At 41.6% G+C, this 60,948-nt stretch overlaps 4 protein-coding genes across 5 annotated transcripts in view; 1 reads left to right on the top strand and 3 right to left on the bottom strand.

The window, feature by feature from the left end:
• The first annotated feature begins 1,560 nt into the window (after positions 1–1,560).
• On the top strand, positions 1,561–7,016 carry LOC141781732 (eosinophil peroxidase-like). Its single transcript, XM_074657528.1, has 13 exons — positions 1,561–1,676; positions 1,842–1,910; positions 2,245–2,332; positions 2,457–2,632; positions 2,727–2,859; positions 3,110–3,239; positions 3,583–3,789; positions 3,874–4,234; positions 4,419–4,579; positions 4,671–4,929; positions 5,772–5,942; positions 6,061–6,298; positions 6,385–7,016. The coding sequence occupies exons 2-13, from the start codon at positions 1,844–1,846 to the stop codon at positions 6,590–6,592; spliced, it is 2,199 nt and encodes a 732-aa protein (XP_074513629.1). The 5' UTR covers positions 1,561–1,676; positions 1,842–1,843; the 3' UTR covers positions 6,593–7,016.
• A 2,489-nt stretch (positions 7,017–9,505) lies between these two features.
• On the bottom strand, positions 9,506–24,853 carry LOC141781730 (eosinophil peroxidase-like). Of its 2 annotated transcripts, XR_012596937.1 has the most exons (14): positions 24,805–24,853; positions 24,571–24,639; positions 24,159–24,246; positions 23,864–24,039; positions 23,637–23,769; positions 23,256–23,385; positions 22,706–22,912; positions 22,261–22,621; positions 21,916–22,076; positions 21,565–21,823; positions 20,931–21,101; positions 20,575–20,812; positions 20,192–20,488; positions 9,506–9,869 (listed from the first exon to the last, which is right to left on the bottom strand). XR_012596937.1 is itself a non-coding variant. In XM_074657525.1 (13 exons), the coding sequence occupies exons 2-13, from the start codon at positions 24,635–24,637 to the stop codon at positions 20,281–20,283; spliced, it is 2,199 nt and encodes a 732-aa protein (XP_074513626.1). In that variant the 5' UTR covers positions 24,638–24,639; positions 24,805–24,853; the 3' UTR covers positions 19,837–20,280. The 2 variants fall into 2 exon arrangements, 1 of the variants encoding a protein (XP_074513626.1); XM_074657525.1 differs by lacking the exon at positions 9,506–9,869 and having other exon boundaries at positions 19,837–20,488.
• LOC141782186 (eosinophil peroxidase-like) lies at positions 9,919–14,467 on the bottom strand. The gene is made up of 13 exons (XM_074658249.1): positions 14,420–14,467; positions 14,186–14,254; positions 13,774–13,861; positions 13,478–13,653; positions 13,251–13,383; positions 12,871–13,000; positions 12,319–12,525; positions 11,872–12,232; positions 11,527–11,687; positions 11,176–11,434; positions 10,570–10,740; positions 10,214–10,451; positions 9,919–10,127 (listed from the first exon to the last, which is right to left on the bottom strand). The coding sequence occupies exons 2-13, from the start codon at positions 14,250–14,252 to the stop codon at positions 9,920–9,922; spliced, it is 2,199 nt and encodes a 732-aa protein (XP_074514350.1). The 5' UTR covers positions 14,253–14,254; positions 14,420–14,467; the 3' UTR covers position 9,919.
• Positions 24,854–59,096: 34,243 nt separating the features above from the next.
• Positions 59,097–60,948, bottom strand: part of LOC141781729 (eosinophil peroxidase-like) — a 5,070-nt gene continuing 3,218 nt past the window's right edge. The window contains exons 10-13 of the mRNA XM_074657524.1: positions 60,874–60,948; positions 60,240–60,410; positions 59,884–60,121; positions 59,097–59,797 (exon numbers count right to left, since the gene is read on the bottom strand). The exon at positions 60,874–60,948 is cut by the window's right edge and continues 184 nt beyond it. Of these exons, the coding sequence (XP_074513625.1) occupies positions 59,590–59,797; positions 59,884–60,121; positions 60,240–60,410; positions 60,874–60,948 (692 nt within the window). The 3' untranslated portion in view covers positions 59,097–59,589. The remainder of the gene's footprint in view (positions 59,798–59,883; positions 60,122–60,239; positions 60,411–60,873) is intronic.

Here is a 60,948-nt window from a genome sequence, read left to right as displayed (position 1 = left end):
TTCCAGTCTTTATGCTAAGCTAAGCTAAGGACAACTGTGGGAGTTGATACCACTTAGTTTTATCGATCTTCTCTGTCCGCAACAAAACAAATATTTCCCTGAATGTTAAACTATTCCTTTAATCAACATGATTTACATTTAATATGAGAAACAATAATCTTTCAGACACATAAAGCATTTGTTTTGCATTTTGCTCAACGGATCATCAGTTTGTAGATTATATAATTAATTATAAACAGATGGTGTGTAAGATGAAATCCAGTCTGGCTATTAATAGTGACTGTCTGGTTGCAAAAAAAATAAATAAATAAATAAAAACAGACTTCCTTTTCTTCAGGTAACAAAAGTTAATAAATGCATCACTGCACATACGTAAACACATGGAGTTTTTGAGTAGGAAAAAAAAACTTCCCAGCAGTGCTCAAACGTCATATGCCGTGCCAGAAAATATATTTTCCATTTCAGCAGTGAAGGATGATTGACAGCTCATAAACCACACGATGTATCATAGGCCTGTAATTTGTAATTGTTCAGCACATCGAACAGGCACTGCACTAGTAATATTAAAATTTACAAAAAATATAAAAATACAATTAGTTAAAACAAACATTTGTAGAAAAAAAACCCTCAATAAAAGACATTTAAAGCTGAAGTCTGTTTTAGGTTTACTCTCCAAGATGTCAACATTTTCACCTTTACATCCTTGAGCAGGCTGGTCAAACTGCTCGGAGCTAAAAGAGCTAAAACCTGCTATAAGTAAGCGTTTAGTCCTGGCCTGCAGAACTACTCAAGAGCTAACTGTAGAGAACTTGAGTGGCCTTCGGTCATACATTAAAACATGTGGTTTAATAACATTGTGCAAGACATTTATTGCTTTAAAAAATTCTTAAATTACTTATAAAAAATCAATGCAAAATCTAATATGCAGCTTCAATGATGTGTGTTCTCTGCACTCTGAGCTTTGGATGAACTGTAACTTTTATGGGTGGACCAGATATAGTGAGCACTATTTATATTGTGCCATGTGTCATATGTTGTTCGTAAAACATCTACAACAAGTAGATAAATATAGAGAGTGCTGTCTTTTAGCATACATTTTGATTTATTTATCTATTTATTCATTCATGTATTAATTCATGTATTTCTTCTTCTTCTTATCATTATTCATGGCAAGGTGAGGTTATTTGTATAGGACCTGCTTTCCAAATATCACATTTAAAATAGATTAAAGATTGAATAGTTGAAGAAATTTGTAAATGTTTCAGGCTGAACTGTTGTGCAAAAAACAGCAGACCATTATCTGATTTTACACGTAGTTTGCTTGATAGATTCCCAGTGTCCTTCACCAACTATGAAATAATTCAATACAAGAGCTGTGCGTGTGTGATTGCATGTCCAGGAGGATAAGTTTTAACATAAAGGGGGTAAGGATGGCTTCTCAAATGTGAATAATGAAACCATTTTGGCTGACAGCCCACCATGTGTATATTTAGTTTCCTGCTCAACCACAATTAATTCTTTGGAACCTGGCCAAACATTGATGCCTCAGGTGTGGCAAATGGGTGTTTCCTGCCACGCTAACTTGTATGTATATATACCGACGACATAATGTTGTTTAAGGCAACGACTCCTGACTGCAGCTGGAGGATCAGAGTGGGACTTCCAAAACATCCCAGGTACAGCGGTCAAGCTTCTTCTTGCCTAACTTTTTAACTTTTGTATAGTTTCTTTTCATGCTTACGAATAGCAGATGTACTTCAGTCAACCATGCCCTCCTGTATATTCAGTATTTCATCAGTTGATTGGCGTGTATTTAACAGGAATATGTCTGTCTTTTTCAGAGATGAAGAGCTTTTTGTGCCTGATAGCAGCGGGTCTTTACCTGTGTTTACAAAACCACGTGAATGCTGGTGAGTAATACCTCGATCACACTGAGTTAAATAAATACAGTCATTATAAATGTGTAAAAAAAGCCTCTTTCTACAGCTTATTTTGGCATTTTAGATCAAAGCTAAATACAGAAGGTCACAGGTGAACAGAAGTTTATACGATAGTATTTTGCTGTAATTACTAAATTGATATTGTGCACCTGAAAGAAACCTGCATTGTAGCTTCAGTAACCTACTTAAAAAAACATCAATATTAACAGAGAGTGAGAAAATAAAGAAACCATGGCGAAAGGTGACTGGATTGTGTTTACGACAGCAGAAAGCAGACTAACTGAAAGATGTTATGTGCCTTCAGAACCAAGATTGAGCAGAAGTATCATCGAAAGAGCCGTGATTGAAGCCAAGGCCACAGTGGACTCAGCTTATGAGTACTCCAGAAGAGAGTGAGTGACCAAACCTGCTGAACTGCTGCACAAGTTCTGCAGTGATAGAAAAATAAATGTGACGGTATAAAAGAGGCCTGCATTCAAATCATGCATGCAAATCTGATCTCTCCACACAACACAGGAGCGTTGATCGTGTGAGGAGGAATGCAGTGAGTCCTTCAGACATCCTGCGGTTGTTGAAGCAGCCTGTTGGGCTAACCCGTACTGCCGTGCGTGCTGCTGACTATATGGATAATGCCATTAAACTGATCAAGAGGTCTTCACAGGGTCGTCAAAAACGCTCCATCAATGCCACAGGTGTGTATCCGAAATAGGTTCTTTTAATTTTGCATACAGGTGGCTGCAAGTCACAGCTTTGTTAATTTTTCTATTTCCTGTCTCTGTTGATTAGATCTGATCTCTGAGGAGGATCTGCAGGTCATTGCTGTTCTGACAGGCTGCACTCCCCGACATCGTCTCCCTTCCTGCAAGACCACTCCTAACTTAAACAAGTTTCGCACTGCAAGCAGCGTCTGCAACAACAGGTGAGGCAGCTGCTAAGTAGCAACTTTGAGATTGACAGGTGAAGGAAAAGAACAAGTGACAAATATGTCCACAGCTAACTGGCTGCTTGATTTGTTTACCCCGGGGCAAAAGTTAATCTTGCCAAAGACTTTGCTCCCAGTTCTCTGTCTGTTTGTTACAAATGGGAGTAGACAGTAATTGCCAGTCTGCGAGACAAAGACAATGTAATAATTAATTGAATAAATAATTAATTTGTTATTTCTTTCCTAGAAACAACAATCTCTGGGGATCCTCCAACACACCTTTCACCCGCTGGCTCCCTGCTGAGTACCAGGATAGAATCTCTCTGCCCAAAGGCTGGGACCCTAAGCGAAGAGTCAACAGACGTCTTCTTCCTTTGGTACTATATAGATATACAGTATATATACAGTATTATTTTGGCGACGAAAAACTGTCATGGCCATTTTCAAAGGGGTCCCTTGACCTCTGACCTCAAGATATGTGAATGTAAATGGGTTCTATGGGTACCCATGAGTCTCCCCTTTACAGACATGCCCACTTTATGATAATCACATGCAGTTTGGGGCAAGTCATAGTCAAGTCAGCACACTGACACACTGACAGCTGTTGTTGCCTGTTGGGCTGCAGTTTGCCATGTTATAATTTGAGACAAATCTCAAATTTCCCTTTAAGGTACCTTTTGAACTGATAATATATGCTCATTGTCTACATCCTGTCTTCAGGTACGGGAAGTGTCCAACAGAATTATGCGAACAGAAAACTCTGATGTGGAGAGCGATCCACTCTACACTCACATGGTGACAATATTCGGCCAGTGGACTGACCACGACATGACCTTCACTCCTCACTCTCCTGTCATCCGTTCATTCAATACGGATATTGACTGTGAGAAGAGCTGTGAACGTACAGAGCCCTGCTTCCCCATTCAGGTCAGTGTCGTCGCATTACACAAGAAAAAGACATGAATACGTCTAAAACACACACATGCTAACTGCATCTTGTCATCTGAACAGATTCCCAGGAACGACCCCCGCTTTGGCAGGAACTCAAAAGAGTGCATGCCCTTCTTCCGCTCATCAGCAGCTTGTGGTTCCGGCAACACAGGCCACGTCTTTGGTGCAAGCACCGTCCGTCAGCAGATGAACTCTCTCACAGCTTTCATCGATGCAGGTCAGGTGTACGGTGCAGACGATGTCAAAGCTCGTTTCCTACGCAACCTCACCTCAGATAAGGGCCTTCTGAGGGTCAACACGCAGTACAAAGACAACGGCCGCGAGCTCCTGCCCTTCGCCCCCATGGCTTCCAGCATATGCGCCAACCGAGCCCGCATTACTAAAGACGTTAATGCAGTGGAGGTGCCCTGCTTTGTGGCTGGTGAGTGGCAGCAAAAACACTGATGTAGGATGTTTTTTACATAATATGTACAACAGTATGTAGAATACAATACCAATAACTCGATCTCAAGTATTACACATTGTGGTTGTCATGGTTAACACAGCTGAGGTAAATCAACCCATAATTGCGGTTATTAAAAGCAGCCGTCTGCTTTGTCCCCCAGGTGACGAGCGCAGCAACGAGCACATTGGTCTGACCGCTATTCACACACTGTTCATGCGTGAGCACAACCGTCTGGCACGTGCTCTGGCCAAACTCAACCCTCACTGGGACGGAGAGACACTCTACCAGGAATCACGCAAGATCATGGGAGGATATTCACAGGTTAGAGAGGGGAAAATTTGCAGCCATGATTTAAGGGATGGATGGTATGTCCTTGAATAGTTTAGGTAACTATTTTTTTTGTCTCTTATAGGTTATTACTATGAGAGACTACTTACGTCACATTGTTGGTCCGGACTTCATTACCAGTCATCTGTCCACCTACCCTGGCTATGATGAAAACGTGGACCCCAGGATCGCCAATGTGTTCGCCACGGCTGCCTACAGATTCGCCCACCTGATGGTTCAGCCTTTCATGTTTCGTCTCAATGAGCAGTACCAGGAGCACCGGGATTACCCCAGCCCACTGCTGCACAAAGCCTTCTTCACACCCTGGAGGATCACCTTTGAAGGTATGGCCAAGATCTTTAACTTGTTAGTATTCATCTTAATTGAAAAAAATAAATCACTAAAGGAAAGATGAACATCAGACAGGAGAGAATGCATGACTTAGTCCAACTGAGTGCAGGTGATTTCAGTAGGGTGAATCATTTCTTACTTGCTTCCTGACAGGAGCGCTGCTCAGCAGTCAGTGCTGCCACTGATGGCTGGAGGCTTTATTGCAATAATACTGATGTAGGAGCATTGGCTGCTATAGTGTGCTATGCAAGCAGACAATTGTCTACTTACAATGGACTGTTGGTACCAAACTGTACAAAAACAATGAACACACAGCAGCTAAAAACTACGATGAATTTTAGAGTGGGGTCATGATTCTCAGATGGATCAGCAGCAGTAGCCAACGTATTCTCATCATTTTTGTGCATTTTACCTACGAATGTCCAGCGTCAATTTCCGCTCCAGTCTTTTCAAAATAAACTTCTGTCTTCACAGGAAACAACTTTGTTATGTTTAGCCAAGAAAACTACTCAGTTTAAAAATCTTAGTTAAGTTACGCTACACTGAAAGTGGTTATACGACACTGGAAGTGGTGTAACTTAAGTGCGGACGTTATGTGACAAAAATGCTTAATTTAAGTACAAAATTTACATTACAAATACATCAACATTGACTTCTAGTTTCACACGGGACACGAAAGCTACTCTCCTGGGCAAAAGTGCGGTATATTTTTGGACCCACCGATCCACCCTGACCGCCCCATACACGACGTTCCCCGGTCTTATACACAAACGGTGTACGAGAACAGCCTTCAGTAGTTAACACTTAAAATGTTCATATCCCTTGTATTCTTCAGGTGGTGTGGACCCAATCATCAGGGGCCTGGTGGGTAGTAAGGCCAAGCTGAACACGCAGGATAAGATGTTGTCTGATGAGCTGAGGGAGAGACTGTTTCAATTCTCCAGCCAGTTGGCACTGGACCTGGCCTCCCTCAACCTGCAGAGAGGCAGAGACCATGGACTCCCTGGTACTACTCTCATTTAGTCTTTCTATTGATTTTGTCTGCATCTGAGCCTTTCCAGGCATTACCGATCATACGTTTTCTTAAACATGGCTATATTTTCTCCCTTTGTGTCCCTTTTCAGGCTACAACGAATGGCGGAAGTTCTGTGGGCTGTCACAGCCACGAAATCGCAAAGAGTTGTCAAAAGTGCTGAAGAACAGAAAGCTGGCCAAGGAACTGATTTCTCTCTACCGCAAACCTGACAACATCGATGTGTGGCTGGGAGGAGTGGCTGAGCCGTTTGTCCCTGGAGGAAGAGTGGGACCCCTGTTTGCCTGCTTGATCGCCACCCAGTTCCAGAAGGTCCGCCAGGGAGACCGGTAAGCACTGAACTAAACATGTACTGAAGATGTGGAGATAGCTGTGTTAGTCGCACTTTCAAACATGAACAAACTGTCAATTTCAGATTTTGGTGGGAGAACAAGGGAGTCTTCACTAAGGACCAGAGGTACTCCCTGAAAAAGACCTCACTCGCCCGCATCATCTGTGACAACACCGGTATCACTGAGGTACCAGCCCAGCCCTTCCAGTACCGGCCCAGACGATCCGGTTACACTAAATGTAGCAAAATCCCGGCCTTTGACCTCAGTCCCTGGAGGGAGATTGTTCATTAGTAATCCTCACTACAGCGGTCTGACAAAATACAGCTACATCTCAGGGCGTCTGATTTTACTGTGTAAGATGAGACTTTTGTATATAGTATGTATATGATCATCATAATGTACTTGATTTCGGACCCCAGGAAGACTAACTGGTGCCATTGGTATCAGCTAACGGGGATCCTTTTTAAATAAATAAATAAATCATACGAAATAGATCAACTACTAGAAATGAACGTGATTGATATGAGTGCCAGCTATCAGTTGAAATGTGATATTTTCTTATTTTCTTATTTTTGTTGTGAATGACTGTGACATATCTGATTAATTGTAAATACAGTAATGTACATTACATAGTGTGTATTTTTCAAAAACAAATATGTGGAATATGGTTTTGTTTGTCTTAAGAGTTTAAGATTTACATCACCTTACAGAAAGTGTAATAAATAAGTTCTATTCGAATAACTATGACTCAGTGTAAATAATATGTATAATAAAGATCATATATAATAATAATCATATTGATCGTACTGTGTGTCATTGCTTGAGCTCTTACAATTTTTATCTGCATGATCTTTAAACTATGAATTATTAGAAAATGTGTTTAGAAAGCATGATTTATGATATGCTTTATGTATACTTGAATTCTGCCATTTTGCTTATGTGAGCTCCAAATGTGTGAGCAGTGTTTGCTGTTTAGTTTGGTTAACATTCACCATGTAGGAATAAAAATGATGGTTAGTTGATAATAACGTTAACCAACCAATAAATACCTACAACTCCAAAGTACATTTAAACAACATTGCATATATAAAAAACAGCTTTTCCCCCTCATACTGTAGTTCCTATCTGAGCTCTCATCTTCTTCTGTGGCACTATAATACTGATTTGATCTTTTTTAATTATTAAAACCTCTTCTAAAAAAACCAATATCCAACAATATTATCAAAATCTAGCATGTTTTTATTTATTTAGTCATAGTGTCTTTCTTTAACAAATCTATCCACATAATGCAACACAGTCTCACTGCACTTAGTGAATATTATGAAAATTGAATTGCAGTAATAATCAATAATTGTTAAGGCTACTTCTTAACACCCTTCTACCTGGAATAGCTGCAGGGCATCAGACTGCGGCACAACTATCCTGCCTGGTGGGCAAATATAGAAATGTCAGAGCCACTCTGAATATCCTCAAAATGCATGGATTTTCTACCTCCTTAGAAGCTTTTATAATATAACATAAGCCTTGGCATTTCTTCTAATTTAGTTATTATGGCATAGAACACCGTGAACATGGAACATATTGTGAGTACAATATGTCCTGGCTCACAATTATCCTGGCGTTGGAGATGATTACTTGCTCTTATTTTCGAGAGAACACGGCCATCAAATACGAGTCAGTTCAGTCATTAGTGCTCCTATAGAGTCACATATTTTGCCGTATTTGAGGCCTGTTCGGCAAACAATTTCTTCAATTTAGTGTACTTTCTCAAGACTGACTTTTTCGCCTGTAAACTTTGAGACATACTCTCACGTGAATCCACGTGGTGGATGAAGTACCTGAATGCCACACTTGAGTAAAAGTACATATCTAACCAGAATATGACTTTAGTAGAAGTTCAAGTCACCTATTAGAATTTGACTGACTGATATTTACTGTACTTAAGTGCATTTAATATCAGAAAATTACAATACTTAAGTATTGAAAGTAAAAGTAAGTAAATACTGCTGAGAGTTATGAAGTTTATTCATCTAAACATATAGACCACATTAAAATGGAGGCTACATTACACTTGAAGAAAAAAAAACTTAAAAAACTTAAAGTAGTGCTGTCAAAGTTAACACGATAATAAAGTCTTAACGCAAATTTGTTTTAACGCCACTAATTTCTTTAACGCATTAACGCAATTGATCTTTCTATGGACACAACAATGGACAATCATGCAATTAATAGAAAGATCAATTGCGTTAATGCGTTAAAGAAGTTAGTGGCGTTGAAACGAATTTGTTTTATTATCGCGTTAACTCTGCCATATTTTAAGTCCCTCAAGTTTTGAAGATCCTCCTTTTTCTTCAAGTGTAATGTAGCCTCCATTTTAATGTGGTCTACATGTTTAGAGGAATAAACTTCACAACTCTCAGCAGCATTTGCTTGTACTTTTACTTTCAATATTTAAGTATTGTAATTTTTTTTATATTAAATTCACTTAAGTACAGTAAATATCAGTCAGTAATATTCTAATAGGTGACTTGAACTTCTACTAAAGTCATATTCTGGTTAGATATGTACTTTTACACAAGTGTGGCATTCAGGTACTTCATCCACCACGTGGATTCATGTGAGAGTATGTCTAAAAGTTTACAGGCGAAAAAGTCAACCTAGATAGATTCGTTAAAGAAAGTCACCATGACAAAAAAAATCATAAAAACATGCTCGATTTTGATAATATTGTTGGATATTGGTTGTTTTAGAAGAGGTTTTAATAATTAAAAAAAAAAAAATCAGTACTTTATATTGCCACAGAGGAAGATGAGAACTCAGATAGGAACTACAGTATGAGGGGGAAAAGCTGTCTTTTATATATGAAATGTTGTTTAAATGTACTTTGGAGTTGTAGGTATTTATTGGTTGGTTAACGTTATTATCAACTAACTATAATTTTTATTCCTACATGGTGAAAGTTAACCAAACTAAACAGCAAACACTGCTCACACATTTGGAGCTCACATAAGCAAAATGGCATACTTCAAGTATATATAAAGCATATCATAAATCATGCTTTCTAAACACATTTTCTAATAATTCATAGTTTAAAGATCATGCAGATAAAAATTGTAAGAGCTCAAGCAATGACACACAGTACGATCAATATGATTATTATTATATATGATCTTTATTATACATATTATTTACACTGAGTCATAGTTATTCGAATAGAACTTATTTATTACACTTTCTGTAAGGTGATGTAAATCTTAAACTCTTAAGACAAACAAAACCATATTCCACATATTTGTTTTTGAAAAATACACACCATGTAATGTACATTACTGTATTTACAATTAATCAGATATGTCACAGTCATTTACAACAAAAATAAGAAAATAAGAAAATATCACATTTCAACTGATAGCTGGCACTCATATCAATCACGTTCATTTCTAGTAGTTGATCTATTTCGTATGATTTATTTATTTATTTAAAAAGGATCCCTGTTAGCTGATACCAATGGCACCAGTTAGTCTTCCTGGGGTCCGAAATCAATTATATTATGATTATCATGTACATACTATATACAAAAGTCTCATCTTACACAGATGCACGCTGTAGTGAGGATTTCTAATGAACAATCTCCTTCCAGGGACTGAGGTCAAACTCCGGGATTTTGCTACATTTAGTGTAACCGGATCGTCTGGGCCGGTACTGGAAGGGCTGGGCTGGTACCTCAGTGATACCGGTGTTGTCACAGATGATGCGGGCGAGTGAGGTCTGTTTCAGGGAGTACCTCTGGTCCTTAGTGAAGACTCCCTTGTTCTCCCACCAAAATCTGAAATTGACAGTTTGTTCATGTTTGAAAGTGCGACTAACACAGCTATCTCCACATCTTCAGTACATGTTTAGTTCAGTGCTTACCGGTCTCCTTGGCGGACCTTCTGGAACTGGGTGGCGATCAAGCATGCAAACAGGGGTCCCACTCTTCCTCCAGGGACAAACGGTTCAGCCACTCCTCCCAGCCACACATCGATGTTGTCAGGTTTGCGGTAGAGAGAAATCAGTTCCTTGGCCAGCTTTCTGTTTTTCAGCACTTTTGACAGCTCCCGACGATTTCGTGGCTGTGACAGCCCACAGAACTTCCGCCATTCGTTGTAGCCTGAGAAGGGACACAAAGGGAGAAAATATAGCCATGTTTAAGATAACGTATGATCGGTAATGCCTGGAAAGGCTCAGATGCAGACAAAATCAATAGAAAGACTAAATGAGAGTAGTACCAGGGAGTCCATGGTCTCTGCCTCTCTGCAGGTTGAGGGAGGCCAGGTCCAGTGCCAACTGGCTGGAGAATTGAAACAGTCTCTCCCTCAGCTCATCAGACAACATGTTATCCTGCGTGTTCAGCTTGGCTTTACTACCCACCAGGCCCCTGATGATTGGGTCCACACCACCTGAAGAATACAAGGGAAGACATTTTAAGTGTTAACTACTGCAGGCTGTTCTCATACACCGTTCATGTATAAGACCGGGGAACGTCGCGTATGGAAGCGGTCAGGGTGGATTGGTGGTAACCAGTACAGTTTTTACAGTTTGGTACCAACAGTCCATTGTAAGTAGACAATTGTCTGCTTGCATAGCACACTATAGCAGCCAATGCTCCTACATCAGTATTATTGCAATAAACCCTCCAGCCATCAGTGGCAGCACTGACTGCTGAGCAGCGCTCCTGTCAGGAAGCAAGTAAGAAATGATTCACCCTACTGAAATCACCTGCACTCAGTTGGACTAAGTCATGCATTCTCTCCTGTCTGATGTTCATCTTTCCTCTAGTGATTTAATATTTCCAATTAAGATGAATACTAACAAGTTAAAGATCTTGGCCATACCTTCAAAGGTGATCCTCCACGGTGTGAAGAAGGCTTTGTGCAGCAGTGGGCTGGGGTAATCCCGGTGCTCCTGGTACTGCTCATTGAGACGAAACATGAAAGGCTGAACCATCAGGTGGGCGAATCTGTAGGCAGCCGTGGCGAACACATTGGCGATCCTGGGATCCACGTTTTCATCATAACCAGGGTAGGTGGACAGATGACTGGTAATGAAGTCCGGACCAACAATGTGAAGTAAGTAGTCTCTGTAAGTCAGAACCTATAAGAGACAAAAAAGTTTAGTTACCTAAACCATTCAAAGACATACCATCCATCCCTTAAATCATGAATGCAAAATTTCCCCTCTCTAACCTGTGAATATCCTCCCATGATCTTGCGCGATTCCTGGTACAGTGTCTCTCCGTCCCAGTGAGGGTTGAGTTTGGCCAGAGCACGTGCCAGACGGTTGTGCTCACGCATGAACAGTGTGTGAACAGCGGTCAGACCAATGTGCTCGTTGGTGCGCTCGTCACCTGGGGGACAAAGCAGACGGCTGCTTTTAATAACCACAATTATGGGTTGACTTACCTCAGCTGTGTTAACCATGACAACCACAATGTGTCATACTTGAGATCGAGTTATTGGTATTGTATTCTACATACTGTTGTACATATTATGTAAAAAACATCCTACATCAGTGTTTTTGCTGCCACTCACCAGCTACAAAGCAGGGCACCTCCACTGCATTAACGTCTTTAGTAATGCGGGCTCGGTTGGCACATATGCTGGAAGCCATGGGGGCGAAGGGCAGGAGCTCGCGGCCGTTGTCTTCGTACTGAGAGTTGACCCTCAGCAGGCCCTTATCTGAGGTGAGGTTGCGTAGGAAACGAGCTTTGACATCGTCTGCACCGTACACCTGACCTGCGTCGATGAAAGCTGTGAGAGAGTTCATCTGCTGACGGACGGTGCTTGCACCAAAGACGTGGCCTGTGTTGCCGGAACCACAAGCTGCTGATGAGCGGAAGAAGGGGATGCACTCCTTTGAGTTCCTGCCAAAGCGGGGGTCGTTCCTGGGAATCTGTTCAGATGACAAGATGCAGTTAGCATGTGTGTGTGTTTTAGACGTATTCATGTCTTTTTCTTGTGTAATGCGACGACACTGACCTGAATGGGGAAGCAGGGCTCTGTACGTTCACAGCTCTTCTCACAGTCAATACCCGTATTGAATGAACGGATGACAGGAGAGTGAGGAGTGAAGGTCATGTCGTGGTCAGTCCACTGGCCGAATATTGTCACCATGTGAGTGTAGAGTGGGTCGCTCTCCACATCAGAGTTTTCTGTTCGCAGAATTCTGTTGGACACTTCCCGTACCTGAAGATAGGATGTAGACAATGAGCATATATTATCTATACAAAAGGTACCTTAAAGGGAAATTTGAGATTTGTCTCAAATCATAACATGGCAAACTCGAACCCAACAGGCAACAATCAATGTGTCAGTGTGTCAGTGTGTTGACTTGACTATGACTTGCCCCAAACTGCATGTGGTTATCATAAAGTGGGCATGTCTTTAAAGGGGAGACTCATGGGTACCCATAGAACCCATTTACATTCACATATCTTGAGGTCAGAGGTCAAGGGACCCCTTTGAAAATGGACATGACAATTTTTCCTCGCCAAAATAATACTGTATATATACTGTATATCTATATAGTACCAAAGGAAGAAGACGTCTGTTGACTCTCCGCTTAGGGTCCCAGCCTTTGGGCAGAGAGATTCTATCCTGGTACTCAGCAGGGAGCCAGCGGGTGAAAGGTGTGTTGGAGGATCCCCAGAGAGTGTTGTTTCTAGGAAAGAAATAAGAATTTGATAATTTATTCAATTAATTATTACATTCTCTTTGTCTCGCAGACTGGCAATTACTGTATACTCCCATTTGTAACAAACAGACAGAGAAGTGGGAGGAAAGTCTTTGGCAAGATTAACTTTGGCCCCAGGGTAAACAAATCAAGCAGCCAGTTAGCTGTGGACATATTTGTCACTTGTTCTTTTCCTTCACCTGTCAATCTCAAAGTTGCTACTTAGCAGCTGCCTCACCTGTTGTTGCAGACGCTGCTTGCAGTGCGAAACTTGTTTAAGTTAGGAGTGGTCTTGCAGGAAGGGAGACGATGTCGGGGAGTGCAGCCTGTCAGATCAGCAATGACCTGCAGATCCTCCTCAGAGATCAGATCTAATCAACAGAGACAGGAAGTAAAAAAATTAACAAAGCTGTGACTTGCAGCCACCTGTATGAAAAATTAAAAGAACCTATTTCGGATACACACCTGTGGCATTGATGGAGCGTTTTTGACGTCCATGTGAAGACCTCTTGATCAGTTTAATGGCATTATCCATATAGTCAGCAGCACGCACGGCAGTACGGGTTAGCCCAACAGGCTGCTTCAACAACCGCAGGATGTCTGAAGGACTCACTGCATTCCTCCTCACACGATCAACGCTCCTGTGTTGCGTGGAAAGATTTGCATGCATGATTTGAATGCAGGCCTATATTATATCGTCACATTTATTTTTTCTATCACTGCAGAACTTGTGCAGCAGTTCAGCAGGTTTGGTCACTCACTCTCTTCTGGAGTACTCATAAGCTGAGTCCACTGTGGCCTTGGCTTCAATCACGGCTCTTTCGATGATACTTCTGCTCAATCTTGGTTCTGAAGGCACATAACATCTTTCAGTTAGTCTGCTTTCTGCTGTCGTAAACACAATCCAGTCACCTTTCTCCGTGGTTTCTTTATTTTCTCATTCTCTGTTAATATTGATGTTTTTTTAAGTAGGTTACTGAAGCTACAATGCAGGTTTCTTTCAGGTGCACAATATCAATTTAGTAATTACAGCAAAAAACTATCGTGTTCATCTGTGACCTTCTGTATTTAGCTTTGATCAAAAATGGCAAAATAAGCTGTAGAAAGAGGCTTTTTATACACATTTATAATGACTGTATTTATTTAACTCAGTGTGATCGAGGTATTACTCACCAGCATTCACGTGGTTTTGTAAACACAGGTAAAGACCCGCAGCTATCAGGCACAAAAAGCTCTTCATCTCTGAAAAAGACAGACATATTCCTGTTAAATACACGCCAATCAACTGATAAAATACTGAATATACAAGAGAGCATGGTTGACTGAAGTACATCTGCTATTCGTAAGCGTGAAGAAAAACTATACAAAAGTTAAAAAGTTAGGCAAGAAGAAGCTAGACCGCTGTACCTGGGATGTTTTGGAAGTCCCACTCTGATCCTCCAGCTGCAGTCAGGAGTCGGTGTCTCAAACTAAATTTTGTTGGTGTATATATACACAGGTTAGAGTGGCAGGAAACACCCATTTGCCACGCCTGAGGCATCATTGTTTGATCAGGTTCCAAAAAATGACATGTGGTTGAACAGGAAACTGTTACAGCATGAAACCATCTCTAAAATAATGAACCCAACAGCAATACAAAAACACTAACACTGGTCAGAACATTGGTCAAACCTCAGCCCAGTATTTCACCAAGCGCTATATTGACTCCCACTGACTTCTTGTGTGTTCTGAATGTTAATCATACACATTATTAAGTTAAAAGCACAACTGACATATAGCGAGTTATGAAAAAATGCACAAATGCAAACAGAGCCTAGTTCAGAAGAATTATCTGGGTGAAACACCCCTGAAATGATTGGATGCATTGGATGTTTCTGAACCAAAAATAAGTTTCATATCAGTCTCGTATCACGCTTGCAGAAACGCAATGCCAAGTGTTTAACGTTGTGAAACGATTGGTTAGGTTTACGCAACAAAACTACTTGGTTAATGTAAAAAAAAAGCCTGTGTTGTTTTTCTTTACTGCTGATGAAGACAGATAGGACCAAATATGAGGAAACAAACATTAAAAAAGAGACAAATTTCCAGTTTAACAAAAGAGGCCAAGATAATGATGAAGGTGTGACAAACATGTGGACTGGCAGAGTCCAAATATAGGTCGAAACAAACGCATGCAACAACAATAATGGGAATTACCACCAGCAGCACACAGTAGTCATGTTCAGAGATTATTAGATTACATAACAGCCTTCATGGCTGAAATAGTACAACACATAATGCCAAAACCATCTCCAAATCTTATTATATATTTATTTGCTAATTAGGCCTATTCATTGAGAAAGTAGGCATGAAACAGGTTTTGAATCATTTAGCCACAATAATAAAGGCTTTTTTTTTTTTACTTTTATACCTACAGTATTTACTAAATCAGTGTGCCTCGATTTCTTTTTCTCTCTTGTGAACATTGTTGCTTCGTGTTATCACTGTCACATTCAATGATATAAGTTGTTTTTTGGCATGTTAACCTTCTGGTCTCTTACCATAATGTCTTCGTGACAGTTGTTGATGTTATTTACCAATCCACTTCCTCAAACAAGAAGTATGGCAAATTCTTCACCACTTCATTAAATAATTATTATTTCATTGGTCTGTTGAATTTGCCAGCTCCAATTAGCCTAGATGCATACCAGGCAGTCTCGGTGAATCACTAAGTGGCTTTTAAAGTTTGGCATCTTTTATTTCCTCATGCTTCTACTATCTGCCAGTCCATTCCCGTCAGTGTAATACCGAAAAAGACCCTGACACGCAAACTATTCCCGACTGTTAGGCCTGCTATGCTTCCTTTAGATAGATAGTTAGAGGTTAGATACTTTTTAAGAAACGAAATCATCTTCCTTGTTATTTTAAATGGGAGTTTGTCTGTCACAGAACCAGGCTGGTTTCATACACTGTTCGCAGCTATATATACGAAAAGTAATGTACTGTAATTCGTATATATCCCACAAAATCAATTTGTGTGTAATTAACATAATCGTGGACCAGGAAACATAAAGAGCGGTAAACGCTGTGTAGGGAGGAGGTTGGGGTGGATGAGTGACTCAAAAAATACCAGACTTTTTCCCAGAACACCCGCGTTCGTGTTCCGTGTGAAACCAGAAGTACACGTTGATTTATTTGTCGCATAACTGACATACTTAAGTAGCGTCACTTCCGGAGTCAATTGAACCCAAACCACGATCTTTTCCTGATCCTAAACAAGTAGAAGTCAACGTTTAATTTCGAAAATACTGTATGCATGTAACGAGCAAAAATTGACACGTGTTGCAGCATTTTTGTTGGAAAACGAACGAAAAAGGAGGAATAACTTTTTCACATGATATCATACAAACCGTGGTATAAGAATACGTTGACAGGAGTTATGTTACCAGCTTATCAAGACTCTCTGCTGTCTGACAAAGCCACAACATGGTCCAACTTACAGTTAGTTTACTAAACAGTGCAACTAGTTCTCATCCCAACTTGTCACAAACTGCCGCCCCTTGGCGTCACTCTAAGTTTAGGCAACAAAACCACTTAGTCAGGTTTAGGAAGAAACTACATGGTTGGACTTAAAATGACTAGGGGTCTCCTGGATGAAAGTGTTTGGTGTTTGTTGGACCCATCCACCATCCACCACCCCTCACACCCAGCCTATGTGTGTCTTTTTGCTCTGAGTGATTGCTGTTCAAACGGGATGCAGAGGATGGATTGATCTTAATGGAAAGTCCGGTGTGTCTCATACAGATACTTTGTGCAGCAGTTTCACGCTGATGGCCGAGACAAAGCCTCGGTATTTCACCGAGAACAGAATGAACAGTAAAAGTTCCTAAGCTCAGCTAAGGACAACTGTGGGAGTTGATACCACTTAGTTTTATCGATCTTCTCTGTCCGCACAAAACAAATATTTCCCTGAATGTTGAACTATTCCTTTAATCAACATGATTCGCATTTAATATGAGAAACAATAATCTTTCAGAAACATAAAGCATTTGTGTTGCATTTTCCTCAACGGATCATCAGTTTGTAGATTATGTAATTAATTATAAACACATGGTGTGTAAGATGAAATCCAGTCTGGCTATTAATAGTGACTGCCAGGTTGAAACAAAAATAAATAAATAAAAACAAACTTCCTTTACTTCAGGTAACAAAAGTTAATAAATGCATCACTGCACATACCTAAACACATGGAGTTTACGAGAAGGAAAAAAAAACTTCCCAGCAGTGCTCAAGCGTCATATGCCGTGCCAAGTATTTTCCATTTCAGCAGTGAAGGATGATTGACAGCTCATAAACCACATCATGTATCATAGGCCAGTAATTTGTAATTGTTCAGCACACCGAACAGGCACTGCACTAGTAATATTTAAATTTACAAAAAATATAAAAATATAATTAGTTAAAACAAACATTTGGAGGAAAAAAACTCAATAAAAGACATTTAAAGCTGAAGTCTGTTTTAGGTTTACTCTCTAGGATGTCAACATTTTCACCTTTACATCCTTGAGCAGGCTTGTCAAACTGCTCGGAGCTAAAAGAGCTAAAACCTGTGTCTTGGTGAACAGCAGCCGGGTGCTGTGACTTGTTACCATGAGCTTGCCGGACATAGTTACAGCATGTAAACCAGAATTCATTGTTGTAACATATCTGTGTTATTGATCTTCTCATCTAACTCTTGGCAGGAAAAATGAATAAGCCTATTTCCCAAAATGTTAGAATATTATTTAAAAATACTGCCAGCCGTTTCCCAAACCTACTGCCAAATCTGCAGCTGGATTCCATTCATTTCAACACACAAAGAAAACCGATTTTCAGTGACTTGAAAAATGTGTGATACAAGCCACCGTGACAAAGTCAGAACGTCCTTGAAAGCAAATTCAAAAACAGTTTCCATATAGTAACTGTATTATCCTTTGTGAGTAATAATAACACAACAAATTATATAAAGGCAATTAACACTTCACTTTAAAGGTTGTCAAGTTACTTTCAAGCCTTTGGCTTATCGTGTAAAGGAAAAATAAATATATGCAGTTTGAAGATATCAGACTAACACCTGCAAATCCACCAGTGTGGTCTTTTTAATGAGTTCATCTGGGTTGACACAGCTGAATGTGAGCAGCTGATCTTCAACAGTGGTGTAATGTAACAAAGTCAGAATACTTTATTACAGTATTTAAGTATTTTTTGAGAGTATTTGTGCTTTTTAGTTTGTTTTTTTTCTGTCAACTTTCACTTCTACTCCACTACATTTCCAAAATAAAATGTGTACTTTTACTCCGATACATTTCCCCTAAGCATCTTCGTTACTGGTTGCTATTGCAAGCAAACAGTGGTCCAAGCAAGCAGTGCAAGTTATATCATTCACGTGATGCGCAAGTGCAAACAAAGTGCTCTCAAATCCGTAGTTAAGTTGCGATTTCCACTCAAATCCAGGTAGGTTGCATGTCAGATCATCATGCTACTTCCATTTTAATGTGGTCTACATGTTTAGAGGAATAAACTTCATAACTTTCAACAGCATTTACTTGTACGTTTACTTTCAATACTTAAGTATTGCAATTTTCTGATATCAAATGCACTTAAGTACAGTAAATATCAGTCAGTCAAATTCTAATAGGTGACTTGAACTTCTACTAAAGTCATATTCTGGATAGATATGTACTTTTATTCAAGTGTGGCATTCAGGTATTTCATCCACCACGTGGATTCATGTGAGAGTATATCTAAAAGTTGACGGGCGAAAAAGTCAGCCTTAAGAAAGTACACTAAAATGAAGAAATTGTTTGCCGAACAGGCCTCAAATACGGCAAAATATGTGACTCTATAGGAGCACTAATGACTGAACGGACTCGTATTTGATGGCCGTGTTCTCTCAAAAATAAGAGCAAGTAATCATCTGCAACGCCAGGATAATTGTGAGCCAGGACATATATTGTACTCACAATATGTTCCATATTCACGGTGTTCTAGGCCATAATAACTAAATTAGAAGAAATGCTAAGGCTTATGTTATATTATAAAAGCTTCTAAGGAGGTAGAAAATCCATGCATTTTGAGGATATTCAGAGTGGCTCTGACATTTCTGTATTTGCCCACCAGGCAGGATAGTTGTGCCGCAGTCTGATGCCCTGCAGCTATTCCAGGGAGAAGGGTGTTAAGAAGTAGCCTTAACAATTATTGATTATTACTGCAATTCAATTTTCATAATATTCACTAAGTGCAGTGAGACTGTGTTGCATTATGTGGATAGATTTGTTAAAGAAAAACACTATGACTAAATAAATAAAAACATGCTAGATTTTGATAATATTGTTGGATATTGGTTGTTTTAGAAGAGGTTTTAATACTTAAAAAAGATCAAATCAGTACTTTATAGTGCCACAGAGGAAGATGAGAGCTCAGAGAGGAACTACAGTATGAGGGGGAAAAGCTGTTTTTATATATAAAATGTTGTTTAAATATACTTTGGAGTTGTAGGTATTTATTGGTTGGTTAAAATTATTATCAACTAACCATCATTTTTATTCCTACATGGTGAATGTTAACCAAACTAAACAGCAAACACTGCTCACACATTTGGAGCTCACATAAGCAAAATGGCATACTTCAAGTATATATAAAGCATATCATAAATCATGCTTTCTAAACACATTTTCTAATAATTCATAGTTTAAAGATCATGCAGATAAAAATTGTAAGAGCTCAAGCAATGACACACAGTACGATCAATATGATTATTATTATATATGATCTTTATTATACATATTATTTACACTGAGTCATAGTTATTCGAATAGAACTTATTTATTACACTTTCTGTAAGGTGATGTAAATCTTAAACTCTTAAGACAAACAAAACCATATTCCACATATTTGTTTTTGAAAAATACACACCATGTAATGTACATTACTGTATTTACAATTAATCAGATATGTCATTTACAACAAAAATAAGAAAATAAGAAAATATCACATTTCAACTGATAGCTGGCACTCATATCAATCACGTTCATTTCCAGTAGTTGATCTATTTCGTATAATTTATTTATTTATTTAAAAAGGATCCCCGTTAGCTGATACCAATGGCACCAGTTAGTCTTCCTGGGGTCCGAAATCAAGTACATTATGATGATCATATACATACTATATACAAAAGTCTCATCTTACACAGTAAAATCAGACGCCCTGAGATGTAGCTGTCTTTTGTCAAACCGCTGTAGTGAGGATTACTAATGAACAATCTCCTTCCAGGGACTGAGGTCAAACTCCGGGATTTTGCTACATTTAGTGTAACCGGATCGTCTGGGCCGGTACTGGAAGGGCTGGGCTGGTACCTCAGTGATACCGGTGTTGTCACAGATGATGCGGGCGAGTGAGGTCTGTTTCAGGGAGTACCTCTGGTCCTTAGTGAAGACTCCCTTGTTCTCCCACCAAAATCTGAAATTGACAGTTTGTTCATGTTTGAAAGTGCGACTAACACAGCTATCTCCACATCTTCAGTACATGTTTAGTTCAGTGCTTACCGGTCTCCTTGGCGGACCTTCTGGAACTGGGTGGCGATCAAGCATGCAAACAGGGGTCCCACTCTTCCTCCAGGGACAAACGGTTCAGCCACTCCTCCCAGCCACACATCGATGTTGTCAGGTTTGCGGTAGAGAGAAATCAGTTCCTTGGCCAGCTTTCTGTTTTTCAGCACTTTTGACAGCTCTCGACGATTTCGTGGCTGTGACAGCCCACAGAACTTCCGCCATTCGTTGTAGCCTGAAAAGGGACACAAAGGGAGAAAATATAGCCATGTTTAAGAAAACGTATGATCGGTAATGCCTGGAAAGGCTCAGATGCAGACAAAATCAATAGAAAGACTAAATGAGAGTAGTACCAGGGAGTCCATGGTCTCTGCCTCTCTGCAGGTTGAGGGAGGCCAGGTCCAGTGCCAACTGGCTGGAGAATTGAAACAGTCTCTCCCTCAGCTCATCAGACAACATGTTATCCTGCGTGTTCAGCTTGGCCTTACTACCCACCAGGCCCCTGATGATTGGGTCCACACCACCTGAAGAATACAAGGGAAGACATTTTAAGTGTTAACTACTGCAGGCTGTTCTCATACACCGTTCATGTATAAGACCGGGGAACGTCGCGTATGGAAGCGGTCAGGGTGGTTTGGTGGGACCAAAAATATGGCACTTTTGCCCAGGAGACCAGTACAGTTTTTACAGTTTGGTACCAACAGTCCATTGTAAGTAGACAATTGTCTGCTTGCATAGCACATTGTAGCAGCCAATGCTTCTACATCAGTATTATTGCAATAAACCCTCCAGCCATCAGTGGCAGCACTGACTGCTGAGCAGCGCTCCTGTCAGGAAGCAAGTAAGAAATGATTCACCCTACTGAAATCACCTGCACTCAGTTGGACTAAGTCATGCATTCTCTCCTGTCTGATGTTCATCTTTCCTCTAGTGATTTAATATTTCCAATTAAGATGAATACTAACAAGTTAACGATCTTGGCCATACCTTCAAAGGTGATCCTCCACGGTGTGAAGAAGGCTTTGTGCAGCAGTGGGCTGGGGTAATCCTGGTGCTCCTGGTACTGCTCATTGAGACGAAACATGAAAGGCTGAACCATCAGGTGGGCGAATCTGTAGGCAGCCGTGGCGAACACATTGGCGATCCTGGGATCCACGTTTTCATCATAACCAGGGTAGGTGGACAGATGACTGGTAATGAAGTCCGGACCAACAATGTGAAGTAAGTAGTCTCTGTAAGTCAGAACCTATAAGAGACAAAAAAGTTTAGTTACCTAAACCATTCAAGGACATACCATCCATCCCTTAAATCATGAATGCAAAATTTCCCCTCTCTAACCTGGGAATATCCTCCCATGATCTTGCGCGATTCCTGGTACAGTGTCTCTCCGTCCCAGTGAGGGTTGAGTTTGGCCAGAGCACGTGCCAGACGGTTGTGCTCACGCATGAACAGTGTGTGAACAGCGGTCAGACCAATGTGCTCGTTGGTGCGCTCGTCACCTGGGGGACAAAGCAGACGGCTGCTTTTAATAACCGCAATTATGGGTTGACTTACCTCAGCTGCGTTAACCATGACAACCACAATGTGTCATACTTGAGATCGAGTTATTGGTATTGTATTCTACATACTGTTGTACATATTATGTAAAAAACATCCTACATCAGTGTTTTTGCTGCCACTCACCAGCCACAAAGCAGGGCACCTCCACTGCATTAACGTCTTTAGTAATGCGGGCTCGGTTGGCACATATGCTGGAAGCCATGGGGGCGAAGGGCAGGAGCTCGCGGCCGTTGTCTTCGTACTGAGAGTTGACCCTCAGCAGGCCCTTATCTGAGGTGAGGTTGCGTAGGAAACGAGCTTTGACATCGTCTGCACCGTACACCTGACCTGCGTCGATGAAAGCTGTGAGAGAGTTCATCTGCTGACGGACGGTGCTTGCACCAAAGACGTGGCCTGTGTTGCCAGAACCACAAGCTGCTGATGAGCGGAAGAAAGGGATGCACTCTTCTGAGTTCCTGCCAAAGCGGGGGTCGTTCCTGGGAATCTGTTCAGATGACAAGATGCAGTTAGCATGTGTGTGTTTTAGACGTATTCATGTCTTTTTCTTTTGTAATGCGACGACACTGACCTGAATGGGGAAGCAGGGCTCTGTACGTTCACAGCTCTTCTCACAGTCAATACCCGTATTGAATGAACGGATGACAGGAGAGTGAGGAGTGAAGGTCATGTCGTGGTCAGTCCACTGGCCAAATATTGTCACCATGTGAGTGTAGAGTGGGTCGCTCTCCACATCAGAGTTTTCTGTTCGCAGAATTCTGTTGGACACTTCCCGTACCTGAAGACAGGATGTAGACAATGAGCATATATTATCTATACAAAAGGTACCTTAAAGGGAAATTTGAGATTTGTCTCAAATCATAACATGGCAAACTGCAGCCCAACAGGCAACAACAGCTGTCAGTGTGTCAGTGTGTTGACTTGACTATGACTTGCCCCAAACTGCATGTGGTTATCATAAAGTGAGCATGTCTTTAAAGGGGAGACTCATGGGTACCCATAGAACCCATTTACATTCACATATCTTGAGGTCAGAGGTCAAGGGACCCCTTTGAAAATGGACATGACAATTTTTCCTCGCCAAAATAATACTGTATATATACTGTATATCTATATAGTACCAAAGGAAGAAGACGTCTGTTGACTCTTCGCTTAGGGTCCCAGCCTTTGGGCAGAGAGATTCTATCCTGGTACTCAGCAGGGAGCCAGCGGGTGAAAGGTGTGTTGGAGGATCCCCAGAGATTGTTGTTTCTAGACAAAGAAATAAGAATTTAATAATTTATTCAACTAATTATTACATTGTCTTTGTCTCGCATACTGGCAATTACTGTCTACTCCCATTTGTAACAAACAGACAGAGAAGTGGGAGGAAAGTCTTTGGCAAGATTAACTTTGGCCCCGGGGTAAACAAATCAAGCAGCCAGTTAGCTGTGGACATATTTGTCACTTGTTCTTTTCCTTCACCTGTCAATCTCAAAGTTGCTACTTAGCAGCTGCCTCACCTGTTGTTGCAGACGCTGCTTGCAGTGCGAAACTTGTTTAAGTTAGGAGTGGTCTTGCAGGAAGGGAGACGATGTCGGGGAGTGCAGCCTGTCAGATCAGCAATGACCTGCAGATCCTCCTCAGAGATCAGATCTAATCAACAGAGACAGGAAGTAGAAAAATTAACAAAGCTGTGACTTGCAGCCACCTCTATGCAAAATTAAAAGAACCTATTTCGGATACATACCTGTCGCATTGATGGAGCGTTTTTGACGTCCATGTGAAGACCTCTTGATCAGTTTAATGGCGTTATCCATATAGTCAGCAGCACGCACGGCAGTACGGGTTAGCCCAACAGGCTGCTTCAACAACCGCAGGATGTCTGAAGGACTCACTGCATTCCTCCTCACACGATCAACGCTCCTGTGTTGCGTGGAAAGATTTGCATGCATGATTTGAATGCAGGCCTATATTATATCGTCACATTTATTTTTCTATCACTGCAGAACTTGTGCAGCAGTTCAGCAGGTTTGGTCACTCACTCTCTTCTGGAGTACTCATAAGCTGAGTCCACTGTGGCCTTGGCTTCAATCACGGCTCTTTCGATGATACTTCTGCTCAATCTTGGTTCTGAAGGCACATAACATCTTTCAGTTAGTCTGCTTTCTGCTGTCGTAAACACAATCCAGTCACCTTTCTCCGTGGTTTCTTTATTTTCTCATTCTCTGTTAATATTGATGTTTTTTTAAGTAGGTTACTGAAGCTACAATGCAGGTTTCTTTCAGGTGCACAATATCAATTTAGTAATTACAGCAAAAAACTATCGTGTTCATCGGTGACCTTCTGTATTTAGCTTTGATCAAAAATGGCAAAATAAGCTGTAGAAAGAGGCTTTTTATACACATTTATAATGACTGTATTTATTTAACTCAGTGTGATCGAGGTATTACTCACCAGCATTCACGTGGTTTTGTAAACACAGGTAAAGACCCGCTGCTATCAGGCACAAAAAGCTCTTCATCTCTGAAAAAGACAGACATATTCCTGTTAAATACACGCCAATCAACTGATAAAATACTGAATATACAAGAGAGCATGGTTGACTGAAGTACATCTGCTATTCGTAAGCGTGAAGAAAAACTATACAAAAGTTAAAAAGTTAGGCAAGAAGAAGCTTGACCGCTGTACCTGGGATGTTTTGGAAGTCCCACCCTGATCCTCCAGCTGCAGTCAGGAGTCGGTGTCTCAAACTAAATTTTGTTGGTGTATATATACACAGGTTAGAGTGGCAGGAAACACCCATTTGCCACGCCTGAGGCATCATTGTTTGATCAGGTTCCAAAAAATGACGTGTGGTTGAACAGGAAACTGTTACAGCATGAAACCATCTCTAAAATAATGAACCCAACAGCAATACAAAAACACTAACACTGGTCAGAACATTGGTCAAACCTCAGCCCAGTATTTCACCAAGCGCTATATTGACTCCCACTGACTTCTTGTGTGTTCTGAATGCTAATCATACACATTATTAAGTTAAAAGCACAACTGACAAATAGCGAGTTATGAAAAAATGCACAAATGCAAACAGAGCCTAGTTCAGAAGAATTATCTGGGTGAAACACCCCTGAAATGATTGGATGCATTGGATGTTTCTGAACCAAAAATAAGTTTCATATCATTCTCGTATCACGCTTGCAGAAACGCAATGCCAAGTGTTTAACGTTGTGAAACGATTGGTTAGGTTTAGGCAACAAAACTACTTGGTTAATGTAAAAAAAAAGCCTGTGTTGTTTTTCTTTACTGCTGATGAAGACAGTTAGGACCGAATATGAGGAAACAAACATTAAAAAAGAAACCATCTCCAAATCTTATTAGATATGTGTTAGCTATAATTAGGCCTATTAATTGAGAGAAATTTCCAGTTTAACAAAAGAGGCCAAGATAATGATGAAGGTGTGACAAACATGTGGACTGGCAGAGTCCAAATATAGGTCGAAACAAACGCATGCGACAACAATAATGGGAATTACCACCAGCAGCACACAGTAGTCATGTTCAGAGATTATGAGATTACATAACAGCCTTCATGGCTGAAATAGTACAACACATAATGCCAAAACCATCTCCAAATCTTATTATATATTTATTTATTTACTAATTAGGCCTATTCATTGAGAAAGTAGGCATGAAACAGGTTTTGAATCATTTAGCCACAATAATAAAGGCTTTTTTTAAACTTTTATACCTACAGTATTTACTAAATCAGTGTGCCTTGATTTCTTTTTCTCTCTTGTGAACATTGTTGCTTTGTGTTGTATCACTGTCAGATTCAATGATATAAGTTGTTTTTTGGCATGTTAACCTTCTGGTCTCTTACCATAATGTCTTCGTGACAGTTGTGGATGTTAATTACCAATCCACTTCCTCAAACAAGAAGTAGGGCAAATTCTTCACCACTTTATTACATAATTATTATTTCATTGGTCTGTTGAATTTGCCAGCTCCAATTAGCCTAGATGCATACCAGGCAGTCTCGGTGAATCACTAAGTGGCTTTTAAAGTTTGGCATCTTTTATTTCCTCATGCTTCTACTATCTGCCAGTCCATTCCCGTCAGTGTAATACCGAAAAAGACCCTGACACGCAAACTATTCCCGGCTGTTAGGCCTGCTATGCTTCCTTTAGATAGATAGTTAGAGGTTAGATACTTTTTAAGAAACGAAATCATCTTCCTTGTTATTTTAAATGGGAGTTTGTCTGTCACAGAACCAGGCTGGTTTCATACACTGTTCGCAGCTATATATACGAAAAGTAATGTACTGTAATTCGTATATATCCCACAAAATCAATTTGTGTGTAATTAACATAATCGTGGACCAGGAAACATAAAGAGCGGTAAACGCTGTGTAGGGAGGAGGTTGGGGTGGATGAGTGACTCAAAAAATACCAGACTTTTTCCCAGAACACCCGCGTTCATGTTCCGTGTGAAACCAGAAGTACACGTTGATTTATTTGTCGCATAACTGACATACTTAAGTAGCGTCACTTCCGGAGTCAATTGAACCCAAACCACGATCTTTTCCTGATCCTAAACAAGTAGAAGTCAACGTTTATTTTCGAAAATACTGTATGCATGTAACGAGCAAAAATTGACACGTGTTGCAGCATTTTTGTAGGAAAATGAACGAAAAAGGAGGAATAACTTTTTCACATGATATCATACAAACCGTGGTATAAGAATACGTTGACAGGAGTTATGTTACCAGCTTATCAAGACTCTCTGCTGTCTGACAAAGCCACAACATGGTCCAACTTACAGTTAGTTTACTAAACAGTGCAACTAGTTCTCATCCCAACTCGTCACAAACTGCCGCCCCTTGGCGTCACTCTAAGTTTAGGCAACAAAACCACTTAGTCAGGTTTAGGAAGAAACTACATGGTTGGACTTAAAATGACTAGGGGTCTCCTGGATGAGACTCCTGGATGTGTTTGGTGTTTGTTGGACCCATCCACCATCCACTACCCCTCACACCCACCCTATGTGTGTCTTTTTGCTCTGAGTGATTGCTGTTCAAACGGGATGCAGAGGATGGATTGATCTTAATGGAAAGTCCGGTGTGTCTCATACAGATACTTTGTGCAGCAGTTTCACGCTGATGGCCGAGACAAAGCCTCGGTATTTGACCGAGAACAGAATGAACAGTAAAAGTTCCTAAGCTCAGCTAAGGACAACTGTGGGAGTTGATACCACTTAGTTTTATCGATCTTCTCTGTCCGCAACAAAACAAATATTTCCCTGAATGTTGAACTATTCCTTTAATCAACATGATTCGCATTTAATATGAGAAACAATAATCTTTCAGAAACATAAAGCATTTGTGTTGCATTTTCCTCAACGGATCATCAGTTTGTAGATTATGTAATTAATTATAAACACATGGTGTGTAAGATGAAATCCAGTCTGGCTATTAATAGTGACTGCCAGGTTGAAACAAAAATAAATAAATAAAAACAAACTTCCTTTACTTCAGGTAACAAAAGTTAATAAATGCATCACTGCACATACCTAAACACATGGAGTTTACGAGAAGGAAAAAAAAAATTCCAAGCAGTGCTCAAACGTCATATGCCGTGCCAGAAAAGGTATTTTCCATTTCAGCAGTGAAGGATGATTGACAGCTCATAAACCACATCATGTATCATAGGCCAGTAATTTGTAATTGTTCAGCACACCGAACAGGCACTGCACTAGTAATATTTAAATTTACAAAAAATATAAAAATATAATTAGTTAAAACAAACATTTGGAGGAAAAAAACTCAATAAAAGACATTTAAAGCTGAAGTCTGTTTTAGGTTTACTCTCTAGGATGTCAACATTTTCACCTTTACATCCTTGAGCAGGCTTGTCAAACTGCTCGGAGCTAAAAGAGCTAAAACCTGTGTCTTGGTGAACAGCAGCCGGGTGCTGTGACTTGTTACCATGAGCTTGCCGGACATAGTTACAGCATGTAAACCAGAATTCATTGTTGTAACATATCTGTGTTATTGATCTTCTCATCTAACTCTTGGCAGGAAAAATGAATAAGCCTATTTCCCAAAATGTTAGAATATTATTTAAAAATACTGCCAGCCGTTTCCCAAACCTACTGCCAAATCTGCAGCTGGATTCCATTCATTTCAACACACAAAGAAAACCGATTTTCAGTGACTTGAAAAATGTGTGATACAAGCCACCGTGACAAAGTCAGAATGTCCTTGAAAGCAAATTCAAAAACAGTTTCCATATAGTAACTGTATTATCCTTTGTGAGTAATAATAACACAACAAATTATATAAAGGCAATTAACACTTCACTTTAAAGGTTGTCAAGTTACTTTCAAGCCTTTGGCTTATCGTGTAAAGGAAAAATAAATATATGCAGTTTGAAGATATCAGACTAACACCTGCAAATCCACCAGTGTGGTCTTTTTAATGAGTTCATCTGGGTTGACACAGCTGAATGTGAGCAGCTGATCTTCAACAGTGGTGTAATGTAACAAAGTCAGAATACTTTAGAGAGAATAGGGGCCCACTTCATGTCAAACTCATTTTGACAGGTGAGACTAATCAGGAATTTCCGGAACGAATTGGAATTTCCGGAACGAATTGGCTTCCTGTATCCCCCCTCATACCGGAAACCACGCCCACCCCCCTTTTTTCCCACGCTACATCATGGTAGGCGTATTTCCCCCCTCCTCCGTGTGAATTTTTTAATCCGCCGGAGGCGGGGGGTAAAAAAAAAATGAGAGGGGAGGGTGGGGTTTTTTAAGATAGAATAAAGTGGATTTTTCATTCTTTCCTCCTACCTTGTACTCGGCATGGATCCTCAAGCGTTGATTACGATTGAAATGGAGAATTGTAAGCCTTTGGAAGAAGAAGAGGCTTCGTCTTCCTCTAACAGAAAACCTTCTGATGGCTGGTCCTCATCATTGCTCAGTCAGACGCCTGTAACAGTTTATCAAGATGTTACTGTGGTACCAGGAGCTCCAAAGAGATGTATGATGTATCTGTGCCGTACTCAGATGCCTCCTCCTTCAGGATCTCTGCATGAAGAATGGTCTCTATATCCCTGGATGTCTGGATCCTGGGGTTATGTGTTCAAGTATGAGTTGGGTGAGCTGTGGATGTACCAGCTGGGTGAGGGGGAAATTCTGGGTCCTTCAACCATCATGACGGTGTTGAGCATCGAGGATTGGGCTGTGATGAAGCTGATGATAAAGATGGCTGTTGCTATGAATAAGAGCCCTGTGAAAGAAGAGAACAAAGAGGCCTCATCTGAAGAAGAGAGCGAGGATGTTGATGTGACTACGTCAGATTCAGGTTGTTGTTTGGAGGAGGAGGAGGAGGATGAGAATAAGGAGAATAAGGAGAAAAAGGAGAAAAAGGAGAACGGAAAGAGAGTGCATAGTCCTATTCGTCCTCCTCTTGGGGAGAAACGTCAGAGATTGGTTATTCGGTTTGATGACCTGGAGTTGGCTAAGATGAAAATCATTTTGGGAACAATATGGCCATCCAAAAGCACAGGCTCAGGCAAATGGATGACTCAAGCCAGTCTGCGTTCACACAGTTCACAGGCATTCCCGGAACAGGAGAAATCCGTCAGCATCTTTGTGATGGAGAGATTTAATCCTGACTGCGGGTTATTCCGCAACGTTCTAGTGATACCCGCGAAGGAATGGCTCCACAGGATGTTGGAGATGAGGGAGAGGATTTCTATCCTTTACCAGAGTTGTCGCAACTGGAGAGAGGCGATGGTGGTAAGAAAAACTCTAAAATTTTGAGTTTCGCTGAAAAAAAAAAAAAAGAATACCACGCCTCCTTGTACCTCCCACTTCTAAACCACAATTCCACGCCTCCTTAACCACGCCTCTTTGAACCTCTTTGAACCTCCCCTCTTCTGGTATTATAAAGAACGCTGTCATTACCGTTGCACTTTTTGAATATGCCCTACACACGACCAAAGCGCACCCTCCGTCCTCGTAAGCTCTTCTCTTCTTCTTCTTCTTCCGACTTCATCTACCTCGGCTCCATGGATTTAACAGAATTTTGTCAGCAAAGTATGGACGTTGTCTCAGAGGACGAGCAGACGGTGTCCGAGGTACAGAGCCAGGCCTTGGAGGACGAGCAACCGTTGTCTCAGGTAGCGGAGGACGAGCAACCGTTGTCCCAGGTATCGGAGGACGAGCAACCGTTGTCCCAGGTATCGGAGGACGAGCAACCGTTGTCCCTGGTAGTGGATAAGGACCTGGAGGACGAGCAAACGTTACCCGAGACACCTCCTTGTTCGGAGGAGGAGGAGGAGGAGGATGATGAGAATAAGGAGAATAATGTGGACGGGGTTGACGGATGGATGGCTGGATGGATCGTGGACAGCATCAAATCTGCTGTTTATCATCTGCTCAGCCTGACTATCCGCAAGTACCGCGTCGATGAATGCTATGGATGTCAGATCAATCATCCTAGCCAGAGAAATCATGACTGCTTGGAGGTGTTGGAGGAAGACTTTCTCCAGGATCACTATGAACATTTGATGAAACGACTCAACACCCCTCGCTTCATTCCCTCCATTCAACGCCTGCTGAGGAGCCGCAACGTCAACATGAATGATCTCAGAGTCCGGATGGTGGCAGAGACTCTCCTGCATGAGTTGAAAACGGTCAAGTGCAGATGGGAAGCTCTCTCTGATGCGTGTGAGAATCTGACCGGAGAGGATACTGAGAAACTGAAACAGCTGCAGACCACCGGTGACAGCTGCAACGTCTATTGATAAGCTGAAATGATCTGACCTTGTTACCAAATGTTTTTTTTAGTAATCATATATCCTGTTTTCTTTTTAGTAATCATATATCCTGTTTTACCAAATGTTTTCTTTTTAGTAATCATATATCCTTGTTACCAAATGTTTTCTTTTTAGTAATCATATATCCTTGTTACCAAATGTTTTTTTTTTTTTTTTTAGTAATCATATATCCTGTTTTACCAAATGTTTTCTTTTTAGTAATCATATATCCAAAGTTTTTTTTACCTTGTTACCAAATGTTTTCTTTTTGGTAATCATATATCCAAAGTTTTTTTTACCTTGTTACTGTGGTATATTTTCAGGTCTGATGCCGGACTGAGAGGCCCCTAATTGTAAACATATGTGAAAGAAGTAGGGCAAAGGCCAGGGGCTGAAAGATAAACATGTAGGAGATACCTAAGACATGAGTTCATATCTTAGCTCGGTGATTGGAGGGCCTGAACCCGATATAAGGTGGTCGGGGGCCCCCAAGCTGCAGGACTTTCATATTCGACTGGAGGCCTCCGGACTGCTCGCGACGTCCGTATGACATGTGTGGCTTGTTTGTAATAAACTCTATTTTACCAGCAAGAACAGTGTCCTCGGAGCATCCTTCATCATCACTTCAACAGCACTGTCGCAGAAAAGATACGACATAATTTGGCGTCACGAGACAGGATCGGAGGTGACCATCAGCACAACTTCACAGAACGGTGAGATCACTCATTGAATGCTGGTCATTAATTGGGGCTGTTATGTGGAGTTGTTTGGACACACCGTAAATTAAGAACCTTCTGGTTATAGACATGTACTGTTGATTTGATGTTTAAAGTGAGGCTCCGTGCTAAATTTAATGAAAAAAGGGGGAATGAATAGAGAAAAGATATAAAGGGAAGAAAAGAAGTATGAGAAATACAAGGAATAGTTTAGAATAGCTTTATGGTAACGATAAGGTGGTTAAAAAGTATCGTGCAGGATTAATGAAGAGGGGCCCTAAACTTCTTAACGGTAAGACGCATGCATATTAGCCACTGCGTAACGATGGCTCTGACATAGTCCGGAATTAACTTAGAAAGACAAAATTGGGAAACCTGGATCCAGGTAATTTGAATAAATAAATGTAAAGAGTGTTAAGAGAGATAAGGAAATAAAGGAAATAAAGGAAATAAAGGAAATGATCATATGACAAGCCGCAAATCGGATAGGATAGAGCCCTCAGGTGAGGAGCATTGTAGTATGGGCCAAATTAAAACCTGAAACAACATCTGATGGTCAGTTAATAACTGGAGAGTGTAGAATCACAATTCGATTGACAGTTACCACTCTGACGCTGTTGACGAACGGTGATTCAAGAAGTAACTTCTCGTCGAAAATTTTACATCTCATGGGTAGCAGAAATTTTACGAGAAAAAGTAAGGAAATAGCGGCAGAAAGCATGCATAGGAATATATCTAAAAGTTCAAGTGAAGAAAATGTGGGTGCGTGTTTACTTTGGGATGGAAGGGTGCAGTTGAGAAAAATGGGTGTGCGTTGGAGTCTGGATGTATGTGCGTTGGAGTTTTGGAGTGAAAAAAAAAAAAAAAAAAAAGGTGGGGGTGTGTTTACTTTGAGGGGAGCAGAAGGGAAAAATGTGGGTGCGTAAATGTGTGTGTGACATTTGGCTGCTGATGGAGTCCAGATGTGGGCCATAAAATGGTTAGAAGACTAATGATATATTGTGTAAACCAATGAGCTTCTTGCCTTTTTCTAAGAAGACTGTTGAATTGAATAATGTAGTGTGTAAAACCATGAGCTTCTTATAAAAGACTAAAACATGAGCTCTTCTTAAAAGGGACGTTATATAATAATTAAAGCTGTTAAAGCACAAAATGAACTTCTCTAAGAAGGGTAGTGATTGAAACCTCTCTCTCTCTCTCTCTCTCTCTCTCTCTCTTCCCAAAATTCCTTTCGATGACCCTTTCTTGGGAGATACAGAAAATTCCTTTGCCATTTGAACTGTTTGGTCCAGTGGGATTCTTTAATGTTTAGATAAGGGGTTTAAGTTAGGAATATAATGTATGATGCTGTTAAAGGGACCTATGGGTTCACAAGAGACTAAATCATTGCCTGTTCCTTGTCTGTTATGTCATTTATGGTGAGTGAGAATTGAGACGGGAGACAAGGCAGAGGGCCGGCACATCACGGAGGGTGGATTGCTGACGTCGACTTGGAAGGCTTTCCAGGTCAATCTACTAAAAAGGCCGGTACAACTTATACACAAACTCTTTAACAAAAACAAAACCTGCATTTCCATATGTGTGTGTGTTCTCAGTCATAAGCAATATTGATGGTACACATATGGACCTGCTTTCATTTATTAAGCCTAAGAGGAAACTGACCTGCTCAGTTAGGAGAAATAAATAAATGAATTAATAGAAAACTTGGCAACGGATTGATCAGTTAATGCATTTGATTAATTAATGGCATATGATTGTTGAGTCTAACCTCTACTGACAATTACAGATGTTCATGTATGTTATGGTGCGTAGTTTGTCTGATCTGTGATGTGGTGGACATTCAAGGTGGTGACTGTTTGAAGATTTGAGCTGAATATTGATTGATTAGATGACTGGTTAATTTGTTGATTAATTGAGGAGTTGGATAATCGGATAAATTGTTGATTGACTGATTGGCTAGTTGATCAATTGGTTAATTGGATAATTGGTTAACTGATTGGTTGGATAATCGGATAAATTGTTGATTGACTGATTGGTTAGTTGATTGATTGGTTAATTGGTTGATTTGAGAATTGGTTAATTGATTGATTGGTTAATTGGTTAATTGGTTGATTGGTTGATTGGTTAATTGATTGATTGGTTGATTGGTTAATTGGTTAATTGGTTAATTGGTCAATTGGTTAATTGGTTAATTGGAGAATTGGTTAATTGGTTAATTGGTTAATTGGTTAATTGGATAATTGGTTAATTGATTAATTGGGTAATTGGATTTAAAAAAAAAAAAAAAAAGGGGGGAAGTAATCTAAATAAGCCTTGAGTAGTTTTTAATTTCAGCAATTACTTCTTAAAGTACAATAACGGAACATAAGGAAGCCGTTATAATGGGGAAGAAGAACACTAAAAATCCGAAAGTAATCACTCCTGTTGAGATAGTACAGAAGAATAATCCTTTAATTAGGGGCATCGCAAACATTGCAAAAATATCGGAAAAATGGCACAAACGCTGGCCTGAAATTGACCAACCATGGCCAATAGAGGGGACGCTTAACCCAGATGTAATTAGAATAATGCTAGTACTTGTATCGACATACAAAGCCGAGCAAAAGAAGGGAAAAAAGGGGATAAAACGCAAAGAGAAGAGGCAAGTGGAGCTTGGCATTCTCCAGTTATTTGAAGATGAGGGACAGAAACTGATCAAAGCTGCAAACGATAAGAGGGATAAAGTTGAAGAAGAAATAAAACAAAACACAGAACAAACAGAAAAACTAAGGAAAGACACCAATTCATCGTTCTCACACATGAACCCTGTGATGGGACCACCACCCTATGAGGTAAAGACGATGGCTAAGAAAATCTATCCTCAAATCCCGGTGATCAGTCAGGAAGGTGACTACCGTATCAGAAACGAGGAGGACAGAATAATAGAAACAGGACGAGCGGAGACAACTATAACGATGTATCCAAGATCCAAAAGTAAGAGTAAAACAAAGTTTGGGTCTAGGAGGCAAAAGCGGGACCATGGAAACGAGAGTGACCAAAGCGATCAGGAAGGGTGCAGAGGAGGATATGACCCTGAAGTCAGGCGGATGTTGGCAAGAGCGGAAATAAGAGGAAATGATAACTCTGATGACAGTGAGGATGAAGAGGGCCAGGAAGAGGGCCATGAAGAGGATGCACGGAAAACTATGAGAGAAATCGAAAGAAGCATAGAGGAATGCTTTTCATGCTTGGATAGAAGTCCCAGCCCTGATCGCCAAGGAACGTTGGAAGAACAATTGGAGGAACTGTATAGACAGAAAAAAGAGTTACAGAAGAAGAGCTCCCCAAAACCAGCTATGAGATATGCATTGCGCTCAAGAAACAAGAAGGAGACTGGAAAAATCTGTCCAGTCATTATCCGAGGACGGAAGTTGGAGTACAAGCCTTGGCAGAATACAGATATGTCAAACATACGCGAAAAGTTACCTACTCTTGAAGATGGAGCACATCCTTGGATTTCGAAGTTGGAAGAAATCACAGTGGGAGAGCAACTGGCCATGGGAGATATAAAGAGAATCTTGGCCTGCCTCATTGGAATTCACGCTATGGAAGATATTCTACAGAAAGCTGGACTTAATCGATATGTGGGAACTGCTGTGAATGATTCAGAGCTGTTTGCTGCAAGTAGAGGCCCAGTGTGCAGGGCGCTGAAAGACACATTTCCGACAAACGTACATCCTGACAATATTTTTATTGATCCACTGGGACATGAGGAAAACCCGAGGGCCTATGTGTCGAGAGTTCATCAAGTGTGGAGAAGTATCACAGGAAATGACCCGGATTTGAATCAAATGGAGCAGTCGATTTTGCGAACCAGAATACAGAAGGGGTTGCCCCTGCCAGTGAGAAGCAAATTGGCAGAGGTGGTTGGTCTTGGAAGCATGGAAAAGAGGGTTTATGCGGCTCATATAGCCCACCAAGTTGAGCTGTATAGGAAAAAGGAACATGATCAAAAAGACCAGGACCAAGAGACCCTCAGGAAACTTAATCAAATACAACTGACGGATAACAAGAGGATGGAAAAGAAGCAGGCTCTGGTGATGCAGAATCAGGCTCCACTAAATCAAATAGTACCACTACCACAGCCGAACCAGGTTCAGCTCCAAGCGTTCCAGCCACCGCCGGTGGTTCCAGTTGTCACCTACCCACAGCCAGCCTTTGATCAAGCGCAGCCCTGGAGAGGAAGAGATCAAAGAAATTTCGGAAGAGGAGGAAGGTTTAATCCAAACTTTCAACAGCAACCAACCGGATGTTATACTTGTGGACAACAAGGCCATTTCGCTCGCGAGTGCAACAGGCCCGGAGGAAACATCAGAGGAGGAAACATCAGAGGAGGATTCAGGGGAGGATTCAGGGGCCAATCAAGGTCACCCAGAGGACCGGTGAACCCTTACAGGGGCCCGGAACCTGGTTACTAGGGGTGCCCGGAAGACTCGAGAGGGGGGTGTCAGCTGGTAGTATCAGGGCCGGAGGAAGATCCAACAATAGAGGTAAAAGTAAATAATCGTCCAGTGGAAGTGATGGCGGACAGCGGAGCTGCTTTTACCTGTATTCGGCCTGAAGATGCTATACATCTCCCCATGTCTGATCAATTGATTCGGACAATCGGGTTCGAGGGAGTAAAACAGCTAGTTCCTCTCACTAAACCAATCGAGATCAGCTATAAAAAGAAGAAGATTACGTTACCCATATTGGTATCAGAACATACACCTATTGCGCTTTTGGGAAGAGATGCTATGTGTAAATTGGGGTGTACAATAAAATGCACGCCAGACGGCTGTCTGGTGGAAATGCCGAACGAGAGGGTTCACCAATTATTGATGACAACAGAGACTGGAGCGTCGTCGGTATTTTGGATTGGAAATCTCAGTGCAGATTTTTTTGAGCCGGTTAAGTTGTGGGAAAAGTTTATCACCGCAAATATGCCCGACGCAAAGCTTCCAGAGTATCCATTTCACTGCACGCTCCAGTATTTCAATGATGATGCTCAAATAAACGCAGAAGAATGGTTGAGCCGACAACCAAAACAAGTTCAAATAAATTCAGGCTGTATAATTTTGGGACCACAAGGAGCAGCTATGAAAATACACAAAGATGACTATTTGGACAAAGAGTTTGATATCGAGAAGAGTGTCCCACATGTGACCTTGTGGGTGCGTGAAGAACATACCCAGAAGCAAGTGGGAGAAATGATGGCGGAGGCTGAAAAAGCTGTTTTTACACCAGTAACAGAGAATCTTGCCATCTGGACGAGTGAGGATCAGAGATTCATTAAGATTATGATCTCTGCTCAAGGACTAGGACAGCCACAAACCGTGCGAATGACACATGAATCCATCTGCAGTGCTAAGATGGACTCAGACTCAATGAGAGAAGAGATGCTACAACAAGTTCCAGAATGTTTATGGGCTCGGCATAATACGGATATTGGACTTGTGAAGTCAGCTCAACCAGTGAGAGTTGAACTCCGACCAGGAGTCAAACCACCGTGGAAGAACCAGTATCCACTGAGTGAAGAGGCAATCCGAGGAATTGAACCACAGATTGAGGGACTTCTTAAGGCGGGGGTGTTGAAGATAACACAGGATCCCCAGAGCAACACGCCTTTGTTGCCGATAAAGAAGCCAGATGATTCATATCGCCTAACACATGATCTAAGAGCGGTCAATGAAGTGGTGGTTGATTTTCCAGCAGAGGTGCCGGATCCACATACTTTGCTAGCCCAACTTCCGCCAAAAGCGACACATTTCACAGTGTTAGATTTATGTGGTGCGTTTTTCAGTGTTCCACTCAGTAGGGAAAGCCAAGGGTTATTTGGGTTCACGTACAATGGACAATCTTATGAGTATGAGAGACTGCCACAAGGATTCAAACATAGTCCTCACATTTTCAATAAAATAGTGAAAGACGATTTGGAGGGGATAGAGCAGGTACTAAAAAGCAATGTAATTCAATACGTGGACGACATCATCATTTGTTCACCAGATGAGGAGACATGCAAAAAGGACTCAATTAAATTGCTACAAATACTGGCAGAGAAGGGCCACAAGGCCTCTCTGAAGAAACTGCAGTATTGTCAGGAGAAGGTAATCTATTTGGGTCAAACAATAACGCAGGGACACAGAAGCATCTCTGATATTCACGTGGAGGCTATTCGTAAGGCTCCAAAACCCAGAACAGTCCGAGAGATGATGACATTCCTTGGTATTGCAGGATATTCCTCAGCATGGGTTGAGGATTATGCTAGCTTGACGGGGCCTTTAAGAGCTATGATCAAAGATACTGGGAATGCTAAGCTACACTGTAATCTGTCCTGGACACATGATGGCCTTTTGGCATTTGAAACGACAAAAAAGAAGTTGCAAGAGGCTCCGGCGCTAGCAATTCCAGACTACTCTAAGAATTTTGTGTTATATGTATCTACTTCCATTGGGGGTAAATATGCATGTGCAGTTCTTTGTCAACCAACGGGTACGGGTACGAGTCCTCAACCTATTTCGTATTACTCCACGGCTTATTCAGAAGTAGAGCTAGGGTTACCACTGTGTTACAGAGCTATGGTGGGAGTTTCTCTAATGTACAATAAAGCATCATCTGTAACAATGGGTTATCCAGTGACAATTCTTACACATCATAGTCTAAGAAATCTTTTGAACTATGGTAAGAACAACTTGACCATGTCTAGGCTCAGAGACTATCATAGGCTCTTAGAGCAGGAAGATGTTACCCTAGCAAGGTGTGTTACGGTAAATCCAGCAGAGAATTTGCCAACTCCAGAAGACGGTGAGCCACACGATTGTGTTCAAGAAGCAGAGAAATACTCTAGGCTTAGATCAGATTTACAAGCTCTCCCATTGCATGTGGTAGACCTGGAGTATTGGACTGATGGGTCTTGTTATCGTGTGGGCGATAAATTAAGGGCCGGCTATGCGATAGTAAAAGCCCAAGGAACTGGATTTACAGTTGAGAAGGCTGAAGAGATACCACAGCCTGCATCTGCACAACTTGCTGAGCTGGTGGGGCTAACTGAAGCATGTTTGTTGGCAGAAGGGAAGCGAGTGACGATATACACTGACTCTGCATATGCACATAATGTGTGCCACTTGTTTGGAGCAGTGTGGAAGAACCGAGGGTTTAAGAAAACGGATGGTTCGCCGATACAGCATCACGCCCAGATCATGAAATTGTTGCATGCTATGATGAAGCCTAAAGAAATAGCAATAGCTAAATGTGCGGCACATAAGAAGGATGCGTCAAGGGTTTCACAAGGGAACAGAGCGGCTGATGAAGCTGCAAAAGCAGTCACTGGAGCAGATAAACTGGGCAAAGTTCTCCTCGTCACGCATGAAGTGAACTTGGAAGACAAAATTACACTCAAAGATGTGATTTTAATGCAGGAAGCTGCTCCTGAAATGGACAAACAGTTGTGGCTAGACCGAGGTGCCACCCGAGATTCTACTGGACTTTGGAGAACTCATGAGGGGCTGGTACTATCACCTCCAGACCTGTTGGGTCTGATGATTCAGGAGGCGCATGGCTTAGCTCACGTTGCAAGGGGGGAAGTGAAGAGAAAGATCACGAAAGAGTATGGTTTTTGGGCACCATGTTTGCTTGAACAGATTGATTATGTCATAGGCAGGTGTACTATCTGTCTGAAAAACAATGTTCGGAGGGGAGTGCCGGTTCCTCCTGGCCACATCCCAACTCCAAGAGGTCCTATGCAGGAACTAGTTATAGACTATGTTGACATGATAAAACCGATTGAAGGGAAAAGGTACATGCTAGTCGTGGTGGACAGATTTTCACGATGGCCTGAGGCCTGTCCAACAAAACGAAAGGATGCTCAATCGGTTGCCAAGTTCTTATGCAGAGAGGTCATAAGCAGGTGGGGACTTCCAGATCGAATATCCTCAGACAATGGGAAAGAGTTTGTGGATAAGACGGTGAAATTGATTTTGCAAAAACTAGGAATCAAACAGCGTCTTGGGGCAATCTATAGCCCACGTAGTCAAGGAATCTGCGAGAGAATGAATGGTGTTCTGAAAAATCGTATTGTCAAAATATGCCAGCACACGGGGTTAAACTGGATTGCAGCACTTCCATTGGCGTTAATGGTATGTCGCTCTAGTGAGCTCCGCGATTTACATATGACACCTCATGAGTTGGTTACAGGAAGACTGATGCCAACGCCTTGTCTGCGGACAAGTGGTAAAGGTCCAAGTTTGGCCCTTTTGGAAGATGAAATGCAAACGTATGTCACATACATGGTTAATCTACATAAAAGAATATCCACATATGTGTCTGACAGGCAAACTAAGGAGGAGGTGCAGGAGAAGCTCGATGCGCAAAAAAGGATCACAGTGCAACCTGGAGACACGGTGTTCGTGAAGGTGTTTAGACGGAAGTGGTATAACGAACGCCGTGAGGGACCGTTTGAAGTGGTTCGCAGTACTGGAACCGCGGTCCAGGTTAAGGGGTCTCCAACTTGGTATCATTTATCGCACTGCGTCAAAGCACCCAGAGAAGAGGTACAACCCACACAGAGTCGAGATGACTCTGTGGAACAAAATGAGGGAGAACAGGCAGCCGAAGGGCAGATGCATGAAAATCCCCAGAGTCAGAATTCAGAAGGAGAGATCACCCAGGTTGTGGACAATGTTGATGTTTCTGTACACATTCCTGATGATGCCAGAAATGACTCGGCAGTTGATGGACAGGACAGAAGATTTAGAGACATTGTCTTTCAACATGTCCCAGACCCAGCAGGGCCTATTTCAGTTGCCTGCAAAGCGCCAGAGATATCAAAGGGCGGTGACTCCGCTGCAGGACAACCCAGGGATCCAGCCAGACCAAGGAGCCCGAGACCAGTTAGGAGAAGAGTCAAACCAGACCGTTATTAGAACCAGGGTTGAAGTAACCTTGGGACAGTCAGTTAGGCTTCCATGTCAGTGTACAGAAGAAAACAGTGGTAAAGGGAAACTCAGAGTTCAGTGGGAAGATAACCATGGTAAGATCCTAGATCTGTCAGAGACAGTACCATTAGGGAAGTATACATTAGTTAATGACAAAAGGAGAGTGAAGGTTGAGGGAGACTGTAGTCTCTATGTATATAAGCCTCAACAGGAAGATCAAGGTGATTACAGGTGTTCTTTTTACGATCGACATATTGGAAGTGAGCTGTCCGAGCTAGGATTTGGAGTTCGCGTGGTGTCTCTAGTAATACTAGGGGGGAATAAGAGTATAGATTCACAAGAGGTTGGGGAAACAAGAGAATTGACAACGATGACATCAACTCTCCAGACGAAAGCTGGACAGATGGAAGAGAAATCTACTCCTTCAATGGCAAAAGCTATTGAAAGTATAAATGCATCACATGTAACTACAAAGGCGCCTCAGGTGATATCTATAACGTCACCTCCTTTGAGTACTGTGATCAGAGCTAGGTTAGGAGGAACAGCTTACCTTCCTTGTCAGTGTGGGAGATGGAATAATGGAGGGAACTTGTTTCCCAAATGGGAAAATAGTCGTGGTGAAGATTTGTTGTTGACAAGACCGGACGATGACGTTGTGCCTCGTGGTCAGAGGAAGTATATTTTGTTTAATGAGGTTAGGTGGATAAAAATTAAAGATGATTGTTCCCTTGTCCTGCGTAACGTTACTCGGGAAGACGAAGGAGAATACATGTGTTCTTATGAAGATCCGGAGTTTAAATTTGTTCCATATCAAAATTATTGGATCACAGGTCGTGTGACTCGTAGAGTGTCACTCCTGATAAAAGATTTGGGGCCTATTGGAGTTTCTAGGGGTACTAAAGAAGTTCAGAAACAATTTACTACAGTAACCACTCCAAAGGTGATTAGTACACAGATAAAGCTTGTTACATTAGTTCCAAAAACAACTAAGAATGTTCATACACCGACTCTGGCTACTACTCTAATTATGACTTCAAAGGGGATGAATGTTACAACAGTGACGACATCCGTGGCATCTACGACATTTGTAAATACAACGCAGACATCTAATATGACATCTTGGACCTTTAAGGATGTGGTTAATTTAGTCGAGAAGCAAGTGTCAAAAATAGAGCCTAGAGTGAACAGAAGCAATGACATTGTTGAAGTTAGAGAACAGAGGATAGAAGAAAAGGATGTAGAGTCATCTACGTCCAGCTTAGAGGCTGCTACTTTAAATTTGAAATCAATAAATAATGATAATGCTTCCAATCAGAGTACTGCCTTGGCGGTAATATTAACGCCTAGGAAATTGGAGAATGTGACACAGACACTTGATAAAGTATCCTTGAAAGTGAAAGAGATGGTAAATGAGAGACGGAAGTCTATGTTGGAGATGGGGATTAGTGTGGGTAGTAGGAAGGAGATTGAGGAAGTGAAGGTTGGAAATTCATCCGAGACTGTTCAGAGGAATATTTTAGATATGGGAAAGGAGTTTGTTGACTCAGATCAGATATCACAGGAGATGTTTGAACAGAACCATGTATTGCAGAAGAGAGACACTAAATGGAAGGCATTTGGGTTTGATCCTTCAGTGTTACAAATCGCAGACCCGTGGGCAGGTAGGAACTTATGGTTTCAGCAAGTAACCCACTCCGTAAGATCGGTTGTGAAAACGGATGGTCCGTATCTGGTGAAAATCCGATCGCCAAGCTCATGGCCTTCGATTTTAGAGACTATACCAGAACCACTAACCACTATGTGTCAAAATTATGCATTATCATGGCTCTTGTATCAACAGCAATCATCAGTGGATAAAGTGATGGCTTTAGCAATGAACCTTTTTAAGCCTAGATTGACTTGTTCTTGGGTGGCAGGTTTACCATATGTAAATATACGCGATCAGCATGAAGATATCAGAACAGCGGTCCCTGATATAATGGAGGTGACAGCAGTGGGAGCTACCAGCTGTTTTTGTTCAAATACAACTCATGAAGGGCCGGGAACGTTTATGGGGTTATCAAAGTGTGATAAATATATGATGGACTTGGGTAAAATGGAACGTGGGAATAGTAATGATTCGTATGAAGCGTCTTTTCAGGCATCACAACACAAAAAGAAGACAATTTTGAGGGTACATAACCAGATATTGCCAGGGAATGTGACTATAGGGAATTTCAAGGATATTTGGTGGGTCTGTGGTAATAAGGCATACATATTTCTACCATATGGGTGGACAGGATGCTGTTATATGTCACTATTGAAACTTCCATATGAGGTTCTTACTATCCAGAAGGGAGTAGGGACAGAGGGGGTCCAATCTGATGTCGCTTCAAGTAGTAGGAGAAAACGTGAGTTGGCACAGTTTCACAAGTTGGAATCCTTCCATTGGAGAATAAGTTTAGGAGAGAAGTGGGGTATAGGATTTTTTCCATGGTATGGTGTGACGTTCTTGGCAGATCACATCGACAACATTACATACACCTTACAGGGCTTTGCAAACGAAACTATAAGAGGTTTCGAATTGTTGTCAAACACCCAGAGAAGTCACAGACTGACGTTGCTGAAACATGACATGGCTCTTGATTATATTTTGGCCAAACAAGGGGGCTTATGTGTTGCTTTAAATTTAACAGGAGATGCTTGCTACACTTTGATTCCCGATAGTTATGATAATATGACTAGTGTCATAGGGGCATTGAAGCTCATAAGAGATGCGTTTGGCCCATCAGAAGACGCGGGATGGTCTGCAAATGCTTGGTTGCGGGATAAATTGGGGCCACTAGGAGCAGTGTTAGTTCAGGTTTTGGTAGCGCTCGTTCTGTCGTTGTGCGTGATGTTTTGTTTTTGCACGATGTTGTTGACCTTTGCAAAGGCCATGATAATTAAATGGGTTGGAGTTGTGCTGCCCGGCGATCAAACGTTGATGCCATTATTACACGAAGCTGACACGGACGTGGAAGAGGATGACGCAATGAAGATCGAAGTGATGGAGGAATATCCATTTTAAAACATAATCATATTATTTACCTCTGTTTTTGCTTGTGTAGTTTGTAGTGTTGATGTTGTGTTGCTCTTTCGAGACTTTGTTTAGTCTCGAAGGGGGGGTATGGCAACAAATGAACAATATGATTAATTTCACATTTATGATTTCTAATATGAACAATATGATTAATGGACATTTATGAACAATATGATTAATTTCACATTTATGATTTCTAATTTCACATTTTTACTTATAAAAGTGTTCTTATTCTGTGTTTGATGTTTAAATTTGTATCTGTTCTGTATGCAAAAGATACTGGTTTTCTTTTCTTTCATTCTAGAACATTCTGGGGGAAGAACACTGTGAGGGTGGTGGATTGTCAGGGACTCCGAGGGGCTGAATGGATTCAGACATTTCAAACATGAAAATACGAATGGCCTGAAGAACTCTGAACGTGGACTGACGATACAACATCCAGAGTCAAGACGTCATCGATACTACACCGGCGTCAAGGCTGCTGAGAAACTACAGCGTTATACAGTCTTATGTCTTCTCTGAGATGTTACCTTAGTGTTATTGAAAAGGAATTTTCTTTTTTGTGTATTACATGCTTGAGAAATGATGGTTTCTAAATACAATGGGACCTCAGATGTTTTCTTTTTCTTTTTCTCGATGTTTAGGGACAGTGGGGTAGGCAGGAAAAGGTTCATAGAAGGGTGCGATGGGTCGACCAGCCTGACTTTGGACATTGTTTTGTTTTAATTTGCTGAGAGTTCCATATGCATTTGCTTAAATCATTTCCATATACAAATTGCTAAAAATTCCTCATGTCAGTGTTATGGAGTACGACGTATGGTCGCCTTGGCAGAGGGACCGTGAGAGAATTTTCCTGTATACATTGTTTAATACATTGTTCAAGAAAGATTAGCTGCCTGACAGGTTTTTCACTCTCACTTTTATACTCCATAAAGTTGTTTCAATGGTAATAAGGACAGGTTGTTAAATTTGTCATGTTGATACACCTGTATGTTTCTTCTCTTATTTTTTCGAGACTTTGTTAAGTCTCGAAGGGGGGAATATGTGGTATATTTTCAGGTCTGATGCCGGACTGAGAGGCCCCTAATTGTAAACATATGTGAAAGAAGTAGGGCAAAGGCCAGGGGCTGAAAGATAAACATGTAGGAGATACCTAAGACATGAGTTCATATCTTAGCTCGGTGATTGGAGGGCCTGAACCCGATATAAGGTGGTCGGGGGCCCCCAAGCTGCAGGACTTTCATATTCGACTGGAGGCCTCCGGACTGCTCGCGACGTCCGTATGACATGTGTGGCTTGTTTGTAATAAACTCTATTTTACCAGCAAGAACAGTGTCCTCGGAGCATCCTTCATCATCACTTCAACAGCACTGTCGCAGAAAAGATACGACATTACCAAATGTTTTCTTTTTTTTTAGTAATCATATATCCTGTTACCAAATGTTTTCTTTTTAATAATCATATATCCTTGTTACCAAATGTTTTCTTTTTGGTAATCATATATCCTGTTTTACCTTGTTACCAAATGTTTTCTTTTTAGTAATCATATATCCAAAGTTTTTTTTCTTGAGTTTTGTATTCTCGAGTTTGTATTGAGTAACCTGTTGAATAAAAAAAAAAAAAAAATGCTATTGTTTTTTCTTCCTTTTTAAAAAAAAAAAAAAAAAAAGTTTATAAAAGCCATCTCACACAGAGATTTGTCACAGTTTTTCAGAAGACAGGATGGCAGAGAGACGGGTGATGAAAAAAGTGTATTACAACCCCCTTCATCCGGCAAGCTTTGGAGGAGTTGAACGACTCCGTCAGGGTGTAGAAGATGAAATGGGGGAAAAAGTCAGTGTTTATGATGTTAAAGATTTTTTATCAGAGCAAGACGCTTATACTCTGCACAAACCAGCCCGAGTACATTTCAAGAGAAACAGAGTGTTTGTGACCAAACCGTTGAAACAATTTCAAGCCGACCTGTGCGATATGCAAGCCTTGGTCAAACATAATGACGGATTCAATTATTTATTGACCGTTATAGACGTATTTTCGAAAAAAGCCTATGCGCGCGTCTTGAAGAAGAAGACGGCGTCTGAAGTGGCAAAGGCTTTCGAGTCGGTGTTACTGGAGAGTCAAATACCTGAAAAGCTACAAACAGATGCGGGTAAAGAATTTTTCAACAAGAGGTTTCAGGCTCTGATGCTGAAATATGGTATGGTGCATTTTAAGACGGCTAGTGACTTAAAGGCCTCGGTGGTGGAGAGATTTAATCGTACGTTAAAAACGAGAATGTGGAGATATTTTACGGCTCACAACACCAAACGTTACCTCGAGGTCTTACCCGACCTGTTGATTAGCTACAACAACAGTTACCATAAGAGTATAAAAATGACTCCTATGGAGGTAACCTCTACGAATGCTGTTCAAGTGTTTCATCACCTGTACGGTACAATCTCCTCACGTCCAAAAATAAAAATGATTTTTAAAAAAGGGGATCTGGTCAGAATATCAAAGTTGAGAGGAGTGTTTGATAAAAAATATGAACAGAGTTTTACGGACGAAGTGTTTACAGTGACGGGTAGCATTCCACGCACACCCCCCGTATACAAACTACAAGATTATGACGGTGAGCCTATTGAGGGTTCGTTTTATGAAGCCGAGCTGCAAAAAGTAAAAATGACCGGCGATAAAATGTTTCATGTGGAGAAAATCTTAAAACGACGCGTCGTCAAAGGTGAAAAACAGGTTTTAGTCAGATGGAAAAACTGGCCAGAGAAGTTCAACAGCTGGGTTAAAGCCTCGGAGGTGGTGGGTATATAAAAAACCTCGTACCAAGCTCCTCGGATCATTCAGAGAAAAAAAATACAGAATCATGGAACATACCAACGCCGATGGGTTTTACGTGACTCTACCTTCCAACGCTAGTAAGGAATTATTTAAAAGTAATACCAGTAGTTGTTTCACCGTGGATTTGGCTAAACCCATTGAACTGAGTGGCGAATGGGTGGTGGGTCTGTGCGAATTCATCTACCCTCGCACCTGGTATAATTTATCCTCGGACTCGTCCTATTTTGAACTGAACCGAACGATTGAAGAACCTCAACCCTTGGTGATTGTAAAATTCGGTCGAGGAGGGCATTACAGCCGTCATAAAGATCTCCTGGACCAGGTGACCCCGGCCGTCAAAAAGTACGACCCCTCCTTTGAAGCTTCTTTCAACAACGTGACCAAATGCCTCGATGTCAAAGGCGACGGTCAATATAAAATCCGCGCCTATCCTCCTCTGGCTTATATGTTAGGAATAAAAGTCAACGAGTGGTGGACTCTGTCAAAGCGCTCTACCCCTTACCCCTGCGATTTAAACGCTGGAATATATAACCTGTTTCTATACACTGACATTGTTCAGTATCAAACGGTCGGCGACAGCTACTCACCGCTGCTGTGTGTAGTGAACGTGAAAGGTGATTACGGAGACGTGGTGAGTCTCAGATATAATACGGTACATTACCTACCCGTATCGAAAAATTACATCAAATCCATCCATATTGAAATTAAAACAGACCGCAACAAGTACGTGGACTTTGTTTATGGGAAAACGATAATCAAGCTGCACTTCAGACCCGTGCAGCGTTCTCTACCGCTTCATTAAGAAGGATGGCCACGTTACGTCTCCGGGAGGATCCTCATCGCTTTGTCAGCTATTATGAAAATCAAGTGGGAGGGACTCTACCCGGTTTTTACGGAGCACCGGTGATGTACGGTAGAGGTATAGGATCAATCTTCTCAAAATTGTTTCGTTTCGTAGCTCCTCTACTGAAGAGGGGTTTTGCCGTAGCCAAACCTCATCTTAAAACGGCCGCCACCAACATAGCCTCTGAGGCGGTCCAAAGAGTGGTGGGAAAACTGACGCAACCGAAGAATCAAGAGGGTTCCGGAGGTATTATGGTCTTATCACGTAAAAAGAGGAAACGCCCACCAGGCAACCGAGTTTCCTCTAAAAAACGCTCCAAAAGTAAAAAGAGCAAATCATTCGGGAGTGACGGCGTGAAGAGAAGCAAGTCTGCGCAGAGCTCCGATATATTTTAACGTCTAGTCAAACATTAAAAAAAAAAATGGCTCTTTTACATCAGAAATCACCCGAGTGCACTCTGGCAGAACTGGATCTATTTTCAGCTCCTATGACACAATTATCCATAGAGGATAAAAAATATCAAGAATGTCAACCCCTCTCAGCGCTGAACGACAACTCTCCCATTGAATTCTTCATCCCCGGAGACGGTGAAAAGTATCTTGATCTGAATGACACCATGCTACATCTCAGGGTGAAAATTACGGAGAAGGACGGAACCAACATCCCCGCCGATACGGCCGTAGGGCTCATCAATTATCCTCTCAATACGATTTTCAGCCAATGTGACGTTATTCTGGGGGATAGACTGATTTCACAATCCAGCTCCACACATCCTTACAGAGCCATGATCGAGACTCTGCTCAACTATTCTGAAGATACGTTAAAGAGTCAATTCAGCGCCGGTCTGTTTTACAAAGACACAGCGGGTTCTATGAACTCTGTCGTCATCAATAACGGTCCTAACAAAGGGCTCGTCCAAAGAAGCGTCTTCACGGCCGAGTCCAAAGAAGTCGACCTGCTGGGCCCGCTTCACACCGACATATTTTTCTGCGAGAGACTTTTGCTGAACTCTGTAGATTTGAGAATTAAACTGATACGCAACAACGATGCCTTCTGTCTGATGGGAACACGCGCCTCAGAGTTTGCTCTGAAGATAACAGGCGCCTCCCTGTTTATCAAAAAAGTTACCGTTTCCCCGGCCGTCAGATTGGGTCATGAGGCGGCCCTGATGAGAGGAAATGCCCTCTACCCCCTCTCACGCGTGACTGTGAAAACCTACTCCATCCCTGAGAATTCCAGGATCTGTAACCAGGAGAATCTCTTTCTGGGCGCTATACCTAAATATGTGGTTCTGGCCATGGTACACCACGACGCCTTCACAGGCAGGAGGGACCTGTCCCCCTTTCATTTCAGACACAACGACGTGGAGTACCTGGCGCTCTGTCAGGACGGACGACAGATTCCCTCTAAAGCCTTTCAACCCCAGTTTGATCGAGGGAATTCGGTCAGAGAGTTTTACCACATGTTTACCGCCACGGGGAGACACCTCAAAGATTTACCTCTGAGTATCGATCGTAGGGAATTTAACGAGGGGTATTCTCTGTTTGCTTTCAATCTGGAACCGACCGACGACACCGCTGCCCTGTCCCCCGTTTCCAACGGAAATTTGAGGCTGGAGATGAGATTCAGGGTCCCTCTGCCTCAGACAACCACACTTATCGTATACGCCTGTTACGATTCCATTCTGGAGATCAATGCTAAAAGACAGGTGATGGTGGATTATTATTAAAAAAAATAAAAAAAATGGATAATCGTCGGCTGGACCATCTTTTACATCGTCTGTTGGGAGATGTATTCTGCGGGGTGTGGGCTTCTGATCAGCTAGCCTTACTGACGCATGAGTTTCAAGCACCAGCCTACTTCATCGTCAACACTCACCCGTCACATCTACCTGGAGAACATTGGTTATCTCTGACTCTGGAACAGGATGGCTCTGCCACCTTTTTTGACTCTTACGGATTCCCGCCTGATTTTCCACACTACCCCTCCAGCATCTTGGAGTTTCTGGAAAACCGTTCAGAGAAAATACTGTACCATGACCGTCAGCTTCAACACCCTCTGTCGATCGTTTGCGGGCAGCATTGTGTTTTTTATCTCTGCCATAAGGCCTGCGGATTATCTTATAAAGAAATATTGTCTCTGTATCACCACGATGTCTTAGAAAATGATCGTATAGTATCTAATTTTGTGACTAAATATCAGCGCTGTCTCACTCCACATCAACGTGGTCAGAATTTTCATCACAGGGCCTGCTCTTTACACATGTTTAGAGATGCTTGTAAAACGTTTGTAAAACGCATGTAAAAAAAAATACAAAAATCAACAATAAACATTTATTGAAATGTATTTATTTCATTTTTTTCTTGTGTGTGAGAAAACATACCAAAATCAATCAAAAAGTCATCCAGCTCGGAGATAGGATGATTCTCCTCTTTATCCTCTTTGATCGTGGTAGGGGTGTTTTTTCTTCATCCGTTTTGAGATGCCTGTACTGCTCGCGCGCAAAACGGTTACTCAACATAGATAAGGGGATGTTTACCTCCGCCAAGGTATTTAAGAAACTTAACCAACCTTTAGGAGAAGATGAGTTTTTTTTTTTTTTATGAGTCAGTGAAAGGTTTTTGAATAAATCCATGATATGAGAACCTTTGACCACGTTCCCCTGATAAACAAATTCACCCTTGGAAGTCCAGTCCACGTTGCCTTCTGATAATTTCTGCATAATGTATTGAGCGTTTTTACGAGAGCGCGGGGGTAGGTTTTTTATGACCTCGCTCGCTGCCTCTAGTCTGTCTTTCCCTGTCTGAGCAGATGCAGACGCAGTCCTCTCAGATGCCTGGACAGATGTAGGTTCAGGCTGCAGGGGGTCAGGCTGCAGGGGGTCAGGTTGCAGGGGGTCAGGTTGCAGGTGGAGAGTAACCCCGCGTTCATCATTCTGACCTTGTCTCATGAGAGTGAGATATCTGTGCAGCAAAGCTTCATACCTCTTCACCTTTTCATAGGAACTCAACCCTCTCTCGTCGAGTATAGCTCTCATTTTTTCATCCAAATCATTTTCAGCCGTCTGCCTGATGGAGGAGGAGGAGGAGGAGGAGGAGGAGGAGGAGGTTTGGGTTAGCCTGTTCATCTCATGGGGTGTCAGGAGAAACATTTTGTTTACCTTGGCCATCTTTTACATCTATTTTTTCTGAATCAAGTTTCCAAAAAGACCCCCTAGGAGAGGTATGGCTGCGGCCAGCAGAGGAAAAATAAATCCTCCCGTCTGTTTCTTCAAAACTCGATGTTTACGTTTTAAACTGGTTTTCTTATCAGCCAGCAGTCTGATGATCTTTTTTTGACTTTTCAGTTTTTTGTATTGAGAAGTAGATAGAGGAATGTTCCCCTTTAAAAGATTTAAAGCTATCTCACACAGCGTCTGGAGAAAGTCGGGGGAGCTGTGGGCGATGATATCTTTACGCTTCTGAGGCGTGGCGTGGTACAGAGCCTTTAGTAAGACGGCGTTCCTTTTTATACGCTTTGACATGATGACCTACTTGGTTTTAGGCAGGTAGATGACGGGCCACTGGTCGGGAAGTAAACCACTCCTCACTCTGTAGCGTTCTGGACAGGAAGGTGTGAGATCCAGGATTAAATACCCGTAGGGATCTCTGGTGGCATCTTCAAAACTTTCCAAGAAAAATGTCTTTTGCGAGGGGAAAATTTGACGACCTAGAATATTCATCTGTAATTTGTCTCTGGGGTTTTTAAACAACACCATATAATTGCAGTTTAAACTGATAGTGCGGCTGTATTTACCCTGATGAAATACATTCTGAGTCAACATCATGACAGACATATTTTTGTGATGTCGGTACTGTGTGAAAATTTTAACCACCTCAGCATGATCAGAGGCTTGAAAAATAACATCGTCCAGGATGATCAGAGTATCTTCAAAATCCTCAAAAGAATCAGGCAGCCCTTCAATAAATTTTATCTTTTTATTCATTTTCTGCAGTTCACCGTACATGGGTTGAAAAGAAGTATAAATCCACACAATTTTCTCAGGTACAGTATTCATCACATGTGCACAGTTTTCCAGTACAGATTTTACAAAATAGGTTTTCCCACATCCGCTGGGTCCCACCATCAGACATGAAAAAGGCACTTTCAGTCTAGGGTCAAATTCAACCTCCTCCATCATGGCAAGGTGTGAAATTTTTTTTTTTTTTCCCCTTTTCATAAAAAAAAATACAAATCTAATAACCAAAAGGCAGAGTCGTACCGTCAGGGAAGAGACGTCTTTTGTCGTAGACCACTCGAAACTTTTTCTGGAATGCCGAGTTTTTCAGCAGAAACCCCTTTTTATCCCTTCTAATGCCCTGCTGAGGGGTCTCAAGCACCATCTCCTTCATACCATCAAGGTAGCCTTCCACCAACCCTCTCACGCTGTCAAAGTTGATCTTTTCACAACACTCACGAGTTTGGGTTATACCTTTAATTTTCACGACTACTTTTTTCAGTGTTCTGGTTTGATAAGCATAACTCTTGGGACCCGCTGCAACAAATTCCTGAATAGTGTCACCCCCCAACTCGTCCGTCAAATCCCCCAAATAATTACCCAATTCCAGAGGGGTCTCTCCTTCTTTCACTGTATAGACCAGACTGTCTGTGTCGGTATAAAGAACGTTGTGCTGCAACTTTTCTAAATAACTGTACAACTTTAGACGCGCGTAGGCGGTGGTAAATGCGGCTATAAAAATGTTATTTGACCTACCGGGGGGTACGACGCAACGCTCGTTATAGCTCCGTTGAATCAGAGCTATATAACCCTCTCTTTTTACCGGTAAGAAGGAAACGTGTCTGAGATCGTATTGACCTGAAAATGCAATGTTGAAAAACTGATTTGGGGTCCTGACGAGGCTGGTTTGGATTAGATTGGTTCTCTGCGCAAACTTTCCCCAGAAGCTGTTAAGACACAGCTTAGACACCTGCCTCTTGGCAGGGTTTACCTCAATTTTTGCCGGGTCTAACCGGATGCCCTGATGCTTCTCGTACTCGTCAACGTATGTTTTCCTACATTTTCCTTCGGGGTAACCTGAAGCTTCCTGCTTACCTTTTAGAAAGGTGTGTATGTAGTCGTGAAACACGCTGCTGCTACGCTGTTCAAAGTGCCACACCTCTGTGATTTTTCCCACCCTGTAGCCCAGCTCTAAGGCTTTGTTTAACTCGACAGTCACCCAGACCCCCGTCAGAGCTCTAGCCTCCTCATCATGAGTGCAAGAACCGCTCTGATGATTGATTTCAGCGCAGGTGCGGCAAAGGGTAAACACTAATTTACCTCGAGACGTTTTATACGGTAAAACGGGAAAAAACAACCCTCGCGGGGGGTGGACAACGGCTCTGATCAGCCCAAAGTACTGACAGGGATCACCAAAATCCTCGTGGATGATGAGGGGGTGATGTAGAGGATAAGAGCAGTTGACATTGACGTACGGATACAAGGAGGTGACGTCTACATAATGCACACTTTCTTCGGGAGGAGTACTATAACGTAACCTCAAGGCCGAAGTCCGACCTCCGTAAAGGGCCGAGCGAGGGTAGAGAGGTTCGGGAGAAACGTAGCTCTTTAGGAACTTTTTTACCTCCTCATTTGATTTTTTCATCTCCGTCCATTCGTGCTCCGTCATCACTATGGTACGAACGCCATAAACGTTTCTCAGCTCCTGCAATCTCGCCTCACTAGAAGCGTGCAGATCCCCGTAAGGAGCGTTTGTCAGAGGACAGATTTCATCAGACCGGAAGCATGAGGGGCAGCCGTGAAAAAAACACCCCTGGAACTCCCAGACCCATTTCTCATTATCTCTCACGGCGTAGCCGTCTACATAGTACCGACCGATTTGCATTTCCCCCCTGTTTAGAGCATGCTGGATACATATTTTTTCAGAATAAGCTACCCACTCCAGCCATTGGATGGACACGTTGGAGTATGCTTTGGATTGACGTCTGTAGTCGTCGGGGGAAGGTATGGCCAGAGTTTTTTCGGGCAAGAAATTGGTGAGAAACACTTTCATGCACGCAGAGGCTATGGTCATGCAGCTTAAAGGGTCCACACGCGTTTCTTCGATAAACTGGTCTCTGAATTTCATACAGCCCACCCGGAGAATATCAACGTCGTTTTGACAGTAGTACAGAGCCTCCTTCTCAAAGTTAAAGACACCTTGAGAGACCTCTCTGTACCAACCGTAAAACCCTTCCTGCTCAGCGGACAACATGCGTTCTACGCCGTAATCGGAGGGAGGCGGGTAAGGACCTACATAGTTTAACCGTTCCTGTGAGCTGAATTTGTGAGGGAAATGACCCTTGGATTTATCCTCAAAACCTAAAGCCTTAGGGAAAGCGCTGAGACGCATGGTGAGGAAAGATAGAGAGTCGATGAACCTCAACTGGAAATCGGATTCTGTGAAGCTGATAATTTTACTACCTTGCATGATGATAGAGGGCGTCATACCCTCTCCCACCAGGTAACTAAGGACCAAGTAGCTGTCAAATCCTTTAGCGTTGTGCGCTATAAAGGTAGCCTCCCTATGTTTGCTCTTCCTGAAATTTTGGACAAACTTTTCAACGCAATTTAGACCGTAAGCGTTCCACTCTTCACCATGGAGCGATTTTGTACACACCAGATAGGGTACGTGTACACCCTGCGGGTTGACGAATGTTTCAAAATCGTAAAAGAATATAGCGTCGGTGTATTCATCTTCCTTCGGAAGAGGTCGCATGTAACACAGATGCTGATCGGAGGGAATTTCAGAGTCGCTGAGATTCCCCCCACAGATTCTACATCTTTCAGCTGTGCACCTGTGTTTCCCCTGGCGTGAGACGAGATGTTTACAGCCGAGGCATTTGTACATTTGCTGGCAGATACTGAGCTTCGAATGAGAGAGGGGTCTAGGCTGTCTGTGTTTCGAGTAACACGCTTGTGTACGGCAAGTCCTGTTACAGGCTGAGCAGAATACACTTTCAGCATAATGAGTAGCGCAGTCAGGATTGAGGCAGAGATTACAATGATTAGGACAGAAGTGTTTCTCGTGGGACTTGTAACCCCTGTGACAGTAATTGCAGACATATTTGACTCCTAAAAGAGCCTTAAGATTTTTTATGCCGTAGTAGTGGTTTTCAAACAAGAAAAGATACAACGGATGAGGTGACTTGGGAAACTCTGTTTCAAAAGGTAAAAGATTTCGGTCCTCAGACCGTCGGCAATACACCACAATTTTACGATTCAGTATCTGTTCAAATCTGCCTATGTCACTCAGGGTGACTTCCGTCTGGTCATTCAGACCTGCCAAACGTTGCAACTCTCTGCCTCGTTCCCGGGCTTGACTATCATTGAAATTGGGATTGGTGAGATGAGCCAGACCTATGGCGAAGCAGAGACGGTCATTTTCATTGTTTACTATGTACAGATGGGCTTGTTTCAGGTTTATGATTTCGTTATCTAACAGTTGATGCTGCTTTCGTCTACCACCGCCTCGAGGGTTTCGCAACACTTGAACGACTAATTCTAGCTGGGAGCCTCCAATGATTTGACCGTTAGATTGTATTAACCTGGCTAACAAACCTTCGAAAGCCGACACTATGTTGTCGTCCTGCTCATCGTATTTAATGATGATGTGATCTCGCACATTTTCACCTATTATCTCGAGCTGTATGAGGTCGTTACGTCTAACCTCAGGTCTGACTCTCTCGGCTAGATCTGTAAGGTTCTGCACAACGTCTAAATAAAATTGAGCAAGATTGGGTACAGCTCCGAGGGTAGGAATGTTAAAGACGCGTCTTATTTCCAGATTGTTAAAAGGCTCGCGCTGTGTTACGGTTTCGTTCTGATTTTGAGGAACTGACTGGACAGGATCATGAGGAAATTCGTTCTGATTTTGACAAACGTGTTGGTGAGCTTCTTCTATCGGTTGGAGTAGGTCAGGGTTAGGGTTATGCTCCACCGGAGCATAACATTCATTTAATTCTTCTATAGCTTCATGCAATGCCCACGGAATTATACCCCTTTGATCAGAGTCTCGATTTAATTCTTCTATAGCTTCATACAATGCATCAGGAATACTGGGGAGGTCAGACATGATTTTTTTTTTTTTTTTAGCCCACCTTCAAAAAAAATGTCACACCTTACATGTTTTGAGCTACGGACATAATTCCCTGGATACCAGCATTATACATATCAACGATTCCTCGAAGGTATAGCTGCTTGTCACGGAAGGTGTGGGGGGCTCGGGTCATCCTCTTTTGCTGTTGATTGGTCGTCGAAAGCCTCCGATAACGTCTTCGTACTGCTTCTGTTGTAAAACAGATTAATATAAATTAAATATAACCTATAAATAATAATAACAAAAAAAATACATCTCATAAAAAATCACCTCCAGCTCTCCTAGCACGTATTGCAGGTTCAGCTTCAGACTCTGGTGCAGGCTCTGGTGCAGGTTCTGGTGCAGGTGCAGCTTCAGGCTCTGGTGCAGGTGCAGGCTCTGGTGCAGGCTCAGACTCAGGTGCAGGCTCAGGCTCAGGTTCAGTCACTGCAACTTCCTCTACTATAAAAAAAAATTAAACAAATATTAATATAACCTATAAATAAGGTCTATAGATAGGGTTTCCTATCGGGGCTTTTTCAAAGACTTTTTTTTTTTTTTTTTTTTTTTTTTATAAAAGCATAAAATCATAAAATACAAAAGTATATACCACTCCAGCCCCTAAGGGACAGAAATATTATCATAATGAACCGATAGGATTATGTCATATCCGGAGGAGGGGACATAACTACAACATATCCATTCATTCAGACATCCGGTGGGAGGACGTAGCAGTCGCATATAGCTAAACAGTGTATATGTGTGAAATAAACATGCAATTTCCTTTTATTATTTACCTTCACGTTCCTCCGTTGACGGTTCGGGATTTCTTATACTGTTTTCACCGGATGGAACTTCAGGATGGAACGTGGGATTGCCTCCCTCTTCACTGGTGTGGAATGTGATATTTCCTTCTTCTCTCTGTCTTTCACTGATAGGGACCCTCTGTGCTGTAGATACATCTTCATCCGTATCAGATATATAGGTGATATCTTCAGATATATCGCTGAGACTTCCCCAGTACACATTTGGCTCTGAGGTATTTTTCTCGCATCGATCGAGTGAATCTGTAAGTAAATAACGCATTTACAGTTGATTTAAAAACGTTATGCTTTGCAAATGTACCGATTGACATAAAACATGCTTTAAAATAAACAATCATTTTAAAACATACCGAAGTCCCTTTGTGTAAAATTTATGTCTGTAAATTCCTGCGGAGTAACTTTTTTAGAGAGAGAGAGAGAGAGAGAGAGATTTAATATTAAAAGTTAAATAACTAATTATAAAAGTTAAATAATTCTTAAATCTTAATTACTTACCAGCAAACAGAGGGGTTGGATTCTGTTCATAGCCCATGCCTGAGGTTTGCTGTCTGCGCTGCATTTTTTTTCGTGCCGGTTTATATTGTATGAAGAGACTTGCTGGTGTGGCAGAGTATTTCTAGACCAACAACTAACAATTTTTTTAACCGGACACCCCAGTCATCTGTTAAAGACATTAGCCGCAGTTTTGGTCATTTAAACACTGGAGACTTATACATCTGTCCCATTAGCTAGTGCTAAGAGTTCAAAAGGTTAAAAAGAGTTCATACCCCAGTCATCTATTAAAGACATTAGCCGCAGTTTTGGTCAATTTAAACAGTGGAGACTTATACATCTGTCCCATTAGCTAGTGCTAAGAGTTCAAAAGGTTAAAAAGAGTTCATACCCCAGTCATCTATTAAAGACATTAGCCGCAGTTTTGGTCAATTTAAACAGTGGAGACTTATACATCTGTCCCATTAGCTAATGCTAAGAGTTCAAAAGGTAGAATGTTTTTCTCCCATCACATGGTCCCATCACATGGTCCCAGCTCATGTGATTAAAAAATTCACACGGAGGAGGGGGGAAATACGCCTACCATGATGTAGCGTGGGAAAAAAGGGGGGTGGGCGTGGTTTCCGGTATGAGGGGGGATACAGGAAGCCAATTCGTTCCGGAAATTCCAATTCGTTCCGGAAATTCCTGATTAGTCTCACCTGTCAAAATGAGTTTGACATGAAGTGGGCCCCTATTCTCTCTTACTTTATTACAGTATTTAAGTGTTTTTTGAGAGTATTTGTGCTTTTTAGTTTTGTTTTTTTTCTGTCAACTTTCACTTCTACTCCACTACATTTCCAAAATAAAATGTGTACTTTTACTCCGATACATTTCCCCTAAGCATCTTCGTTACTGGTTGCTATTGCAAGCAAACAGTGGTCCAAGCAAGCAGTGCAAGTTACATCATTCACGTGATGCGCAAGTGCAAACAAAGTGCTCTCAAATCCGTAGTTAAGTTGCGATTTCCACTCAAATCCAGGTAGGTTGCATGTCAGATCATCATGCTACTTCCATTTTAATGTGGTCTACATGTTTAGAGGAATAAACTTCATAACTTTCAGCAGCATTTACTTGTACGTTTACTTTCAATACTTAAGTATTGCAATTTTCTGATATCAAATGCACTTAAGTACAGTAAATATCAGTCAGTCAAATTCTAATAGGTGACTTGAACTTCTACTAAAGTCATATTCTGGATAGATATGTACTTTTATTCAAGTGTGGCATTCAGGTATTTCATCCACCACGTGGATTCATGTGAGAGTATATCTAAAAGTTGACGGGCGAAAAAGTCAGCCTTAAGAAAGTACACTAAAATGAAGAAATTGTTTGCCGAACAGGCCTCAAATACGGCAAAATATGTGACTCTATAGGAGCACTAATGACTGAACGGACTCGTATTTGATGGCCGTGTTCTCTCAAAAATAAGAGCAAGTAATCATCTGCAACGCCAGGATAATTGTGAGCCAGGACATATATTGTACTCACAATATGTTCCATATTCACGGTGTTCTAGGCCATAATAACTAAATTAGAAGAAATGCCAAGGCTTATGTTATATTATAAAAGCTTCTAAGGAGGTAGAAAATCCATGCATTTTGAGGATATTCAGAGTGGCTCTGACATTTCTGTATTTGCCCACCGGGCAGGATAGTTGTGCCACAGTCTGATGCCCTGCAGCTATTCCAGGGAGAAGGGTGTTAAGAAGTAGCCTTAACAATTATTGATTATTACTGCAATTCAATTTTCATAATATTCACTAAGTGCAGTGAGACTATGTTGCATTATGTGGATAGATTTGTTAAAGAAAAACACTATGACTAAATAAATAAAAACATGCTAGATTTTGATAATATTGTTGGATATTGGTTGTTTTAGAAGAGGTTTTAATACTTAAAAAAGATCAAATCAGTACTTTATAGTGCCACAGAGGAAGATGAGAGCTCAGATAGGAACTACAGTATGAGGGGGAAAAGCTGTTTTTATATATAAAATGTTGTTTAAATATACTTTGGAGTTGTAGGTATTTATTGGTTGGTTAAAATTATTATCAACTAACCATCATTTTTATTCCTACATGGTGAATGTTAACCAAACTAAACAGCAAACACTGCTCACACATTTGGAGCTCACATAAGCAAAATGGCATACTTCAAGTATATATAAAGCATATCATAAATCATGCTTTCTAAACACATTTTCTAATAATTCATAGTTTAAAGATCATGCAGATAAAAATTGTAAGAGCTCAAGCAATGACACACAGTACGATCAATATGATTATTATTATATATGATCTTTATTATACATATTATTTACACTGAGTCATAGTTATTCGAATAGAACTTATTTATTACACTTTCTGTAAGGTGATGTAAATCTTAAACTCTTAAGACAAACAAAACCATATTCCACATATTTGTTTTTGAAAAATACACACCATGTAATGTACATTACTGTATTTACAATTAATCAGATATGTCATTTACAACAAAAATAAGAAAATAAGAAAATATCACATTTCAACTGATAGCTGGCACTCATATCAATCACGTTCATTTCCAGTAGTTGATCTATTTCGTATAATTTATTTATTTATTTAAAAAGGATCCCCGTTAGCTGATACCAATGGCACCAGTTAGTCTTCCTGGGGTCCGAAATCAAGTACATTATGATGATCATATACATACTATATACAAAAGTCTCATCTTACACAGTAAAATCAGACGCCCTGAGATGTAGCTGTCTTTTGTCAGACCGCTGTAGTGAGGATTACTAATGAACAATCTCCTTCCAGGGACTGAGGTCAAACTCCGGGATTTTGCTACATTTAGTGTAACCGGATCGTCTGGGCCGGTACTGGAAGGGCTGGGCTGGTACCTCAGTGATACCGGTGTTGTCACAGATGATGCGGGCGAGTGAGGTCTGTTTCAGGGAGTACCTCTGGTCCTTAGTGAAGACTCCCTTGTTCTCCCACCAAAATCTGAAATTGACAGTTTGTTCATGTTTGAAAGTGCGACTAACACAGCTATCTCCACATCTTCAGTACATGTTTAGTTCAGTGCTTACCGGTCTCCTTGGCGGACCTTCTGGAACTGGGTGGCGATCAAGCATGCAAACAGGGGTCCCACTCTTCCTCCAGGGACAAACGGTTCAGCCACTCCTCCCAGCCACACATCGATGTTGTCAGGTTTGCGGTAGAGAGAAATCAGTTCCTTGGCCAGCTTTCTGTTTTTCAGCACTTTTGACAGCTCCCGACGATTTCGTGGCTGTGACAGCCCACAGAACTTCCGCCATTCGTTGTAGCCTGAGAAGGGACACAAAGGGAGAAAATATAGCCATGTTTAAGATAACGTATGATCGGTAATGCCTGGAAAGGCTCAGATGCAGACAAAATCAATAGAAAGACTAAATGAGAGTAGTACCAGGGAGTCCATGGTCTCTGCCTCTCTGCAGGTTGAGGGAGGCCAGGTCCAGTGCCAACTGGCTGGAGAATTGAAACAGTCTCTCCCTCAGCTCATCAGACAACATGTTATCCTGCGTGTTCAGCTTGGCCTTACTACCCACCAGGCCCCTGATGATTGGGTCCACACCACCTGAAGAATACAAGGGAAGACATTTTAAGTGTTAACTACTGCAGGCTGTTCTCATACACCGTTCATGTATAAGACCGGGGAACGTCGCGTATGGAAGCGGTCAGGGTGGATTGGTGGGACCAAAAATATGGCACTTTTGCCCAGGAGACCAGTACAGTTTTTACAGTTTGGTACCAACAGTCCATTGTAAGTAGACAATTGTCTGCTTGCATAGCACACTATAGCAGCCAATGCTCCTACATCAGTATTATTGCAATAAACCCTCCAGCCATCAGTGGCAGCACTGACTGCTGAGCAGCGCTCCTGTCAGGAAGCAAGTAAGAAATGATTCACCCTACTGAAATCACCTGCACTCAGTTGGACTAAGTCATGCATTCTCTCCTGTCTGATGTTCATCTTTCCTCTAGTGATTTAATATTTCCAATTAAGATGAATACTAACAAGTTAACGATCTTGGCCATACCTTCAAAGGTGATCCTCCAGGGTGTGAAGAAGGCTTTGTGCAGCAGTGGGCTGGGGTAATCCCGGTGCTCCTGGT

The sequence above is a fragment of the Sebastes fasciatus genome, chromosome 14 (genome assembly GCF_043250625.1).
Source record: "Sebastes fasciatus isolate fSebFas1 chromosome 14, fSebFas1.pri, whole genome shotgun sequence".
Lineage (NCBI taxonomy): Eukaryota > Metazoa > Chordata > Actinopteri > Perciformes > Sebastidae > Sebastes > Sebastes fasciatus.
The sequence above is the reverse complement of the archived record's forward strand: the minus strand, read 5'-3'. Positions and strand labels throughout refer to the sequence as shown.

What these genes read in the sequence shown, in the direction of transcription:
- LOC141781732 (XM_074657528.1), top strand. Translation starts at nt 1,844, where the DNA reads ATGAAGAGCTTTTTGTGCCTGATAGCAGCGGGTCTTTACCTGTGTTTA. An exon ending in AGCAGCGTCTGCAACAACAG is followed by an intron (nt 2,860 to 3,109) that starts GTGAGGCAGCTG and finishes TTTCTTTCCTAG; the next exon opens with AAACAACAATCTCTGGGGAT. An exon ending in AGCCCTGCTTCCCCATTCAG is followed by an intron (nt 3,790 to 3,873) that starts GTCAGTGTCGTC and finishes TCATCTGAACAG; the next exon opens with ATTCCCAGGAACGACCCCCG.
- LOC141782186 (XM_074658249.1), bottom strand. Translation starts at nt 14,252, where the DNA reads ATGAAGAGCTTTTTGTGCCTGATAGCTGCGGGTCTTTACCTGTGTTTA. An exon ending in ACAAAACCACGTGAATGCTG is followed by an intron (nt 13,862 to 14,185) that starts GTGAGTAATACC and finishes ATGTGCCTTCAG; the next exon opens with AACCAAGATTGAGCAGAAGT. An exon ending in AGCAGCGTCTGCAACAACAG is followed by an intron (nt 13,001 to 13,250) that starts GTGAGGCAGCTG and finishes TTTCTTTCCTAG; the next exon opens with AAACAACACTCTCTGGGGAT.
- LOC141781730 (XM_074657525.1), bottom strand. Translation starts at nt 24,637, where the DNA reads ATGAAGAGCTTTTTGTGCCTGATAGCAGCGGGTCTTTACCTGTGTTTA. An exon ending in ACGCTCCATCAATGCGACAG is followed by an intron (nt 23,770 to 23,863) that starts GTATGTATCCGA and finishes TCTGTTGATTAG; the next exon opens with ATCTGATCTCTGAGGAGGAT. An exon ending in GGTGCCCTGCTTTGTGGCTG is followed by an intron (nt 22,077 to 22,260) that starts GTGAGTGGCAGC and finishes TTTGTCCCCCAG; the next exon opens with GTGACGAGCGCACCAACGAG.